We start from the raw sequence: 60,948 nt of genomic DNA, 5'->3' as shown, positions 1-60,948 counted from the left end.
CTACCAATCAGGCAAACCGAATCCAAGCCTTCTCATTGCCATATTGTGGGAAGACTTATTGATGTTAATTCGTGCCTGTCTTCGGTGACCTGCAGCCGCCCACAGGTACTTATCGTCTTACTAATCAGGCAGACCGAATCCAAGCTCTCTCATTGCCGTGTTGTGGGGAGGCCTTATTCTTCTCTATTTCTCTACCTCTGGGCATTCCTATCTCTCCTATTTTACTTTATCTGCCAGCATTCCTATTTCTCTCATTTTACTTCTAAACTTGTTTCTCTTATCCCCGCGGCTTCCTGGCGCCCGCCCCGAGGCTGCTTCTCGGCGCCTCGCCCCGTGGCGGCTTCCTGGCTCTGAGCCGCTTCCCAGCTTCGCGCTGTCTCCGTGCCCTTTGCGCCCACACCACGGCCTTAGTGCCAGCCCCGCGTTCTCTCTATTAGCGCCCCGTGCGCTCTCCCCATTCGTGCCCCGCGTGCTCTCTCTGCGCGCGGCGGCTTCCGCGAGTCACACAGCCTAGCTCATGTTTCCGCCACCGGTGTTCAGTCTAAGTTCCCCGGGCTAACCTGGCGAATTCAACCTAGCTCACGTCTGCTCCTTTCGGTTTGGCTTCCCGTCTTTTGCTCCCCGGGCTAATCTGACGGATTCCAACCTAGCTCACGTGTCCACCTCTAGTTTTAGCTTTTCGCCTTTTGCTCCCCGGGCTGACTTGAAGAATCCCAAGCTGGCTTACGTCTCTGCCTCAGCCTGCCCCCGCAGCTTCATCCTCCCTAACATTTTTCTCTACCCGGTATGTTTCCCTAACTTTTCTTCCAACAACAATATTCCCCTCTCATTTCTCCTGGCTTCTCCCCACAGTCCGTATCCGAGTCTAAGTTTCTTCTAGGTTTCACTTTCGCTTTCAATCTCCTAGCTTCCCCACCATAGTCTGTATCCGAGTCTATGCCTAGGCTTTCAATAGCTTCTTCCGGCACCTTTTCCGTCCGGCTTTTCCCTAGGCTCTTTGCTAGTCTCTCTCTCTGGTATTTTCCCGCTTCTTCCCTCCTAAGTTTCCTATCCGAGTCACGGCACCATTATGTCGCTCCCCCTCTTCATGGAGGAACGACACTAAACCCTGCCTAGGCTTCATATCCGAGTCACGGCACCATTATGTCGCTCCCCGTCTTCATGGAGGAACAACACAGGACCCTGCGCTATTCTTTTGTCTGCTCGGCCCTCCCCGGGTTTGCTGCTGGTTCTTCCCGGGTTGGCTACCGTCCCTTCCACCTCCATGGAAGGGTGGTTCCCCCTGCCACTTTCCCCACTTCCGCGGGGGAGCGGCACACCGCCGGCCGGCTCTCTCGGGGGCTGCTCAGGTGTTCCTCATAGATGTTCCTGGTGCATGTTGTCTCTCTCCTCCTTTATAGTCCTCTTCCACCAATCCCAACTCTGCTACCCACACGCCGAGTACGCTGCTCTCCTCCAATCAGGAGCAGGTCCTACAGTTTATTGGTTGAACTGGAGGCAGCTGTGTAGAAGCTGTTTCCTCCTCTCCCAGCGTCATATTGTGGGAGAGCAGATGCATAGAATAAGTCTTAATTCCAGTAACTTAGTCTAGTCCGAGTTGCTCCCAGTTGCTCCCCACACCCTGCACCCACGTGGGAGACCTGGAAGAAGCTCCTGGCTCCTTTTTTTGGATCAGTGCAGCACTGGCCACTGTGGCCATCTGGGGAGTGAAACTGTGGATGGAAGACATCTCTCTGTGTCTCTACCTCTCTCTGTAACACTGTCTTTCAAATAAACAAAGTAAATCTTAAGAAAGTGTAGTGATTTCATATTTCTGTCATAACACACTGCAGACAGGGAACAGAAAAGAGATTACCTGGCCAAATAAAGGTATCATTTTCCTCAGGCATTGATTCCGTTTCTCTTCCAGAAGCTTCTGCTTCTCAGTCCAGACATGCATCACTCTTTTCTGATAGCCATCAATTTTGCTCAGCATGACATAGAGTTTCTGCATCTCATAACCTTTCCCAGTGTCTCGGGTGGCTTTCACTCGACAGATTATGTAGTTTCTTGGAAAAAAAAGGGGGGGGGATTAGAATGATTAGTTAAAGAGCTTAAGTTTTCTCATTCCTCAAATCATTCCTTGTTTCCCTCATTTCCCTCATTTCTCACATCATCTCTTGCATGTAGAGAGCAATGGGATGGGATGGGAACAAGGGCTTTTGTTTCTACTTTTTAACCAGACATTAATCTACTTCTCTATGCGAATACACTTCCAATAATCTATATGGCCACTGAATTTTCATGAACTATTTACAGTATTTTAGCATTCAAAAGCATTGCTTGTCATTTCAATGTTAAGATGTTTAAATACAAGTATTTTTTAAAAATTGTCTCAATGGGCACAATTCTCCATTTTTAAGAAACTGATATGTAAGACATGTAGCAAGTACTTAATACAATTATTAAAAGACAGTGTCCATTCCTCCAAAACACTTATATTTTTAATAGTAAACTTTTATTTAATAAATATAAATTTTGAAAGTACAACTTTTGGATTATAGCAGTTCTTCCCCCCATAACCACCCTCAGATTCACAAACCATTCCATCTGCTACTCCCTATTCCATCCCATTTTTCACCAAGATTCATTTTTAATAATCTTTATATAGAGAATATCAACTTAATATATACTAAATAAAGATTGCAGCAGTTTGCACCCACACAGACACACAAAGTATAAAGTACTGTGTGAAGACTAGTTTTACCCCTAATTCTCATATTACAACACATTAAGGACAGCGGTTCTACGTGGGGAGCAAGTGCACAGTGACTCCTGTTGTTGATTTAACAATTGACACCCTTATTTATTTATTTATTTATTTTGACAGGCAGAGTGGACAGTGAGAGAGAGAGACAGAGAGAAAGGTCCTCCTTTGTCGTTGGTTCACCTTCCAATGGCCGCCGTGGCTGGCACGCTGCGGCCGGTGCACCGCGCTGATCCGATGGCAGGAGCCAGGTGCTTATCCTGGTCTCCCATGGGGTGCAGGGCCCAAGGACTTGGGCCATCCTCCGCTGCACTCTCTGGCCACAGCAGAGAGCTGGCCTGGAAGAGGGGCAACCAGGACCGAATCCGGCACTGTGACCGGGACTAGAACCTGGTGTGCTGGCGCCTCAAGGCAGAGGATTAGCCTAGTGAGCCACAGCACCGGCCAACACCCTTATTTATGACATCAGTAATCACTCAAGGCTCTTGTCATGAGCTGCCAAGGCTATGGAAACCTCTTGAATTCACAAACTCTGACCTTATTTAGACAAGGCCATAATCAAAGTGGGAGTTCAGTCCTCCCTTCAGGGAAAGGTACCCCCTTCTTTGATGGCCCCTTCATTCCACAGGGATCTCACTCACAGAGATCTTTCATTTAGTTCATTTTTCACTACAGTGTCTTGGCTTTCCATGGCTGAGATACTCTGATGGGCTTTTTAGTTATATCTGAATGCCTTAAGGGCTGATTCTGAGGCCAGAGTGCCAACACACTTATAAATGAGATAGGGATTGACAAAGTAGCTGTGTAAAAGATACAAGGAATAAATGCTAAACAAAATGAAAACAGTGCTCTGTGAGCAAAAAGAAAGCATAATTAATAGAAGAGTAATAAAGAAAGCTTTAAAATCTTTTAAATTTTATTTTAATTGAAAGGCAGAAAGCACTTCCATCCACTGGTTGACTCCTCAAATGCCAGTAGCAACCAGAGCTGTGGCATGCCAAAAACCATTGTCAGGAACTCAAACTAGGACTCCTATGTGTGTAGAAGGGATCCAAGCACATGAGCATCTTAACCAGTGTGCCAAATGCTCATGTGATGAAGATTTTTAGGAATGTACCAAGTAAATCTTGAAGAAATGGCATACACCACCCTCTCCCAAGTTTTGCCATTCTCATTTCTACAGGAGGTAGAATGGGTATTTCCCAAAGTGTGGTCCCTGAGCACCTGGACTTCATCATTGAGGGTGCTTGTTGGAAGTGCAGATTCCAGGGTGCTTCCTCAGACATTTTGAGTCACTGTCTTGCTGATAGTCTTTTGGAATCTGCAGTTTCAACAAAACCTTAGGTAAATTTTCTTTTACTAGAATTTGAAAACCATTATGCTAACCACCAGCATGGGAAGAAGAGGATGAAGAGTTTCAGGTTGCCTGGGCAAGCAGTAGAAGATGGCCCAAGTGCTTGGGCCCCTGCACCCGCATGGGAGACCAGGAAGAAGCACCTGGCTCCTGGCTTCAGATCAGGGCAGCTTTGGGGCCATTTGGGGAGTGAACCAATGGAAGGAAGACCTTTCTCTCATCTTTTCCTCTCACTATCTGTAACTCTACCTCTCAAATAAATAAAATATGTTTTTAAAAAAGAATACTACCAACAAGCAGAAAATGACAGTTACATTGGGGGTGGTGAGTAGTCTGGGAGAACACAGAAGTATGAGAAGATGTGTCAAGATGTAGTGAGAGAATGAGACAAGGATGGCTGGGTAATGGAGGATCTTCATAGATATTTTAAAGAGTTTGGAATGTTTTTGTGGGTAATAGAGACCCTTCAAATATTTTCCTCAGTATATATAAATTTAGAAATCCATGATTACTTTTTTCATAATATGCATTGTTTTCCATGAATTTTTTAGGAGTCATATGCATGAGCTTCAAAAAACTTTTGGTGCCAGAATAATGTTATAACTATTTCCCATGAATTTAATGAAGTACCTGCCTGTGTGTATGTGTGTGTGTGTGTGTGTTGATATATTCACTCAGGTGAATCCATACAATTTACCTGAAATTCTGTTTGAAAAATCACCTTTCTATGGAATGCTACTCAGCCATTATTTTGCAACAACAAAATGGGTGGAACTGGAAACCATTATACTTAGTAAAATAAGCCAGTCCCAAAAGGACAAATACCATATGTTTTCCCTGAACTGTGGTACCTACTAGAGTACCAAAATTATAATGTATATGAGTGAAATTGACATTTTGAGATTAAGTGATTATTTATGGCCCTTGTCTCTACTGTTGAGGTACAGTGTTTGTTTCTTCTATTTGTTGAGTGTTTTACTTAGTGTAGGGTTAATCTTATGAGTATGAAGTAGAGTGAGAGTAGATCATTATGAAAATTAAAGGAAGGAATGATACAGAAAGGAGGAGGCTGGGTAGAGTGGGAAGTATTACTATGCTCCATAATCTGTGTATGTGAAATATTTTAAAAAGATTTTTAAATACAAATTTTTTAATTAAAAATAAATTTTTTCTTCTTTCTTCCTCCCTCACTTCCTTTCTTTCTTCCTTTTCTTTCTAGAGAGAATAACTTTGCTTATAGGTCTCTTTTTAAGTGGATATAATTAATACTTTGAAACCTGCTGTATATATTGATGTTTTAATACTAATGTGTATTAACTTTTATTTTTTCCCATAAGCCTTTTTTTCACAACACATGTTTTCTATCATTTTCTATTTACTAAATGTGGTCTTTTGAGATCTCTCCCCCCATAATTTTTCCCTTTTGGTATTTCACTACTTGGTAACATTTTGTTCCTTTTCATTTTAGGTATATTATTTTTCATGTATCTTTAGAGATAATTCATTCTGAACTACTCACACTCAGCCTAGGGAGAACCATGGGAATTATCTGCTCATTTAAAAGTCCCTGCGCAGAAGCAAGACTATTCATCCTCGTAACCTTTTGCTTCCACTCTCTTAGCCAGTGCCATTTGTATTGATAACATATTGCCCCCATTGTAAGGAATGGTTTTTATCTGCTTTACGTTTACCATGGTTTGCGTTTACGGAATATCTACTTAGAGTCAGGTCAAGTACTAGAAATTATACATCAATCCTCTCAACTATGCGTTGAAGCAAATATCATTGCATTCACAGTATAAACATCACATTTGCATCTCAGAGAGGTTCAAAATTAGACATTTAAACCCAAGTCTGCCTGATTTCCATAACCAAATCTGAGTAGTATATTTTCATGGGGTTTAACCTTGTTCATGTGATGTTTCTTCAAACAATTCTAGATTAGACAAGTTTGAGTCTCCCACAAAAGTTTCTTTTTGTAATTTTACTTATTTGAGAGACAGAGATAGGCAGAGAGAGCTCCCTTCTATAGCTGGGACTGGGTCAGGCCAAAGCTGGGAGCCAAGAAGTCAAACCAGGTCTCCCACATGGGGAGCAGGAACCAAATTACTTGAGCCATCACCAGGGCCTCCCAGGGTTCACATTAGCAGGGAGTTGGAGTCAAGATCCAGACTCAGAGTCAGCTGTTGAACCCAGGGACACAGCAGGGTGGGATGTGAACATTTAACTGCTAGGCTGAATGCCCACCCACCCCCTACAAAATTCATATTTCCTTTGGCCTATCGGTTTTTACTGTTTCAAAAGGTCAGTGAATCCACTTTCAATTACAAACCCCACAGCTTTCCCTTAGTTAACTGGAGTTACAGTGTGGAAAGTCCACCAAGGCAGAGTGTCCTTTAGGACAACAAGAAACCCTGCAGTAGTAATTTCACTGCCACCTTTATATTCTTCAGGAGTTAGGTGGATGCCCTCTGTTCCTAGCTTACAGCTGTGCATGAAGCTTTACTCCCCCTTAGATCCATCCTCCACATGAATGGCTTTCACTGCCCTAGAAAGGTTCTTCAGTTACCCTCTGTCATGTGCAGACTGAGTTACAAGATCTTTAGTGTACTATTTAAGATTCTCTGTTAGCTGGCCATCCCTTGGGGTTCTTGTGTCCCATAGCAGAGTGCCTGGTTCAAGTACTGGCTCCTCCGCTTCTAATTTAGCTTCCTGATAATGCACATCCCAAGAGGCAGCAGTTAATGGCTCAAGGACTTGGGTCTCTGCCATGCCCATGGGAGACCTGGATTTCCAGACTTCCAAGTTCAGCCTGGCCCAGTTGTGGGCATCTGGGACACTTAGGGAGTTAATCATTGGATGGGTATTTCTCTCTCTCTCTCTCTCTCTCTCTCTCTCTCTCCCCCTCTCCCTTTCATTCTGCTGTTCAAATAAGGAACATCAGCACATTTTTAAAAAACTTCCTGTTTATAAATATTAAATAAATTTCTAATAAGATAAATTTATCTGGATGGGATTAAAGTTATATGAAGTTAAATATTCTGGAATGTTGATTTATATATTTCAATTTTTAAATTATTTTACTGAAGTAAGTGTTCCTGTTGCTGAGGTATTCAACATCATCAATAAATCTTTCAAATAAGCTGTTATGTAAACACTGGAAAGCTGTCAAAGAACTCCAAAAGAGTGCCAAGTCCCTATAATATCATAGGTGAAATCCACCAAATATTCAAAGATCAGCTAACTTTCCTATTAAACTTTTCCAGAGTATAAAGAGATGAACATCCATACTTCTTTTAATGGTACAAAATTAGAATCATAGCAAAATTTGATAAAGGTAAACCATAGAAGTAAACCATCTGCCAAACTTACTCATGAATACCAGTTAAAAAGCCCCTAATAAAATATTACAGATTTCACAACACATTCCAGGAAGTTTATACTGGGAGTGAAACTGACCAAGTTTAAGGATGTTTTGTATTTTCTCTGCCATTGTTGTGAGTGTGCCTGACTCTGCCTTGCCAAGTCTTCTCATAAGACTTTCACAGAAAGAGATTCCGGGGCGGAGCCAAGATGGCGGAATAGTGAGGGCGCGCACCGATAGTCCGGGAAAATTTAGTTTAATAAAAGGGGAGTTACGGTAGCCGCAGAAAATAGAACCAAACAAAAATTGCAGGGGAAACCCTTCTGAATGGAGCAGGCGTGAATCGGAGGACCTACTGGGAGAACAAGGTCGCCCACCGCGCGGAAGCCAAGTCGCGGGACCCAGCCGCAGAAGCCCCAGGGTCTGCGCGACAGTGCTCCAAGGAGAGTGCACGCCACACAGAAAACAGCGGGGAGACTTGAGACGCTCAGGGCTCTGAGTCCACACATCGGCGCTGGAAGGGGAGGTGAGCTCAATAACCCGAGACATTGGTGGGGAAACGGGGGTCAGAATCTAGAGGGGGGCCGGAAAGTGCAGCAAACTCACTACCGGAAAGAAGGAAAAAAAAAAGCTTCGGGTTTCTCTTCCCCCTAACCTTGCAAAGGTTACAAGGCTGCAAGACTTGAAGAATTCCCAAGAGACAAAGAGCAGGCCTCCTCTTTGGATTTACATATCAGTGGGGGAGAGTTAAGGAACTGAGTCACTACAATTCAGTAGCCTAGGCAACCCAGTGGGAGTCCAGAGGAGCCAAAGACTGGAAGCTAAATACCATCAATTCTGCACAGCCCTGCCCTGCAGTGTTACTTACCCCCTGAATAAATAAAATAAATAAATAAATAAAAAGAGAGAGATTTACCACGCATAACCTGAGGGTGTCACCTTTGCACACCCTTAACCAGGAAGAACCAGGCAGAGCTCTCAGGCCGCACCCATCTCAAGCCTCCAAGGCTCCTCCAACAGCAGGCAGTCCACTTAACAAGGACACAGTATAAAAAAAAAAAAAAAAAGAAAAAAAAAAAAGCGCACAGTGACGCAAGAAGAATTAACTATGCCGAGTAACAAACACAGAAATAGAGGGAGCAAGATCAACGATGACACTATGATGCCTCCAAATAAGCAAAACACCCCAAGCCAAGAGTATGAAGATGATGAGATAGAAGAAATGCAAGATACGGATTTCAAAAAATTTATGATAAGAACATTTAGAAGTTTTCAAAAGCAAATCCTTGAACTACAGAAATCCTTAATGGACAAGATTGAAAATCTTTCTCGTGAAAATGAAATTTTAAGGAAGAGTCAAAATGAAACTCAGAAACTAGTAGAACAGGAAAGTGTAATAGTCAAGAGAAATCAAAATGAAATGAAGAGCTCAATAGATCAAATGACAAACACATTAGAAAGCCTTAAAAACAGAATGGGTGAAGCAGAAGAGAGAATATCGGACTTAGAAGATAGAGCACAGGAAAACATACAGTCAAACCAAAGAAAAGAAGAGGAAATTAGAAACCTGAAAAATATTGTTGGGAATCTACAGGATACTATTAAAAAAACCAACATTCGAGTTCTAGGAGTTCCTGAAGGCATGGAGAGAGAGAAAGGATTGGAAGGCCTTTTTAGTGAGATACTAGCAGAGAACTTTCCAGGTTTGGAGAAGGACAGAGATATCCTAGTACAGGAAGCTCATAGAACCCCCAATAAACATGACCAAAAGAGATCCTCACCACGACACGTGGTAATTAAACTTACCACAGTGAAACATAAAGAAAAGATCCTAAAATGTGCAAGAGAGAAACGTCAGATTACTCTCAGAGGATCTCCAATCAGACTCACAGCTGACTTCTCATCAGAAACCCTACAAGCTAGGAGGGAATGGCGAGACATAGCACAGGTGCTAAGAGAGAAAAATTGCCAGCCCAGAATATTATATCCTGCCAAGCTCTCATTTGTGAATGAAGGTGAAATAAAGACCTTTCATAGCAAACAGAAATTGAAAGACTTTGTGGCCACTCGTCCGGCCCTGCAAAAGATACTTAAAGATGTGCTACACTCAGAAACACAGAAACACGGCCATCAATATGAAAGAAGGGAAAGGAAGAACACCTACCAGTAAAAGAGCATGGGAAGCTCAAAGCATATATTAGAAAATATTTCCGGGAAAATGGCAGGGCAAAGTCACTACGTATCAATTGTCACATTGAACATTAATGGTCTGAATTCTTCAGTTAAAAGACACCGTTTAGCTGACTGGCTCACAGAACACAACCCAACTATTTGTTGCCTACAAGAAACACATCTCTCTAACAAAGAGGCATGCAGACTGAAAGTGAAAGGTTGGAAAAAGATATTCCATGCCAACAGAAACCAAAAAAAAGCAGGGGTAGCCATATTAATATCAGACAAAATAAACTTTAATACAAAAACTGTTAAGAGAGACAAAGAGGGACACTATATAATGATTAAGGGTTCAATTCAACAGGAAGATGTAACTATTATAAATGTATATGCACCTAATTACAGGGCACCGGTCTATTTAAAAGATATGTTAAGGGACTTAAAGGGAGATTTAGATTCCAATACAATAGTACTGGGGGACTTCAATACTCCACTCTCAGAAATAGACAGATCATCCGGACAGAAGATCAACAAGGAAACAGCAGATTTAATTGACACTATTGCCCAAATGGATCTAACAGATATCTACAGAACTTTCAACCCTACATCTACAGACTTCACATTCTTCTCAGCAGCGCATGGAACCTTCTCTAGGATTGATCACATACTAGGCCATAAAGCAAGTCTCAGCAAATTTAAAAGAATTAGAATCATACCATGCAGCTTCTCAGACCACAGCGGGATGAAGCTGGAAATTAGCAACTCAGGAAACCCCAGAAAGTATGCAAACACATGGAGACTGAACAACATGCTCCTGAATGAACACTGGGTCATTCAAGAAATCAAAAGAGAAATCAAAAACTTTCTGGAAGTAAATGAAGACAACAACACAACATATCAAAACTTATGGGATACAGCAAAAGCAGTATTGAGAGGCAAATTTATAGCAATAGGTGCCTATATCAAGAAATTGGAAAGGTACCAAATAAATGAGCTTTCAGCGCACCTCAAGGACCTAGAAAAACTGCAGCAAACCAAACCCAAATCTAGTAGGAGAAGAGAAATAATTAAAACCAGAGAAGAAATTAACAGGATTGAATCCAAAAAAACATTACAAAAAATCAGCCAAGCAAGAAGCTGGTTTTTTGAAAAAATAAACAAAATTGACACCCCATTGGCCCAACTAACTAAAAAAAGAAGAGAAAAGACCCAAATCAATAAAATCAGAGATGAAAAAGGAAACGTAACAACAGACACCACAGAAATAAAAAGAATCATCAGAAATTACTACAAGGACCTGTATGCCAGCAAACAGGAAAACCTATCAGAAATGGATAGATTCCTGGACACATGCAATCTACCAAAATTGAACCATGAAGACATCGAAAACCTAAATAGACCCATAACTGAAACAGAAATTGAAACAGTAATAAAGGCCCTCCCAACAAAGAAAAGCCCAGGACCAGATGGATTCACTGCTGAATTCTACCAGACATTTAAAGAAGAACTAATCCCATTTCTTCTCAAACTATTCAGAACAATCGAAGAAGAGGGAATCCTCCCAAATTCTTTCTATGAAGCCAGCATCACCTTAATCCCTAAGCCAGAGAAAGATGCAGCACTGAAAGAAAATTACAGACCAATATCCCTGATGAACATAGATGCAAAAATCTTCAATAAAATTCTGGCCAATAGAATACAACAACACATCAGGAAAATCATCCACCCAGACCAAGTGGGATTCATCCCTGGTATGCAGGGATGGTTCAACATTCGCAAATCAATCAATGTGATTCACCACATTAACAGACTGCAGAAGAAAAACCATATGATTATCTCAATTGATGCAGAGAAAGCATTTGATAAAATTCAACACCCTTTCATGATGAAAACTCTAAGCAAATTGGGTATAGAAGGAACATTCCTCAATATAATCAAAGCAATTTATAAAAAACCCACAGCCAGCATCCTATTGAATGGGGAAAAGTTGGAAGCATTTCCACTGAAATCTGGCACCAGGCAGGGATGCCCACTCTCACCACTGCTATTTAACATAGTTCTGGAAGTTTTAGCCAGAGCCATCAGACAAGAAAAAGAAATCAAAGGAATACAAATCAAGAAGGAAGAAGTCAAACTATCCCTCTTTGCAGACGATATGATTCTGTACTTAGAGGATCCAAAGAACTCTACTAAGAGACTATTGGAACTCATAGAGGAGTTTGGCAAAGTGGCAGGATATAAAATCAATGCACAAAAATCAACAGCCTTTGTATACACAAGTAATGCCATGACTGAGAAAGAACTGCTAAGATCAATCCCATTCACAATAGCTACAAAAACAATCAAATACCTTGGAATAAACTTAACCAAGGATGTTAAAGATCTCTACGATGAAAATTACAAAACCTTAAAGAAAGAAATAGAAGAGGATACCAAAAAATGGAAAAATCTTCCATGCTCATGGATCGGAAGAATCAACATCATCAAAATGTCCATTCTCCCAAAAGCAATTTATAGATTCAATGCAATCCCAATCAAGATACCAAAGACATTCTTCGCAGATCTAGAAAAAATGATGCTGAAATTTATATGGAGGCACAAGAGACCTCGAATAGCTAAAGCAATCTTGTACAACAAAAACAAAGCCGGAGGCATCACAATACCAGATTTCAGGACATACTACAGGGTAGTTGTAATCAAAACAGCATGGTACTGGTACAGAAACAGATGGATAGACCAATGGAACAGAATTGAAACACCAGAAATCAATCCAAACATCTACAGCCAACTTATATTTGATCAAGGATCTAAAACTAATTCCTGGAGCAAGGACAGTCTATTCAATAAATGGTGCTGGGAAAACTGGATTTCCACGTGCAGAAGCATGAAGCAAGACCCCTACCTTACACCTTACACAAAAATCCACTCAACGTGGATTAAAGACCTAAATCTACGTCCTGACACCATTAAGTTATTAGAGAACATTGGAGAAACCCTTCAAGATATTGGCACAGGCAAAGAATTTCTGGAAAAGACCCGGGAGGCACAGACAGTCAAAGCCAAAATCAACTATTGGGATTGCATCAAATTGAGAAGTTTCTGTACTGCAAAAGAAACAGTCAGGAGAGTGAAGAGACAACCAACAGAATGGGAAAAAATATTTGCAAACTATGCAACAGATAAAGGGTTAATAACCAGAATCTACAAAGAGATCAAGAAACTCCACAAAAACAAAACCAACAACCCACTTAAGAGATGGGCCAAGGACTTCAATAGACATTTTTCAAAAGAGGAAATCCAAATGGCCAACAGGCACATGAAAAAATGTTCAAGGTCACTAGCAATCAGGGAAATGCAAATCAAAAGCACAATGAGGTTTCACCTCACCCCGGTTAGAATGGCTCACATACAGAAATCTACCAACAACAGATGCTGGCGAGGATGTGGGGAAAAAGGGACACTAACCCACTGTTGGTGGGAATGCAAACTGGTCAAGCCACTATGGAAATCAGTCTGGAGATTCCTCAGAAACCTGAATATAACCCTACCGTTCGACCCAGCCATCCCACTCCTTGGAATTTACCCAAAGGAGTTTAAATTGATAAAGAAAAAAGCGGTCTGCACCCTAATGTTTATTGCAGCACAATTCACAATAGCCAAGACCTGGAACCAACCTAAATGCCCATCAATGGTAGACTGGATAAAGAAATTATGGGATATGTATTCTTTAGAATACTATACCGCAGTAAGAAACAACGAAATCCAGTCATTTGCAACAAAATGGAGGAATCTGGAACACATCATGCTGAGTGAAGTAAGCCAGTCCCAAAGGGACAAATACCATATGTTCTCCCTGATCGGTGACAACTGACTGAACACCAAAAAGGAAACCTCCTGAAGTGAAATGGACACTATGAGAAATGGTGACTTGATCAGCATAGCCCTGACTGCTAATGGACAACTTAATACATTATCCCTCATAGTATTTTTTTTTTGTCTGTTCTACTTAATATGACTGGTTTAATTCTGTAATTATCACACAGTTATTCTTAAGTGTTGAAAATTAACTGAAATGTGATCCCTGTTAAACATAAAAGTGGGAATAAGAGAGGGAAGAGATGTATAATTTGGGGCATGCTCGGGCTGACTTGCCCCAATTGGTAGAGTTGGAAACATACTAGGGGATTCCAATTCAATCCCATCAAGGTGGCATGTGCCAATGCCATCTCACTATTCCAAGTGATCAATTTCAGTTCACAATTGATCATAATGAAAGGACTAAGAGTCAAAGGGAGCACATAAACAAGTCTAGTATCTGCTAACACTAACCGATAGAATAAATAAAGGGGAGAGTGATCCAACATGGGAAGTGAGATACTCAGCAGACTCATAGAATGGCGGATGTCCTAAATAGCACTCTGGCCTCAGAATCAGCCCTAAAGGCACTCGGATCTGGCTGAAAAGCCCATGAGAGTATTTCAGGCATGGAAAGCCAAGACACTCTGGCAAAAAGATCTCTGTGAGTGAGATCCCAGTGGAAAGAACAGGTCTTCAAAGAGGGAGGTGCCTTTCTCTGAAGGGAGGAGAGAACCTCCACTTTGACTATGACCTTGTCTAAACAAGATAAGAGTCGGAGAACTCAAGGGGCTTCCATAGCCTTGGAAACTCATGACTGGTGCATAGGGAGATTACTGATGCCATAAACAGGAGTGTCAATTTGTAAAGTCAACAACAGGAGTCACTGTGCACTTACTCCTCATGTAGGATCTCTGTCCTTAATGTGCTGTACACTGAGGCTTAATGCTATAATGAGTACTCAAACAGTATATTTCACTTTGTGTTTCTATGGGGGTGCAAACGATTGAAATCTTTACTTAATGTACACTAAACTGATCTTCTGTTAAAAAAAAAAAAAAAAGAAACTATCAATTCCCAACTTGACTCTCACTGGGATTAAACATGACAATAGGTCTGATCTGATTTCATCATCATTTAAAAAAAAATCATCTATTATTTTTCACTTTATGTTTCTGTGTGGGAACAAACTGTTGAAATCCTTACTTAAGGTATACTAAGCTGATCTTCTGTATACTAAGATAATCGAAAATGAATCTTGATGTGAATGGAAGGGGAGAGGGAGTGGGAAAGGGGAGGGTGGTGGGTGGGAGGGACGGTATGGGGGGGAAAGCCATTGTAACCCATGAGACGTACTTTGGAAATTTATATTCATTAAATAAAAGATAAAAAAAAAAAAAAAAAAAAAAAAAAAAGAAAGAAAGAGATTCCTGGGCAAAAGGCAAAAATTCACCCCATTCTTCAGTGGATTCAGTTGAAAACTAGTAATGAAATCAGGTGGCACTCCCAGAGGAGACAATGGAAAAGAATCAGGCTGCAGCTATAAGGAGCTGCAACAGGAAAGGTGCACCTACTGATCCTGCATCAGGGGCACTGCCATCTTAATCCTATCAAGATGAAGAGGTCACCGTTGTCTGGAAAGCAGGACATGCTTAGTTAGGGGTTGACTTTCTCTTTTTCCCCAAGTCCTGTGTTACTGGTTGGTTCAGTTATACATCTGTGCTACTTAAGAAAACAAAAAGTACTTCACAACTTCTCAAAAAGGAGAATGTAAATGTAAAGGTAAAGGGTATTTTTAAACCCCTTGAATGTGGAATTTTCCTAGAAAAAAAACATGGGCAGCAAGTTTTGTGGCAGAGTGGGTTGAGTGACCACGTGATGCTCACGTCCCATATCAGAGTGCAGGTTTGAGTTTCAGCTACTGGCCTTCTGACTCAGGTCCCTGCTAATAAACCAGGTATAGCAGTAGAAAATGACTCGAGTACTTTGGCCCTTTATCACCCTTGTGAGAGACCTGGGTGAAAGTCCTGGCTCCTGGCTAGAGCCTGGCCCAGACCTGTCAGATATGGCCATATGGTAAGTGAATCATCAGAAAGAAGATCTCTTTCTCCATCGCTGTGGCATTCAAATGAATAAATAATTTAAAAACGCTAGGGGGCAACTGAGTAGCCATGTGAAAAACACCCCAGCAAAGTCCATCTACTACTGTAGAAAATTAAGGATCTGACTTAACTGTAAGACAAGCAATCAAGCTAATAACCAACCTTAAAGACACCCAAAGAAATCCAGGAAAAATTTAGTAATCTCAGAATGCAGAAGGCCTATCTTAATAAATCAAACCAGCAAATAAAAATAAGAATTTTCTACAAACCCAAAATTACCAAGAGTGGAGTAAAAACACAAGTGGGTGGAATTAGGCCAGGGGCTACTTTTCCAAGTATTTGAATAGGGCACATGAATCCATTTCATGAAAACTTGGTAACTATTGAAAAATGGGCAAAGTATTTGAATAGGATCTTCACAGGAAATGAAATGCAGATGGATCTGATGTCTATGAAAGATACTTAGCCTCACCCACAACAAAGCAATGCAAACTAAAACAATGAGATTCCACATTTGATCTGTTGTATTGGCAATGAACAAAAAGCGTAATACCCCATGCTAGTCTTTTTAAACATCTGTTCATTGAGGTGGACATTCGACACAGTGGTTTGGATGACACTGGGGAAGCTCGCCATCATGTGTTGGAGTTCTTGGGTTCCATACCTGCTTCCTGCTCCCAGTGCAGCTTCCTGCTGATGCACACCCTAGGAGGCAGAGGTGATGGCTCAAGGAGTTGGGTTCCTACCACCCACAGGGTAAATGTGCATTGAGTTCCTGGCTCCTGGCTGCAGCTTGGCCCAGCCCAACTGTTGAAGGTATTTGGGGGAGTAAATCACTGGGTGGGTGGGAGATTCTCTCTCTCAGTCTCTCTGCCTTTCAAGTAGGTAAAATGAACAACTTGTTAAAAAATTAACTTCTCTTTTTAAAAATGCTTATTTCAAAGCAGAAAAAGGGAGACAGAGCAGGAACTCCCATTTGCTGGTTACTCCCTCAAATACCTGCCACACTGAGGGGGTGGTTGGTGTGCTAAACTGTGAGCCGGGAACTCAACCAGGGCTCCCATGTGGTTGACAGGAACCCAGTCACTTGGCCATCACCTCTGCCTCCTAGGATCTGCATTAGTAGGAATCTGGAATCAGGATGGGGAGCCGGATCCAGGGATTCAACACAATTACTCTGATATAGGACATAAGAATGCTAACAGGTTGTCTTAGCTGATAGGCCATCCATCAGTGTCCATCTCCATTTTTAAAGATCGTACATCAACTGGGGTAGTTGATTTGGTCTAGCCGGTAAGTCACCCATTAAGCTAGTGGCTAAGATGCCCATTTCCATACCAAAGTGTCAGGGTTTGATACCTACTCTGCTTCCTGATTTCAGGTTCCTGTTAATGCAGACCCTGGGAGGCAGCAGTGATGATGCAAGTTGGGTCTCTGCCAATTTGAGGAGACTAGGATTTTATTCTTAGCTCTGAGCTTTGGTCCTGATCCACTTCTGCCCCACGTGGGCATTTGGGGAGTGAACCAGGAGTTGGAAGTATTCTCTCTCTCTCTCTCTGTCTCACAAGTGAATTTTAAAAATGAATGTAATTAAACATTATTTTTTAAAAAGAAATAAAAACCCTACATCTTCTGGTGAACTGAAGATGAAAGAAACTCAGAGTGACCAGCCGGCATCTCTGACCTTTTAGAAGTTGATCTTTTGGAGATCAACCATGAATCACAAAACATGCCTTAGCATCTCTGCTTGAGATATGAAAGAATGAAATGGATCTTGTTATTCCCCATTTCTTATTCACTTAAAAATGTCTCCTTTTGCTGTCTTAAACAGGCTTCCATCCTACATATCTTCAATAAAAGGTTCTCTCACAATATGCAATCTGACAAACATGAATATACTTCTAGGGCAAGGAGGGAGGATATTTGATATCAGACTGTTCAGGAAAAAGCTGGGCATAGATCAGCTAGATCATTGGAGAATTATCTACCTGAAGCGCTGGATCAGCCTGTGGGCAGTGTACTTGTGGAACAGGTATCCTAGCCGAACCTGGTCTGTGTGAAGGGTCTCGATGATGAGATTCCTAGCTGTTGTGTGGAGCGGGGAAGGGAGTCCATTAGTTGTTAAGGCCTGATTCAATAGCATCAGGTTCTTCCTCTGAGCCTTCACGTCAACAAAATACATCCTCCCTTCAAGCTCTTTGGGAGAGGAATGGGGCACCATCATTTTGTCTTTGTTGATGTCTGAAGCTGGCTTCATGAACCGTGGTGTATCTAGAGAGGGGTGTTGGGATTTCGAGGCCCACTGAGAAAGAGGTTTCTGTGATGTCTTGGATATCTGAGGTGTGGCAGAAGGCAGTGATGTTCTAGGCTTCTGCCGAGTGTGCAGGATTTCCTCATTAGTGAAAGGGACCCGTGCCGGCGGGGACAGTTGAGCAGTGATGGAAGGCAGGGCCATTCTCGACCTCTGTCGAGTGTGCAGGACCCCCTCATTAGTGAAAGGGACCTGTGATGCTGGTGTTAGTTGAGGAGCGAGAGAAGGCAGTGATGTTTTAGGCTTCTGCAGAGACTGCAGGGTCCCCCCATCGGTGTAAGTGATGCATGATGTTGGTGTGCTGTCGCTGGAGAGATGGGACTGAAGCTCCATGGGTGAAGACTCCTGAGGTGTTTGGGTTTCTGCAGAAGGCTTGCTGGCAATGAGTGGAGTGAGATCTCTCTTCCAACCCGGAGGACTGGGTTGGACCAATTTCTGGGAAGCAATCCTTACCAGTCCTTTCTTCCTCCCAGAAGAGGCCACACCTTTCTGGGGCATTCCAGCAGCTGAGGGGGTCCATGATGTGGAGGGATGCGCAGAGCCGGGAGCGATCCATGATGAAGTTTCTCCAGGAAGGGTCGGTGGTGCCAGATGTTGTGCAAGGGCAGAAGGGGCCTGGAGAGAGGGGGGCTGCCCAATGGAGACAGGAGGCTGGTGTGCCGGAGGCTGTGCAGAGGAGGGTCCAGACTCCAAGAGCGCTCCAGGGAAGGAAGGCGGCCCGGGAGCCAAGGACTGGCCAGGAGAGAGAGGACCATGGAGACCTGGGCTCTTTGTAGAGGTGGATGTTGTTCCAGATCTAATAGGCCACCTGGGAGTGAGTGGGGCCTTCATTGGTGGAGGTGGCCGGGCAGTTTGAGGAAAGTCCTGCTTAGGCCTCACTGCCTCCAGCTCAAGGGGCTGCCCTGGAGTAGGAGGGGCCGTGTCAGGGGTAAGGTGGGCCCCCTGAGTCTGAGTGTGGTGAGGGGCCAGAGTGGTCCTCAGGGCCAGGGCCTGAGTGATCCCTAGGTCCTGGGCTTGCAGGGTGGTCAGAGAGGTCCCCAGGGCCTGGGCCTGCTGATCGGTAAGAGTGGTTCCCACGGCCTGGGCCTGCTGCAGGGTCAGAGAGGTCCCCAGGGCCTGGGCCTGCTGCAGGGTCAGAGAGGTCCCCACTGCCTGTGCCTGCTTTGGGGTGAGAGTGGTCCCCAGGGTGTGGGCCTCCTGGGGGCTCAGAGTGGTCTCCAAGGCCTGGGCCTGCTGATGGGTAAGAGTGGTCCCCACAGCCTGGGCCTTTAGATGGGTAAGAGTGGTCCCCATGCCCTGGCCCTGCTGATTAGTAAGAGAGGTCCCCAGGGCCTGGGCCTGCTGCAGGGTCAGAGTGGTCCCCACGGCCTGGGCCTGCTGCAGGGTCAGAGAGGTCCCCAGTGCCTGGGCCTGCTGATCGGTAAGAGTGGTCCCCACTGCCTGGGCCTGCTGCAGGGTCAGAGTGGTCCCCACGGCCTGGGCCTGCTGCAGGGTCAGAGAGGTCCCCAGTGCCTGGGCCTGCTGCAGGGTCAGAGAGGTCCCCACTGCCTGTGCCTGCTGTGGGGTGACAGTGGTCCCCACGGCCTGGGCCTGCTGCAGGGTCAGAGTGGTCCCCACAGCCTGGGCCTGCTGATTAGTAAGAGTGGTCCCCACAGCCTGGGCCTTCAGATGAGTAAGAGTGGTCCCCATGCCCTGGCCCTGCTGATTAGTAAGAGTGGTTCCCCGGGCCTGGGCCTGCTGCAGGGTCAGAGTGGTCCCCATGGCCTGGGCCTGCTGATTAGTAAGAGTGGTCCCCACAGCCTGGGCCTGCAGATGGGTGAGAGTGGTCCCCACCACCTGTGCCTGCTGGGGGGTGAGAGTGGTCCCCATGCCCTCGTCCTGCTGCAGGGTCAGAGTGGTCCCCATGGCCTGGGCCTGCTCCAGGGTCAGAGTGGTCCCCACGGCCTGGGCCTGCTGCAGGGTCAGAGAGGTCCCCAGTGCCTGGGCCTGCTGCAGGGTCAGAGAGGTCCCCAGGGCCTGGGCTTTCTGATGGGTAACAGTGGTCCCCAGGGCCTGGGCCTGCTGATGAGTAAGAGTGGTCCCCAGCGCCTGGGCCTGCTGAGGGGTTAGTGTTTTCCCCAGGGCCTGGGCCAGCTGAGGAGTCATAGTCTCCACATCTTGGGCCAACTGAGGGGTTAGAGGCCTGATAGCCTTGGCTTTTGGGGGGATCAGAGTGGTCCCCAGAGTCTGGGCCTGCTGAGGGGTAAGAGTGGTCCTCAGGGCCTCTGCCTGCTGGGTGGTCAGAGTGGTACCCAGGGCCTGGGCCTGCTGGGTGGTCAGAGTGGTCATTAGGGCCTGGGCCTGCTGGGGTGTCAGAGTGGTCCCCAGGGCCTCTGCCTGCTGGGGTGTCAGAGTGGTCATCAGGGCCTGGGTTTTCAGAGGAGTGAGGGGTTTGTATTTTGGGTGGGGCTGTGGGTAAACAGGAGGGGCTCCAGGTTGTGAGGACTCGGTGAAGGGGGGAGCGGCATTTGTGTTCAGCTCCAGCTGTCTCTCTCTCTTCAGGCCCTGGCTCAGCTTCGCCTCATTTTCCTCTGAGACCACCTTTTGCTGTTTCGTTGGCTCCAGTGTTTTCAAGTCAGCAGTACCCTTCAAAGGCCCAGGACCCATTTGCTGATGGTCTTCAGGTGGATGGTATTGTTGTCCCGGCAAGTCTGGGGTCAGTACAGCTGGGGCTTTAAGTAAAAGTGAAGAGCCCCACTTTACCTCGGAGGATTTGATATTTTTTGTTGGAGATTTATATAAAGTATTTTCCAATTCCTTGGCTAAAATATTGTCCATACTGTCTGCTATGTCCCCAGCCTTGATATGGGTCCTGGATGTGGGCACTGATGTATATTCTTGCTGGCCTGCACGAACTGTGGATTGAATTAGCTGTTCATAGGTTTCTTCTCTCTCTTGGAGTTTTCGTTGCAGCAGCTCGTTTTGCTCGCTAAGGTCACAGATCATCCTTCTGGAGAGTTCTTTTTCTGTTTCGTACTTTTCGAAAAACATGCTGTCACTTACGATGTTAGAAACATTGACTTGATCACACACGGCACTCAAAGCTTTGTAAAGATTTAATATAGTTGCTGAGATATATTTGATTGCAGTGTTTTCCATTTTGTTAAACATTGAAGAACCTATGAGTTCTTGTAACATACGTTGAATTTCCAAAACCTTGGTGTTAGTTGTAAATTGATCAGAGATCATTTGATCTGGTCTTAGTGCAAGGGCTGTTGCAGGTCGCTTTATAAATCTGTCTTTCCATGTTTTCCATAGAGCACCTCTAGATACTGGAAGGAAAAAAATATAAAACAAAAAAATGAGATCGTATTGCTTCTTTTGTGCTGTGCTCTATGTTTAAGCCTAATGAATTTAGACCAAATGGACAGGTAACTGTCCATTGAAGATTAGTCAGAAAACTTTAGCTATGACCCTGGCCTTGTGCCACACCAGATTAATCCACAAGTTATGACCCTGTCATCCCATGTTGGAGCACTCACTGGAGTCCCAGATGCCCTGCTAATGTGCCTAGGAGGATGGTGGGGGATGGCCTGAGTTCCAAGCCTCTGTCACCCACACAGGGATAAACTAGATGGAGTTCCAAGCTTCTGACTTCACCCTGGCCCAGTCAACTGGGAATTGAACCAGTAGATGGACGATCTCATTCTCTCTGTGTCTCCTTCTGTCTCTGTCACTTTACCTTTCAAATGAGTAAATCTTTGAAAAAAGAAAAACACAGAGAAAACTGTAGCTCTAAAAGTTTTGGTTTTAGAATCATGTTTTCTTGCAATCACCCAGAGTTGCTTCCAGAGGTAAGGAGATGATCTCAGTTGTGACATCATTAACTCACTGTTACTTGAACTTTGGGATTCGATAGAATGTAAATCCAACTTTCCCCTGAGTTTGGCTATGCTTGATGTGTTCAGTTTTCTCTTTTGGGTTCCTGCCCCCTTTTCTACCTTTTCTTACTGTGAGAAACTTTGATTCTTTCAAAAGGGCCATAAATCAATAGACAAAAGATATACTGAATGGCTGAAGGAGAAACTCAGCAACTTTCCCTGCACAACCAATGACTGAAGTGTCTGGGTCCCTACTGCCCATGTGGAACACCTGGATTGTCAGACATGTATGAAAAGAAAAAGTCCCACAAGATCCAACTACAGGTGACACGCCTTGGATTCAAAGACACAGAGAGCAGAAGTAAAGTGATAGAAAAAAGGTACACTGTGAATATGTGGGAGCTGAAGATTATATACTATCTGACAAAACAGGTATCAGCACAACAACAATGGTTCTAGAGACAGTGAGGGTCAATATATCAGCAAGCTGTAATGATTATAAACATACAGCACACAGCCAAGCCCCCAAACACACAGAGACTGACAGAATTAAAGGGAGAAGTAGATAACGTCATAGTGTGGGGGAATACAATTTCTCACTGTCAATAGTGGGTGGAACATGGGCCTGTGTTGGGGAACTCTGATTGGATTTCAGAGGTCTTGAAAGGTATTGAGAATCATTTAACATGTTGAGTTTTATGGTCTATGAATGATACTTCCACCAACCTGCATTTTGAGAAAAAAAGAAAACTCCATTTGCAAAGTCACAAAACACAATTACCTGTTTTTTTCTTCTGTGTCTTCTTATCGTTAAGGAAAGTGGTGCTGATGCTACATAGTATATTGACATTGTTCTCGATGGCTCTCAGTGTTTCTGGAAACATCTCCATTTGTACTATCCAATGGTAGTGTTCCTCAACATCAAATGCAGTTATTTCAGACAAAATAACATCTTGGAGAGAAGAAAAGCATTATTTTGTGCATACAAATAGATAAGCATAACCATATAGCTTTATAACATCAGGTAACTACTAAATAAATTGTATTCGGGAGTACAGTCATGGTTATCATGCATTTACTGCTATTCTGAGGCTTTTCTCGATGAAACAGGTAAAGACTTGGAGGAAGAAGCTGAGTAGTAAGTTTATGAATCAAGTTTTTGAAAGGTATCTGTTTGGTTTTGTTCTTCAACTCCAAGGAAATCAGTGTCTAAAACAGGAATAGATGCTTTCATATTGGGTGTCTAAATGTAAATCAACCTGTTTGGGCAGTTTTCTAGTGTTTCCTAACCCCCATTACATGGAATTTCTTGTAAGGAGATGAAATATTTTAAACAAATGGTGAAGGGCCCAGCATTGTGGCGTGGATTGCAGGATTCTCCTTATTCTACATATCAGAGTGCCGGTTTGGGCCTCAGCTGATCTGCTTCCAATCTCCCTTCTTGTGAATGTGCCTCAAAATTCAGCAGAATATGGACAAAGTTCTTGGGCCCATGCCACCAGTATGTGAGACAGGATGGGGTTCCAGGCTCTTAGCTATGGCCTGGAACATCCTGGGCCATTGTGGCCATTTGGAGAATGAATCAACGAATGAAACGTCTGTCTTTCTATCCATCTATCTATCTATCTATCCCTGTTTATCTCTCTCCTTCTTTCTCTGATGCTGTGCTTATTATTGTATGCTTGTTCATTCTTTAATTCAACCAGTGTCTATTCAGATGTGTACTGTTGCGAATCTTGCTGATACAGCCTTGAATACAACAAGTTCCCTAACTTCCTACTGCTTACATTCTAGTGAAAGGAGACAGACAGGAAATAAAAATTAAATTGTGTGGTATGGCAGATACGAATGGTGTAGACAGAGGTAAAGATGCTTGGTAATGCAGAGTGTGAGGTAACAGGGAATGGGGATGTCAGAAAACACATTGTTGTTTTTTTTTTTTTTTTTTTTTTTTTTTTTTTTTTTTTTTTTGACAAGCAGAGTGGACAGTGAGAGAGAGAGACAGAGAGAGAAAGGTCTTCCTTTTGCCGTTGGTTCACCCTCCAATGGCCGCCGCTGCAGCCGGCGCACCGCGCTGATCCGATGGCAGGAGCCAGGATCCAGGTGCTTTTCCTGGTCTCCCATGGGGTGCAGGGCCCAAGCACCTGGGCCATCCTCCACTGCACTCCCTGGCCATAGCAGAGAGCTGGCCTGGAAGAGGGGCAACCGGGACAGAATCCGGCGCCCCAACCGGGACTAGAACCCGGTGTGCCGGCGCCGCAAGGTGGAGGATTAGCCTATTGAGCCACGGCGCCGGCTCAACACATTGTTTTTAAAGTGAAATTTAGGCAAGGAATGAGTGAAAAATGTTCCAGGCAAGCAGATAGGAAGCATAAAGACATTGGGCTGGGGCATTACTGGCATGCTTGAAGAAAAACAAGGAAGTCAGCATGTTCACTAAGTGAGCAAATCCATATTTCCTTCTTACTGGGAAATGAGACAGACATTTTCTGAAAAACCTCCTTAGTGTTTTCTTCTTTAATCTGACTAATGCTCCACAGTAGAGTTGTTGACTTTGTGATTTTTCTCTGAAACACTTCTAGACACTTACTCCATTCCTCTAACCAGGCCAGAATGTAGGCAAGTATCTTCTCTCTGTTTTCAGCGTTCTTAGAGTAAGTACCCATTCTCTCCAGAAACAGGGATCTCTGTTTCCTCATGTGTTCTGTAAGAGAGATGCGGTGTCCAGAGGGCAAGTCAAAGTCAAGACTGTAGCGAGCCATTATTCGGTGCACGTTGCTCATTATTTCAGTCATCTGTGTTTTAATGTTCTGAAGAAAACAAAGAGATAATATGTAAACAAAAGCTTTGAAGGAGGGGCTTGTAGAAGTGCATTGAAGGAAATTTAAGTCTCAGAAATGGAGAGCTGCACCATCTCACAGATTGAAAGACAGCATTGTAGAGATCTCATGGCTCCCCAGATTAATCAAGACGCTCAGTAGAGATCCAGGCAAAATTCAAACATGTGTTTCACAATGGATTTTAAACTTCTCAGTCCAGTTCCAGAAATTGTACAGATAGAAGAGTAAATGGCTAAAAATTTCCAAGACTTTCCCAGGTAGAAACATTTGATAGTGATGTTGGAGGTAGAGTAAGATTTGATTGGTCAACATTCTGATACTATGAGGGCATCAGAGTTTTATTAGGCCCTTTTCTACACTTGCGGTAATCAGGCTGTGTAGTACTGCAAATCGACCAGTGAGTCAGAATGGAGACCACCAACAGGCCCACACACATACACAGAAAGCCGCTTTATGAAAGAACCAGTTTTACACATCAGTGGGGAAAGAATGAACTTATCTCCAAGTGGTGTTGACACAAGCACTTATCCATCCAGAAAAAGCATAGTAAATTGAACTTCTGCCCCATACTTTCACAAAAAGCAGTTTAGGGTAGCCTAAAGACAAATGTGGGAATGAAAATTATAAAATTTTTATAAGATTCCAAAAAATGTGTTCACTACTAGTTTAGGTAGGAAATGATCGCCCCACAGCCAACTTGTATCTAGCTCTTAAAAAAGATGAAAATAAATGGTTTAATGTGATATAAAGTGATTGCCAAGCCATAAAGTTAAGTTTAAAAAAAGTAAATGCAAAAGACCATATCCTTCATGTATGAACAAAGAAGATATGATTCATTATGCCTGAGTACTGTCTATTGAGCTCCTTTGCCTATTTTGTAACTGGACCTGTTGGTTTTTTGTTGTTGTATTTTTGAATTGCTGATGTATTCTGGATTCTAATCCTTTTTCAGATAAGTAGCTTATAAATATTTTTCCCACTCTGTTGGCTGTCTCTTCACTCTAATGTTTGATTCCTTTGCTGGGAAACATCTCCTGAGTTTGATAGGATCCTCTTTGTCTAGATTTGCTTTTGTTGCCTGTGCTTTGGATAAAGTCTTACCCAGGAAGTCATCACCTACACCAGTGTCTTGAAGTGTTTTCCCTATGTTTTCTTCCAAGTCTCAGGCCTTCAATTTAGGTCTTTGAACTATCATGAGTTGTTTGGGGTTTTTTGATATTTGATGAGAGGTAGGGATCTAATTTCATTCATCTCTATCTCTATATCTATAAATATATAGCTATATCAGTTTTTCCAGCACCATTTATTTATAGATGAGACACCCTACCTTTCAAATAAATCTTTTTTAAACAGTAAGGAAACTGGTAAAATTCAGTTCAAATGACACCTGATACCCTTAGAAATCTGCGCTTATTCATGGGCGATACATGCCAAGACCCCCAGTTGATGCCTAAAATGGTGGCTCTACCTAATTCTATGCTTAGCTGGTAACCAAGGTTACTGCTAAGTGACTAATAGGTAGGTAGCATATCCAGCATGAATACACTGGATAAATGGATGATTCACATTTGGGAGAGATGTAACAGTAGTGTATGAGATTTCATCACACTTAACCAGAACAGCATGCGATTTAAAACATGCCAGCTACTTACTTCTGAAGTTTTCTGTTTAATATTTTCAGACTGCCATTGGCCATGAATAACCAAAAACCATGGAGTTTGAAACTGGACAAGGCATGTGGGGAGGAAGTTGTAATGATGCAGTGATTCCAGTCATAAAGTTCATGCACACATGCATCAAAAGATATGAACAAAACATTTGTAGCAATAATATTTATAGCAACCACAAATAGCAGAGTGGATGAAATTATAAAATGGAATGATAGTAATGAAACTTAAGGCACTGACAGTGATGTCATCAAGATGATGAAGTAGAATATAACCAGCCTTGATCCTCTACAAAAAACAACTATAGACAACTATGTACATACCAGAATGGGCAAGGACGTATCAGAGGTCCATTTAAAAATCCGTAGCAGGGGCTGGCATTGTGGTGTAGCAGGTAAAACAGCCACCTGCAAGGCCAGCAGCCCTAATGGGCAACAGTTTGAGTTCCAGTTGCTTCACTTCCAATCTAGCGCCCTGCTAATGTGCCTGGGAAATGACCCAAGTTCTTGGGGCCCTGCCCCCCACATGGGAGACCTAGTAGAAGCTCCTGGCTCCTGGCTTCAGACCAGCCCAGTCTGGCCATTGGAGCCACTGCAGGAATGAATCACAGATGGAAGATAGTGTCTGTCTCTCTCTGTCTCTGTCTCTCTCTTTGTAAACATTGGAAGGAGTCAGCTAGAAAAAGTAAAGGTAGATTTTACTATTTTTTAAGACTTAATTATTTATTTGACTGTCAGAGTTACATGCACAAAGACACAGACACAGACACACACACACACACACACACACACCCTGAGAGAGAGAGAGAGAGAGAGAGAGAGAGGTCTTCCATCCTCTTGTTCACTCCCCAATTGACCGCAACAGCCAGAGCTGCACTAATCCAAAGCCAGGAGCCAGGAGCTTCATCCTGGTCTCCCACACAGGTGCAGGGGCCCAAACACTTGGACCTTCTTCTGCTGCTTTCCCAGGCCATAGCAGAGAGCTGGATTGGAAGTGGAGCAGCTGGTACTCAAACTGGCGCCCATATGGGATGCTGGCACTGCAAGTGGTGGCTTTACCCACTATGCCACAGTGCCAGCCCTAGGTAGACATAACTGTCACATTGTAGGAACCTTTATATCCCACTGGCCTGCTCCACAAAGAACATTGGCATCTTTGGGCACTGAGGTAACCAATAACCATTCTCACTAGAGAACCACAGAGAGCAGGAGATGCCTCTTCCTCAAGAAACAGGTCTGTTTGATGCTCTGGGACCAGAGTTATCACCCCTCACCAACCCACTGGTGCCCTGTCCCTGAGCCATGGCTGCTCCATGAGTGCCTACACACTTTGTGTCTCTGTGGCTTCACTGCACTTGCTTGCACTTCAGACACTGGAGCCATCACCATAGTGAGCTAGGTCACAAGCCAGGTCCTAGAAGGAAGGTCTCTCTGTGCAAGCACACAGTCTGTTCACAGGGACAACCACCATCGAGAGCCAGGCCCCACCCAGACCCCCAGAGACACTGAGGCTCTGTTCATGCCCATGCTCCCATCCCTGGTTCCTGAACTACTTCACAAGCACCTGTGCTTTCCACAGAGTTGCCAGCATTGCAGAGGAAGTGCCTGTACCCTGGGATCTGGTACCATTATCACCCCAGGCTCCAGAACCATAGTCCCTCCCCATGTGTATGTGCTTTGGGCCTCTGTTACATAGCTGTGCACGTGTACCACACAGCAAACACCAGTGCACTGACACAAGTCATTCCACAGCCAGGCCAATGCCAAGAAGGATTCTTTCAGTCATGACTGTGCAGTAGGTGAAGAAGACATTGGGAGAACTGTAGCCTTCCAACAGCTCTTGCCTAGACTGGAAATCCACCATGTTGGAGCTGAGTGTCCCTGAAATCTCTAACACCTTCTTAGCAAATATGCACAGAGACTACACATCTGCACCCTCACTGGCTCCAGACCACTGTAACCGATGCAGACAGTGTCCTTTTACTCTTCTGTCCATAGAAGATATGTATCCAACAGAATTACAACAGATGTGAAGTCTCAAAGAAGTGACTGCTCCACCAATTGTGTAGACATAATTGCTTTACAGAAACATAACCAAGGCCTGGCATTATGCTACAGTAGCTTAAGCTACTACTTAAAGTGCAGACGTCACATATTGGGGTGGCAGGTTGGTTTGAGTCCCAGCTGGTCTGCTTCTGATCCAGTTTTCTCCTAATGTGCCTGGGGAGGCCATGGAGGATCTCCTGCAACCCCTGTTGGCAATCCAGATGGAATTCCAGGCCCTTGGCCTGCCCCATCCCTGGTTGTTGTGGCCTTGTGGCCATTTGGAGAGCGAAGCAGCAGATGGGAGAACTCTCTCTCTCTCTCTCTCTCTCTCTCTTATCCCCTTCTCTCTATCTATAAATCTATCTTTCAAATAAATAAATAAATCTTTTTTAAAAAGAATATGAAAAATAAGATGATAAAGACAATTCAGAAAACAGCAAATGACAAGGAGCATCTAACATGCAAGGACATTTGATAAGACTATCAATGGATTTCTCAACAGAAATAATACAGATTAAGGTGCAATGGAATGATATGTTCTAATTATTGAAGAAAAATCACTGCCAACAAAATATTTACTTGCAAAGGTGTCCTTGAAAATTAGTTAAAGACTCTTCTAGGAAAACAAAAGCTGTGACATGAACCATAACCATAACCCTTAGCCCCTAACCTCAACCACTTTCTTTACAAATTGTCAAAAATCCACAGTGTCTGGTTTAGCCTAGCAGTTAGTTCATGCTACAGCATGGACTTGCCTTACAATAAATGCTAAAGGTAGTTCTTCAGCAGAGAGAAAAGGATACTGATTAGTAACATGAAAGTATAAAACTCACTTATTAAACTGCATACACAGTAAGATCAGAATGCTTTAATGCTGTAATGATGGAGTGAAAATCATTTGTCTTTAATGATGAAAAGTAAAGCTGTTCAAAGTAATAATGTCTGTGACAATTTGTTAAGGGAAATAAAATATCAAAGATGTAAATTGACCTCAAAAACAATGTAGAAGTGAAAGTAAAAATGTAGAGTTTTTTTTTCTCTAATGTGGTTAAAGTTCAGTTGTTATTACCTTAGTATAGCCAGTTTTACTATAAGGTGTTCTATGTAAGTCTCACAATACAAAAACTATAGTAGATAAGGTGTTTAAATTTGCCCAAGTAGCAGTTATAATCAAAACAGCAAGGTATCGGTACAAAAACAGATGGATAGACCAATGGACCAGAATAGAAACACCAGAAATCAATCCAAACATCTACAGCCAACTTACATTTGATCAAGGATCTAAAACCAATTCCTGGAGCAAGGACAATCTATTCAACATATGGTGCTGGGAAAACTGGATTTCCACATGCAGAAGCATGAAGCAAGACCCCTACCTTACACCTTACACAAAAATCCACTCAACATGGATTAAAGATCTAAATCTATGACCTGACACCATCAAATTATTAGAGAACATTGGAGAAACCCTGCAAGATATAGGCACAGGAAAAGACTTCCTGGAAAAGACCCTGGAGGTGCAGGCAGTCAAAGCCAAAATTAACAAATGAGATTGCATCAAATTGAGAAGTTTCTGTACTGCAAAAGAAACAGGAAAGTGAAGAGGTAACCAACAGAATGGGAAAAAATATTTGCAAACTATGCAACTGATAAAGGATTAATAACCAGAATCTACAATGAGATCAAGAAACTCCACAACAACAAAACAAACAACCCACTTAAGAGATGGGCCAAGGACCTCAATAGGCATTTTTCAAAAGAGGAAATCCAAATGGCCAACAGGCACATGAAAAAATGTTCAGGATCACTAGGCATCAGGGAAATGCAAATCAAAACCACAATGAGGTTTCACCTCACCCTGGTTAGAATGGCTTACATACAGAAATCTACCAATAACAGATGCTGGTGAAGATGTGGGGAAAAAGGGACACTAACCCACTGTTGGTGGGAATGCAAACTGGTAAAGCCACTATGGAAGACAGTTTGGAGATTCCTCAGAAAACTGAATATAACCCTGCCATACAACCCAGCCATCCCAATTCTTGGAATTTACCCAAAGGAATTTAAATTGGCAAATGAAAGAGCTGTCTGCAACTCAATGTTTATTGCAGCTCAATTCACAATAGCTAAGACGTGGAATCAAACTAAATGCCCATCAACAGAACACTGGATAAAGAAATTATGGAATATGTACTCTATAGAATACTATACAGCAGCCAAAAACAATGAAATCCGGTCATTTGCAACAAAATGGAGGAATCTGGAAAACATCATGCTGAGTGAAATAAGCCAGTCCCCAAGGGACAAATATATGTTCTCTGTGATTGGTGACAACTAACTGAGCACCTAAAAGGCAACCTGTTGAAGTGAAATGAACACTATGAGAAACAATGACTTATTCAGCCCTTGTCCTGACTGTTGAGGAACAACTTTATACTTTATTCTTTTTAGTATTTTTTGTTCTACTTAATAACATTGGTTGAACTCTTTAATTAACACACAATTATTCTTAGGTGTTTAAATTTAACTGAAAATTGATCCCTGTTAAAAATAAGAGTGGGAATAAGAAAGGGAGGAGATGTACAGTTTGGCACATGCTCAGTTGGACTTACCCCTAATGGTAGAACTAGAAACATGCCATGGGATTCCAATTCAATTCCATTAAGTTGGCATGTACCAATGCCATCTTACTAGTTAAAGTGATCAGTTTCTGTTTATAATTGATCATAAAGATAGGATTAAGTGTCAAAGGGATCACATACACAAGACCAGTGTCTGCTAATAATAGCTGATAGAATTAAAAAGGAGAGAATGATCTAACATGGGAAGCGGGATACACAGCAGACTCATAGAATGGCAGATGCCCTAAACAGCACTCTAGCCTTAGAATCAGCCCTTAAGGCATTCGGATCTGGCTAAAAAGCCCATGAGAGTATTTCAGGCATGGAAAGCCAAGATACTGTGGCAAAAGAAAAAAAATGACCTAAATGAAAGATCTCTGTGAGTGAGATCCCAGCGGAAAGAACAGGCCAGCAAAGAAGGAGGTACCTTTCTCTGAAGGGAGGAGAGAACTCCCACTTTGATTATGGCCTTGTCTAAATAAGGTCAGAGTTTGTGAACTCAAGAGGCTTCCATACCCTTGGCAGCTCATGACAAGTGCCTTGGGTGATTACTGACATCATAAATAAGAGTGTCAATTGCTAAATCAACAACAGGAGTCACTGTGCACTTACTCCCCATGTAGGATCTCTTTCCTTAATGTGTTCTACTATGCGAATTAATGGTAAAACTAATCCAGAAAAGTAAATGGGTCTGTGGGGAGGAAAGGTGTGTCCTAAATCATGCTAGAAGAGTGCAATCTGTAAGTCCAAAAGGCCTTTAAAAACTCTACAGCGAGCCGGTGCCGTGGCTCAATAGGCTAATCCTCCGCCTTGTGGCACCAGCACACCAGGTTCTAGTCCCAGTCGGGGTGCCAGATTGTGTCCCAGTTGCCCCTCTTCCAGGCCAGCTCTCTGCTATGGCCCGGGAGTGCAGTGGAGGATGGCCCAAGTGCTTGGGCCCTGCACCCACATGGGAGACCAGGAGAAGCACCTGGCTCCTGGCTTTGGATCGGTGTGATGCGCCAGCTGCAGCGCGCCAGCCGCAGCAGCCATTGGAGGGTGAACCAATGGCAAAAAGGAAGAACTTTCTCTCTGTCTCTCTCTCTCACTGTCCACTCTGCCTGTCAAAAATTTAAAAAAAAAAAAAAAAAAGAACTTACCTGGTCCTGGAAAGATTTTTTTTTAAATTTATTTAATAAGCATAAATTTCCAAAGTACAGCTTATGGACCACAATAGCCCCCCCCCCCCCCCCCGTGTCTTCCCTCCCATCCACAACGCTCCCCTCTCCCACTCCCTCTCCCCTTCCCCTTCACATCACGATTAATTTTCAATTATCTTTATATACAGAAGATCAATTTAGCTTATGTTAAGATTACCACATTTTGCTCCCACACAGAAACATAAAGTGTAAAATACTATTTGAGTACTAGTTATAGCATTGATTAAACACCTAAGAGTAATTGTGTATTAATTACAGAGCTCAACCAATAGTTTTAAGTAGAATATAAAATGCATCTTTTGCATTGTTGTGGCTTCCCCCCGACCTCCCTCTCTCCCGTGGCCCTCCCCTCACCCACTTCCTCTCCCATCCCGCCCTTCATCACGTTTCATTTTCGGTTACCTTCATATACCGAAGATCAATTTAGTATGTACTAAGCAGGGATTTCAACAGGTTGCACTCACACAACCGAACCCGGTATAGGGTATTGTTCGACTAGTAGTGTTGTTTTTGAGTTTCATAGATAAACATATTAAGGACAGAGATCCTGCATGGGGAGCATGAACCCAGTGACTCCCGTTGTTGATTTAACAATTGGCACTCTTATTTATGACGTCAGCAATCACCCGAGACTCTTGCTATGAGCTGTCTAGGCTATGGAAGCCCCTTGAGTTCACCAACTCTGAATTTGTTTAGTCAAGGCCATATCACCGTGGAGGTTCCTTCCTCCCTTCAGAGAAAGGCGCCTCTCTCCTTGATGGCCTGATCCTTCTGCTGGGGTGTTGTTCACTAGGATCCTTAATTTAGATTGTTTTTTGCCACCGTGTCATGGCTTTCCATGCCTGCGAGACTCTCATGGACCTTTTAGTCAGATCCGAATGTCCCAAGGGTTGATTCTGAGGCAGGAGTGCTGTTTTGGGCATTTGCCATTTTATGAGTCTGCTGTGTGACCTGCTTCCCCGCAGGATCATTCTCAACCCTTTTGATTCTATCTTTCATTATTTGCTTACACTGGTCTTATTTGTGTAATCTCTTCGACACTTACCCTATCTTTTGGATCAGTTGTGTATTTATATTTGTCTCTTTACCAAGTGTGCTGGCATTGGTACCTGCCTCCTTGGTAAGATTGAGTTGAAATCCCCTGGCACATTTCCTGGAAAGATTTTTAAAAGTGCAAGGGTGGGCATCTGTCCTAAGCACTTAAGACAGGTGTTGGGATGCCTGCACCCTGTGGATTGCCTGAGTTTGAGTCCTGGTTCCACTCCGCATTACAGCTTCCTGCACAAGTGCACCCTGGGAGGCAGCAAGGGATGGCTCACATAGTTGGGTCCCTGTCACCTACCTGGAATACCTGGACTGGGTTCCTGGCTCCTGGCTTCAGCCTGGCCAAGCTCCAGCTCTTACAGGAACCTGAAGAATGAACCACTGATCTCTCTCTCTCTCTTTCTCTCCCCCCACCCCGTCTCTGAAATAGAAATAATTTTTTTAGCGATGCAGTCTGTGTATTTCTGGTTCATTTCCTACCTCTCTGGCTCGAACAGCCTGTGCTCGCTCAATCCGAGAGAGGATGTCCTGTACGGAGGCTGGGATTTCAGGCATTGGGACCGCTGGAACATCCTCAGCGTTCCTGGGGTTTCTTCTCGTGGTGGGGGATTGCTTGGCATTTTTTTCTAATTCAGATTCACCGTCTTTCTCACTTGACATTTTGATAAAAATGTGGAGAAATTCAGTGATTTTATTCTTTTTCACAGAATCTAGGCAAGTACTATCAATGGTATCCACTAGGAAGCTAAGAAAATGGGTTTCCTGCTCCCACAGGCAGTGGCTAACCGTTCTAGGAACTGATTGTTAACCATCACCTCCCAGTCCTGGTGATGTCATAGGAGACCCACTGTGACATTCCCCACTGACTCACAGATTCTCTAAAGGGGCCTTCCCATATAGGCCAGCTGTTGTATATGCTGTGAGGGTAGCAAAGAATCAACAACAGGAACACAAAAAGAAGTAGGAGATGAGCCCTGCAGAAATGAGCTTAAAATGCATGGTTAGAGTTCAGGATAGGGTGTATTAAATGTAATTATGTTCTCTCTTCCTGGGATTTTGCTTAAATATCTTTTTAAAGATTTATTTCATTCCAAAGGAAAAATTACATGGTGTGGGGGGGAGGACTCAGATAGATCTCTCCCAACCACTCGTTCACTCCCCAAATGGCTGCAACAGCCAGAGCTAGGCCAATGAGAAGTCAGGAGCCAGGAGCTTCTTCCAAGACTCCCACATGGGTGTAGGACCCAAGCACTTGGGCCATCTTCCGCTGATCCCAGGCACACTAGAAGGGAGCTGGATTGGAAGTGGAGCATCCAGGACTTGAACTGGTGCCCATAAGGATGCTGACATTGCAGGCAGTGGCTTTACTCGCTATGCCACAGCATTGGCCCCTTGCTTAAATAAGTATTTTAACTTATTTAAGTTAAATAAGTATTTTAACTTCCTCAGGTGTCCCTTAATTTTTCTTAGGTAGAAACTTGGAAGATATCATTTGGATGCTGACAAAGACCACACTCCCTGCCCTTCCATCTGCTGGTTCACTTTCCAGATGTTCCCAAGATCTGGGGCTGGACTAGGCTCAAGCCAGTAGCTGAGAATTCAATGTCCATCTCCCATATTGAATTAGGAAATGAAGTACTTGAGCCAAACTGTCCCCTGCCTCCTAGGATGCACATTAGTAGGAAGCTAGAATTCAGAAGCAGAGCGAGTACTGGAACCCAGATTTTCCAATATGGAATGGCATCTTAACCACTGCATCAAGTGCCCACCCCAAGGGCTATCATTTTTTAAGTGATGATAACCAAAAAGTGGAGTTTGTGCTCTTGGCTATAATCTTCATGACTGATGTATTCCTTGTGAGGTGCTATTGGGAGAATGACGTTGTTCTTGTAGGGTCAGCTGTGCAGCCTGGCCAAGCACAGATACTGATCACCCTGTATCTTTGTCTCTGATGTATTTTAAATAATTGTCTATGATAGCCCAAAGTCTGAGGTCAGCGTGAGGTCAGGTGGTCACACTCTGTGAGTGGATCTGTCCAGGGATCAGCATTTTTCATTACATTAAAAAGTCACTCTTGAAGCAGGTGGAGGGTGGAGGGGAGGAGCTTAGCCTGCATCGCTGGTCTCCTTCATCCCTGGCCTGACTCAGTTCTCACTGCCCTGGAAGGGTGCACAGAGAGGGCCGCACCACTGCGCATGGTGTGTGAGTGTGAGCACTTTGTAGACAAACCCTAGGGAGAGAAGACAGAAATGCAAAGCTACATTGTCTGGGACAGCTGAGAAGATACCGGCAGCTGCCCAGCTCCAGTTCTACTGGGAGGTTGCCTGAGAGAGGCTGGGGTCAGGGTGCTGTCTGCACAGGTGGGGCAGCCTCAGACCTGCCCCTGAAGTGGATACGAAAGGAGAAAGGCCCAGCCCTAGCACAGCACACCCTCTGTGCAAGAGAAGACACTGTGACTTTTCCAGGTGGTCACACTGGGGCTGCCCCAGTGGCCCCTTAGGAAAGACAGTCATTGGCTGCTGAAGCACACGTGTGCTCATTAATAGGCAGTCGGTGTGACTGCAGCCCAGGGAATAGGCAGGGTCAGCAAAGCCGAGTGAGCCGCGCTTGGGCCATCAGCTGCTAGGGTGGAGAAGGCTGACCACAGCCAGCAGAGGAGAAGTCACAGCTGCATGCTGGACACCATACCGCTGGCATCCAAATGAAGATGACACGGCATTGAAATATTCTACTAAGGCCTTTTAAACATGAGTTTGTATGGAAACAGGGGCTTGGCAGGATTGAAATCAGCTCTGTAGGGGCTGGCATCTTGGCACAGTGGGTTAAGCTGCCACTGCTTGCAATGCCGGTGTCCCACATGAGGGCTAGTTTGAGACCTGCTACTCTGCTTCTGATCCAGCTCCCTGATAATGGGCCTGGGAAAGGACTTGGGCCCCTGCAACCGGTGTGGGAGATGGGATGGAGCTCTGGGCTCCCGGCTTCAGCCTGGCCCAGCCCCAACCACTTTGACCATTTGGACAGTGAACCAGCAGATAGAGGATCTCTCTGTCCCACTCTCCGTCACTTTGTTAAATAAGTAAAATAAATCTTTCTAAAACATCAATTGAAGTTCTGGCGGAAAATAGGCTGCCTCCTGTGCGCTGTTGCAGTGGCACTGGGCAGCACATCAGAGCTGGCCATTGTCACCATCGCCAGTTTCCCGGCACCAGCACATCTGAGCAGATTCGTCCATGAGCCTTCTTGGCTGTGACATCACTCCTCATCCTCGCTCCTCCTTCCTCCCTGTCAGGGTGGCCCAGTGAAGCACAGGGTTGCCTGTTAGAGATGCGTTTCAGATAAGTGATCCAGTTTTTTAGTGTGTCTCCAGGATTGCCCAGTACACACACTAAAAAATTGTGCCAAGCTCTGAAGTGCCTGGTGCATTTATTTGCTGATTCCAGTGCCCTCCTCCGTCCGGGTGCCTGAATTCCTTACTGCACGTCCTCAGGGGCTTCTGGGGATACGGCCTAAGCTCTACTGCTCTGTTTGTTGCTAAGCCAACAATGAAAACACTCAGATTTTCTCTTTTCACCAGATCAGTCTCTCCCAAGAGCCCATGAGAGGTGGACTCACCTGAGATGGCCAACCTGAGTGTGGGCATAAGGGCTTTGGTTTATTGTTAAACCAAATATCACTTTAGCCAGAAAATTGTTTCAGGGCCATGGGGATTCAATGCTCTTCTCAAAACCAGTTTTTTAGTTCTTAGAGGTCACCAGCAGAGGGAGCACATTCCACAAGGCCACTGTGGACATGCGGTGCAGGACACAGGGCTGAGCTCATGGCTGGTCTGGGCCACCTGGGATTGGTCAGGCCCCGGGAATTGATAGAGCACCCCCAGCGGTGAAGTCTCTGTCAAGTACTTCATTTCTGACAGCCCAGGAGAGCTTGGGCAAACAAACCAAACACCCAGATGACAGCAGATAATGAAAGAAACACTCCATGTAGCTGATATGTTGAAGGAACTGCTGAGCTATAGCCAGCCCATAAACAAGAGTGTCAGTTGTTAAATCAACAACAGGAGTCACTGTGCACTTACTCCCCATGTAGGATCTCTGTCCTTAATGTGTTGTACTGTGTGAATTAACGGCATAACTAGTACTCAAACAGTACTTTATACTTTGTGTGTCTGTGTGGGTGCAAACTGTTGAAATCTTTACTTAGTATATACTAAATTGATCTTCTGTATATAAAGATAATTGAAAATGAATCTTGATGTGACTGGGGAGGGAGAGGGACTGGGAGATGGGATGGTTGCAGGTGGGAAGTAGATTATGGGGGGAAAAGCCACTATAATCCAAAACTTGTACTTTGGAAATTTTTATTTATTAATAAAAGTTAAAAAAAAAAAAAAGAAACACTCCAGCATTTATCAGCATGAAGTTAGAAGATCTAAAAGGAGGGGCCAGCGCTGTTGTGCAGTGGGTTAACGCCCTGGCCTGAAGCACTAGCATCCCATATAGGCGCTGGGTCGAGACCCGGCTGCTCTACTTCCCATCCAGCTCTCTGCTATGGCCTGGGAAAGCAGTAGAGGATGGCCCCTGCACCCACGTGGGAGACCCGGAAGAAGCTCCTGGCTCCCAGCTTCAGATCAGCTCAGCTCCGGCCATTGTGGCCACTTTGGAAGTGAACCATCAGATGGAAGACCTGTCTCTCCCTCTCTCTGCCTCTCCTCTTTCTGTGTGACTGACTTTCAAATAAATAAATAAATAAACAAACAAACAAATATTTAAAAAAAATCTGAAAGGAAAAGCTTCTCTAGGGCTGTGGAATTGGGAAACCATGTTCACCCCCCGAGACTTGCGTCCTCCAGTGTTCTCCGAGCAGCGGCGCCTTCTCCGCTTTCTCCCGGGAGCTGGACCTGCCTCCGACCACTGCCTTTCATTCACTTCCCCGAGGGGCTGTACATACACTCTTTGAGGCCACCTTGGACTTTGTTTCGGTCCCTCAGGGGCACCGCTGTGGTGTCCGGCATGTAGTGGGCCTCTTCACATACCGATACTCTTGGGAGAATTGAAAGAATGTTTTAAACGATCATTTAAAAGCAGAGCCCACAACTCTCCACCATGAACTTTTGTACTCAAGAAAGTTTTGTCTGGGGCTGGCGTTGGGCACGGTGGGTTCAGCTACCGCCTGTAACACCAGTGTCCCATATGGGCACCAGTTCAAGTCTCAGCTTCTCCACTTCCAATCCAGCTCCCTGCTAATGCACCTGGGAAAACAGCAGAAGATGGCCCAAATGTGGGCCACTGCCACCCACATGCCAGACCCGGATGGAGTTCCAGGCTCCTGGCTTCAGCCAGGTCCAGCCGCAGCTGTTGCAGACATTTGAGGATGTAGAACTCAAACTGGGTCTCCCACATGGGTGGCAGGGATCCAACTATTTGAGCCATCAGGGTGCACATCAGCAGGACACTGGACTCAGCAGGGACAGGACTCAAAACCAGGCACTCTTACTTGGATTGCAGGCATCCCAAGTGGCATTTTAATCCCTGCACCAAATGCCCACCTCTAAATGATTTTTAAAGATTTATTTATTTTACTTGAAAGAGTTACACAGAGAGGAGAGGCAGAGAGAAAGAGAGAAAGAGAGAGAGAGAGAGAGAGAGGTCTTCCATCCAGTGATTGACTCCCCAATTGGCTGCAATGGTCGGAGCTGTGCCAACCCAAAGCCAGGAGCCAGGAGCTTCTTCTGGGTCTGCCACGTGGGTGCAGGTGACCAAGGACTTGGGCCATCTTGTACTGCTTTCCCAGGCCACAGCAGAGAGCTGGACAGGAAGTGGAACAGCCGGGTCTCAAATCAGTGCCCGTATGGGATGCGGGTGCTTCCGGCCAGGGCATTAACCTGCTGCGCCTAAATTAATTTTTAGATAATGCAAATTACTGCATGGCTACATATCCTAGAAATCAGGAAAAGCGCAGGCTGTGTGCTTGGTATCCAGGAGTTCTGCTGAGTTACTAACTACAGTCCACACTCAAGGCTGTTTTACAAACTGGTTTGGAAGCCGAGAGGATTTCAGACAAGAAAGATGGTTGGCAACTGTCTAACTAACTGCCCACAGAGTGGGGTACACACTGAGCTGCAGAGGCATTCTGAGAAGGGGCGGGGCAGGGTGACTGTGATGGGTGTGATCCAAGCTCAGACAGAAGCTGGGTCTGCAAGAGCAGTGGTGGTTTGGATAAGCAGGAAATACAATAGGGAGGGCTTGCATGGTTGAGTTCTAGGCTCCTGACTTCAGACTGGCCCATTCCTGGCTGTCACAGGCATTTGGGGAGTGAACTAGTGGGTGGGGGATCTCTTTGCGTGTCTGTCCCTGTCTTTCAAATAAAATGAAAATATATTCACAATTCCAATTAGGAGAGTATTATCTGTTAAGGACCCTCAGAAGACCTCAGGCTTCCTATGCACCGTGTTTCACTGAGTCAGAAAGAAGGTGTTTCACCCCCTCCCGCCTCCGCTGATTGGACATGAAGGCACAGGGGTTAACTGATTTGTCATGAGTCGTGGTCCTGCTGCTCTTTCCACGGTTTCCCTCACTTGCTGGATTCTTATAACATCAGGGGACAAGGAGGTGGCTCTGCTACTCTTCAACCTCTCCCGCCACTCCCTGGGGGCCTGCGTCCTTGTCCTACTCCTGCCTTTGTAGCCACACACATCCATCCTCCACCCCCCTCAAAAAAAAAAAAAAAATAGAAGGCACAAAGTGCTCTCCAGAAAGCATCCCAAACAGTGCATCTTAGGCTGTTCCGAATGCCACCCATAGCCGTCAGTGCATCTTATAAGGAGGCACGGTAGACAGGCATCCGTGTTGGCAATTCAGCCACGGCAGACACTGATATTTTCTGTGCTCTGCTGGGCAACAGACTGCCACAACCTCAGGTGCATCCAGATCTGCGGGCCAGAGCTCGCCTCCAGCAATCTAACAAGAATCCAGACCTCAGTTCCAGATTGCCAGCAGTGCCCTCTTCTGGCCAGCTTTTCTGTTTAAAAAAGTTGTTGCTATTATTTGAAACAGAAAGAGAGAGCACGTGCTGATTCGCTCCCCAAATGCTTGCAACATCTGGGGCTGGGCCAGGCCAGAGCTGGGAGCCAGAACTCAATCTGGATCTCCCACAGGGCAGCCGGGCCCCAAGTGCTGAGCCGTCACCTGCCGTGTCCCACAGTGCGCCCTAGCAGGGCTCCCTAGGCATTCCCCGTTGGGATGCAGGCATCCCAGGCAGCATCTTAACCACTGTATCTCAAATGCCCCCACTGGGCAGCCTTATTATTAGAACAGTAGCTCCATGAAACACTTAACTGTAGATGTATGTATGTATGTGCTGTGGCTGCTGCTTGCAGCCAAAGAGGAAAGACGGTCAGCCGTTTTCCCAGGAGCGAATCATAGCGAGGAAGGACCCAGCTAAAGGGGATTGTGTGTGTGTTGGGGGTGGCCTCTCCCTCCCCTAAAGTGACTGCAGATGCAGGGTGGGCAAGCCTGCTCTCTGATCTCTGCTTCCCTATAGCTGGGGCCCGCCTGGGCCAGGAGGCAGCAGGGCTCACATCTCTGTGGAGAGCAGGCTGGGCTCACTGCAGCACTCTGCATCTTCACCGATCCTCACGTCATAGGTGTCGTCCTGGGACGCGCCCTCCTGACACACCATGGCTATCTGGCTCTCCTGGGAGTGGCATCTAAAACATCCAAGGCGGAGGAAAGCTTAGGGACCGCCAGCCCTCCTTCCTTTCCCCCAGCCAAGAAGGGGCCACATAGGCATGCACACATGTGCACACACACACACACACACACTCGGTGGCTGTGGCCTCTTCCCCCAGCAGCTGCCGATGAAGCCGGGGAGCCGTGGAAGCATCAAGATTGATGCTGAGGCTCTTGGTGGGAGAAGGACCCACTCAGTCTCTGGCCCAGTCACTCAGCCTACCCTGTGCCTCAGTTTCCCCTCCTGTAAAGTTGGAATGACCTGTGCTGCTGCTCGCAGAATGGCTGGGCCCCTGGGCTGTCCTCTCCAGGACAGAGTGGCACAGAGAGGGCTCTCCCCACCCCCTGCCATTTGGCCAGCTGAGAAGTCCCCGGCATCGTGGTCTGCCAGATTTGGTTCTGACGCTGGCTCCCTGGAGTGAAGGCCCAGAGAGGACACCTCATGCGGAGGGCTGTGTCCTGCTGAGCAGAGGGGGTGGGCCTCAGTCCCTGCCGAGCCCAGCGGGGGCTTGCACTGTGACGCGCTCTCTCTGGAACAGCGTCTTCCTCACTCCGGGCTCAGGGCTCTGCCCGTCTCGTCTGGGCTTGGCTGTCTTCCTCCCTACTCTGTGTGCCGGAGCCCACTCTGCCCTCAGGCCCCCTGAGGCATCTGGGAAAGAGCCCAGTGTACCCCTCCCCCTCGCACTTTGGCCGTGGGCTCACAGAGCACCTGGGCAGACTGGGGCAGAGCTCTCCGGGGCGGACGTGGACCGTCCCCCGCCACGGTCAGAGGGAAGATGAGATGTCAGGGGCTCCAGATGGAGTGGGAGGAAAGGCGCGTGGAGTGGGCGTGGCGAGGAGCACACGGGATGGCAGCAGGCAGGCAGCACCACTTCTTGGGACCACTGTCTGTTTTCAGCAACAGTGAAGCTGCCGCCAGAGCCCCCACCGTCTGCCTCGAGCTATGGCGGGAGGGACAAGGCCCAGGACTCCAGAGTGCTGGCTGCATTCTCCTCTTAGCACCCTGAAGGTTGTTTTTACCAAAAGCGGTGAAGGGAGAGGGCACTGGGGTTTAGTGAGCACTTAGGATGCGCTCGGTGCTCTGCATGTGTTATGTTTCATGGACAGGTGTCTCCATGGGGGAGGAAAACCTCTGCTCCTCCCCCTTCCAGCTCCTCTCTGGCAGTCACTCTCGCCCAAGGAACAGGAAGCATCCTGCACAGGACACTAGAGGCAGTGGTTGCTGCAGTTAAAGAGGACAGGCAGTGCAGAACAAGACTGTCTGAGGTCAAACCTGCCTCTGTGCCTGGAAGGCAGCAGAGAGGGGTGATGGGCTCCCAGACTCCTCATCTGAGCACCTCATACAAACAGTCTCTGGAAGAATGCTCCTTGACATTCCAGTTAGAGAGGCATTCAGTTCCCTTTGGGGTTAAGGTACTTAGTGATTATGACACACGCAACCAGAGAGCTGCATAAATAATGCAGAAATATTATGGTTGCATAATATTCCCTCCCCTCCAAATTCATGTCTACCTGGACCTCAGCATGTGGCCCCCATAGGAAATGGGGTCTTCCCACATCAGTTATAATGGGGTCACACTGGCCTTAGGTGGCCCCCTGTAAGAAGATGCACAGACACAAGGGCAAGGGGGCCCTGTGGTGGTGGAAGCACAGGCTGGAGTGGTGCTGCCATGCGCCCAGGAACACCAAGCACGGCTGGTAACTATCAGATACCAGGAGGGAAGCAAGGATAGATTCTCTCTCAAGAACCAACCCCACCAACACCTAAATGTTGGAATTCTGGTCTCCTGAATGGTCAAAGAATAACCTTTTCTTAGTTTTAAGCTCCCCAGATTGGGATCGCCTGTATAGTAGATCTAGGAAACTGATGTATCGGAGCCGGTGCTGTGGTGTAGTGGGTAAAGCCACCACCTGCAGTGCCGGCATCCCAGATGGGCACTGGTTTGAGTCCTGGCTGCTCCACTTCCCATCCAGCTCTCTGCTATGGCCTGGGAAAGCAGTGGAAGATGGCCCAAGTCCTTGGGCCCCTGCACCCATGTGGGAGACCCAGAAGAAGCTCCTGGCTCCCGGCTCTGGGTTGGCCCAGCTCTGGCCGTTGAGGCCATTTGGGAAGTAAACTAGCAGATGGAAGGCCTTCCTCTCTGTCTCTCCCTCTCTCTGTCTGGAACTCTACCTCTCAAATAATTAAGTAAAATCTTTAAAAACAAAATAAAAACACCAGGTGAAGAACTTTTGAACCAACTGGGAACCAGGGGCTTGTGAGACACCTCTGTAAGCCGAGTGATGACTTCCTTTTGAGCAAAATGTGGAGCAGCAGGTTCAGGAGGAGAGAGAGCTCCTGAAAATACAGTATTCTCCTAAGCATGACCTGGGGACCTCTGGGAGCTGATGGGGGCTTCCTCCTTCCCCCTCCTCTGCAGAGTGCAAGGCGGGTGGGTGACCCCACAGACCACAGGCCACATGTGTGCAGTTAGATCAGCTGGACTCTGCCCCTCTGCAGGGATGGAGGCCTCAGGTCATGTTGGTGGCATCATTCAGTCTCCAGACAGCAGTGCCACTGCATTAATCCACAGGGTAGCTCCACATGATTGGATGACTGGAGCACGGAGGGCCTCAGGTCATGGCTCGATGAGGTTAGATTAGTCTTGTCTGCAGGGCACAGAGGAAGGAGGTCAGTGGGGCATGGGATGCTCCTGGGGCCACCATCTGCACTGGCTAAGATGCAGGTTTGTAGTGTGTGACTAAGACCCAGAGCAATGGTGACTTATATAAGGGAGAAGTGTGTTACCCAACCCCAGGACTGCTTGAGCAAAAAGCAAGTCTTGGTGGCTGTTGCGATTTGAACATTTCTCCAAAGTTGCTGTGTTGGAAAGTTAATCCTCAATGCAACAGTTGCCAGGTGTGGCCCAGTAAGAGCTGATCAAGTCTTGAGGGCTCATCAGTGTCACTGTTGCAGGAGTGGATTGGTTATTCTAGGGTTACAATGGTGTGTGGAGGGAGTGGTCACATGGGGGTAGCAGGAAGGAGCCTTGTGGTGCTTTTGTAGTGCTGTGCATTGATTGGGGTTGTGGTTTCTTTAAGCTACACTTGTGATAAAATTGCTGATGGTTACACATACACACACAGACACAAGTGCGTACATAATTGGAGAAGTCTGAATGACCTCAGTGGGCTTCCTGGTGTTGATTTGTACTTGCTAGAATTAAGTACAGTATTAATTTAGGGGGGAGTCAGAAAGAAGGTACTGGGCCTTCCCTGTGTGTTCCTTTGCAATTTCCTGGGACTCTATGAGTATATCAAAATAAAAAATCCAGGGCCAGCACTGTGGTACTGTGGGTTAAAGCCCTGGCCTGAAGCCCTGGCATCCCATGTGGGCACTGGTTCTAGTCCCAGCTGCTCCACTTCCCATCCAGCTCTCTGCTATGGCCTGAGAAAGCAGTAGAAGATGGCCCAAGTCTTTGGGCCCCTGCACCCACGTGGGAGACCCAGAAGAAGTTCTTGGCTCCTGGCTTCAGATCGGCGGAGCTCCGACCATTGCAGCCATCTGGAGAGTGAACCAGCAGATGGAAGACCTCTCTTTCTGTTTCTACCTCTCTCTGTAACTCTGTCTTTCAAATAAAATAAAAATAAAAATAAATTAAAAAAATAAAAAATCCAAAGACATCTTGTAATGTTTGAAAATAAAGGAGTGTTAAAAAAACCCCAAATTTATGTTGGTAGAAATGTGTCAGAGGTACACAGGAATCCACTGAAAGATCTGCAGTGGCCAAACCTGGAATAATTTGAGCAAGAAAACAAATAAAGCGGTATTGAATTTTGGCTCGAAGTATAAGATAAATATTACGAGTCTGTATGAATGTATGCATGATTGCATAAATAAATCACTGGGGAAGAAGAGGCAAATCTCCATTTCAGAAGGATTTTGAATCGTCTCTGTAGATTCTGCTGAGCCCCCCTGTAATTGTGGATGTCTTTGCAAAGAGCATAGGAGAGGAAGGAGAGGAAAAAAAGAGGAACGACAGTGGGAGTGTCTGATGTCACCTGCTATGGATCCCTGCAAGGGTCACAGGAGGATTTTTTTTTTTTGACAGGTAGAGTGGACAGTGAGAGAGAGAAAGAGACAGAGTGAAAGGTCTTCCTTTTGCTGTTGGTTCACCCTCCAGTGGCTGTCATGGCTGGCGCATCATGCTGATCCGAAGCCAGGAGCCAGGTGCTTCTCCTGGTCTCCCATGGGGTGCAAGGCCCAAGCACTTGGGCCATCCTCCACTGCACTCCCAGGCCATAGCAGAGAGCTGGCCTGGAAGAGGGGCAACTGGGTCAGAATCCGGCGCCCCGACCGGGACTAGAACCTAGTGTGCCAGCACCATAGGTGGAGGATTAGCCTATTGAGCCGCGGCGCCGGCCCACAGGAGGATTTTAAGAAGGAATTTAAACAAGGTGATGATTTCAAGGGGTGGAGTCTTTTGGGACATGATGAAGTCACGAGGGCTTTGAGCTCATGAATGGATTGGTGCTTTCATAAAAGAGGTTGAAAGAAGCACTGTAAAAGCCAACGGCGGCCGGCGCCGCGGCTCACTAGGCTAATCCTCCGCCTTGCAGCGCCGGCAGTCCTGGTTGGGGCGCCGGATTCTGTCCCGGTTGCCCCTCTTCCAGGCCAGCTCTCTGCTGTGGCCAGGGAGTGCAGTGGAGGATGGCCCAAGTGCTTGGGCCCTGCACCCCATGGGAGACCAGGATAAGTACCTGGCTCCTGCCTTCGGATCAGCGCGGTACGCCGCCCGCAGCGCGCTGGCCACGGTGGCCATTGGAGGGTGAGCCAACAGCAAAGGAAGACCTTTCTCTCTGTCTCTCTCTCTCTCTCACTGTCCACTCTGCCTGTCAAAAAAAAAAAAAAAAAAAGAGCCAAAGGCCCTTCCACCTTCTGTCACATGGAGACACATGTCTGTATCCACTGCCATTTGAGGACACAACAACAGGTGTATCTGGAAGCAGAGGGCAGTGCTCTGCAGTCACTGAATCAGCTGGTTCCTTGTCATGGACTTCTCAACCTCTAGAAAAGTGAGGAATACATTTCTCCTATAAATCACCCAGTGTAAGGTGTGTGGCCCCGCAGTCAAGGTCAACATGAAGAGGGATAAATTGTGCACCTGCCTTTGCTATGATGTGCTGAGAAGGGCACCTTCCCTCCATGATCTTCCTCTAGAAAACTCATAACTGCAGCCCAATCGCAAGAAGACTCAGACAGCAGTGATAGAGGGCATCTTACACAGCACAGTCCAGTGCTCCTCAGACCCCAAGGTCATCCAAATAGGAGAGTTTGAGAAATTGTCCCAGACTATAGGTACCCAAGGGGATACGAAGACCAAGTGTAAGGTGGGCCCTGTCTGGAACAGAAGGGCATGAGGGAAATACTAAGGAAATCTGAGTAAACTACAGACTTCAGTTAATCGTGATAAGCCAATATTGGCTCATCAGTTGTAGATGTACCACACCAGCCTAAGACATTAATAACTAGGAAAGTTGTGGGCCGGGGACATGGGAACTCTTTGTACTAGAGCCTCAGTTTTTTTTTCTTTAAGTCTGAAATTGCTGCAAAAATAAAATCTATTACCAAATACAAGTTTGAAGAACTTAGGTGTGGGCGTTTGGAGCAGCTGTTAAGAAACTCACATCCCACATCAGAGAGCCCGGGTTTGACACTAGCTCTGCTTCCCACTAATGCTCACCCCAGGAGGCAGTATTGATGGCTCAAGTGATTGGGTCCATAGCACCCATTTTGGAAACCTGGATTGAAATCCCAGCACCCAGCTTCAGGGCAATTGTGGGAATTTGGGGGGCAGCAGATGGGAGCTATCTCCTCTCTCACAACTAAAATGAATAACAGAAAAAGGGAAAAGTAAGAAAATAAGGGTTTTAGAGATTTATCTATTTATTTGAAAGTCAAGAGTGAGAGAGAGAGAGAGAGACAGACAGACAGAGAGAGCGCTGTCATCTATTAGTTCAACTCCCCAGATAGCCACAACAGCCAAGATTGAGCCAGGCTGAAGCCACAAGCTTTTGTCTGGTCTGCCACATGGAATGGAGGTGCCCAAACACTAGGGCCATCTTCCACTGCTTTTCCCAGGCCATTAGCAGGGAGCTGGATTAGAAGTGGAGCGGCCAAGACACAACCAGTGCTCTGATGCTGCCAGCATCAGAGGCAGCACAATGCCAGCCCCAGAAATTAAGGGTTTCATGTATCATTGTTTTTGAGTACCTACTGTGAGCCAGGCACTGTCGTGGGATTTTCTTATGGTTGGGAGTGTCACTATTCACTGCATGTCACAGAATGCGGACCTTGTAGACATGAAGTCAGAGAGGCAGGCTTTGTAGGATCCCCAGGCAGGATGTGTCTAAGCTGGATTAGGTGCTTAGGTCTTCTGACTGCATTCGGTTATGGCGGTGAGACCCAAAATGCTTTGTTAGCCAGAGCTCTGCATTCCTCAGCCACTCAGAGCTCTGTGGACTCGACGTAGTTCCCTGAAACCTTATGCATGCGAGTCTTTATTTTCACAACCATCCAGGAAGGTAGAAATGGCTTGTTCCACGTTAGGGATGGAGAAATGGAGCCTCAGAGCCACCTGCTGGTGCTGGATGGGACTCAGACACAAAGCTTCTGCTTCTGGATCACCAGTCCCATTGGGAAACTTCACGATTTCCAGGTATGGCCACTGTATTCGTCCATGTTCTGATGCCGGCAGCACATACCACAGACTGGCTGAGTTTCCGGTAGAAAAGGTTGATTTTGGTTCATGGTTCTGGAGATGCAAGGTGGAGGAGTCACATCTGGTGGCAGCCTTCCTTCTGGTGGAGTCCCAAGGCCATGCAGGTCATCAAATGGCAAGAGACAGAGAGCTTGTGTCTGTGGTCTCTCTCCCTCTTCTGATAAAGCCACCAGGCTTGAAGCATGGGGCTCTACCCAGAGGACCAATCCCTTTCCAAAGGCCCAAAGGCAGGTTCAGTTTCCACCCTCTTAATACTCAGCAGTGTATTCAACCTGTCAAATTCAACCCCATGAATCTTGGAGAAGACATTCACTCCCCAGCATCCACAATGCCTTGGCCTCTTTTTTGCCCACCCTTAATTGATAAGGATTCAGTCTATCTAGTGACAAAATTCTTTGGTCATTGCTAACTCAGAGCACACATTAGAATCTGCACCATCACCCAAAGTAGTGCAACACATTATGCACCAATCCTTCTGTCCCACCCCGCTCCCATGGCAGGAGTGACTAATCAATCATGAGCTCTTGCCTGTAGGAGCTGGGACTCAGCCTGTCAATCGTGAGAGCTCCAGGCAACCATAATCAATCTCAGAACTGATATGGAGATGAAATCATTCTGCCTTCCCAGCCCCGGGCATCATCACACTTTCACACTTATATTTTTAACATTTGAAAAGCAGGATGACAGCATACATAGCCTGGGAGTTGCATTTGCAGATACTGCTACAGTCACAAGAGAAAATCATTTCTCTAGATTTTAATTAGGATGCATATTCATGACCACGTTCTCAATGTGATGTGTGCAAGCGAGGGGAGGGGGCAAACCCCATATCACCCATGCCAGTGTCACTTCTGGGCAAAACTGCAGGACAGAAAGCCAGTGGGCTACGTAGACCGGCCACCTAAGGGAAATGCCATGCAGCTTCCGTAGAAGACAATGGCAGTTGCAAGGAATGATACCGGCTGAATAAAGGTTGTGGTCCAGTCCTTGCAGCAATGACAACAGCAGAAGGCAATACCCGGCAGGCTCAGAATAAGCCAGATCATTATGAGTGATCCTTGGCACACTTGCTGACCCATAAGCTCCAGTAGGCACAGTTTCAGCTTTCACACTGTGAGGAAGGTCCCACATCTTAGCCATCATTGTCAGCTGAAAGGGTGGAAATGTGCATCGTGAGTCACTTGTCGTGTTTGCCACTTCCTGCTACCTGCCCGTCGTGTGCTTGTCATCCTGCAGGTGGTTCTGTGCTGGAACTCCCCACCTTCAACCTGGTCCAGGGCTCTGCAGGTGTTCTTGGGGCAGCCTCCTGATTGCCCTCCCCACTCTATCCTGGACTGAGCTGGCAGCACCATGCTCCCTGATGGAGCTGCTCTGTCCACAGCACTGAACACAGGCCATGGCACTCAGAGAACTAAGGCAGCCACATGGTCTGTGTCAGGAACCTCTGCGGAGAAGGGAAAAGCCAGAATGGGAGCTGAGACTAAACACAGACTCCAGGAGGACTGAGTCTCTTTCTGCCAGCTCGTTCCTGCTGCCCTGTTTTTGAAGCTGGTAAACACAAAAGCACAGTGTGTGAAGTTCAAAGCTGTGTCTGTGTTGTTCCATCAAACCTGGAAAGCCGACAGACAATGTGGTATTTTGAGACACAAGATCAGGCAGAAGATAAGAGGCAGAGGTGGCGCAGTCCTAATTTGGGTCCTGGGAGCCAGTGTCCTCTTGGCCACAGCCTCCTGCACACCTGGACTTGTCCCCAGGCAGGAGAGCTGCTGCAGCTTTGGGGGGCCACTGCCTGATGCACCTGTGGTGCCGCAATGCCCAGGAACAAGCTTGCAAGTGCAGGCTCCTCTCCAAAACACCAGGCATGTGGCTTTGGGCTCTGGGATGGATGAAAGCTGACAAGAACTGCTCACATGTGAGAGTGAGTTCCAGGCAGCAGAGATGAAAGCTGGGGCAGTCAGGACACCTGGTCGATGCCCTGCTGTTGGAAGGGGGTGTTCCAATGTTAAAATCAGCGCCCCTGGGTGACTGCAGCCCCGGGTGCCCACATTGCCCAGAAAACCTCGCTGGCTCCCTGGTGGGAGCATCTTCCCTCTCACACACTGGGTCACAGCTGTGTTAGCAACGGGCAAGGGGAAGCTGCTCCAGTGCTTAGAGACCACGCAGAATATGAATCTCTTCTGGGCAAGGCAGTTACTGAACGTCATGCCCTGAGCTGGCTTTATTTTCCTGTGAAGTCGCGGCTCATGGGTAGTGAGAGTGTTCAAGAGCTGAGGACGTGACAGCCCCAGACAGCTTGCAAAGCTGCTTCTTCTGCACTGACTCAGGGCCCCAGATCTGGTTTCCAAAGGCCCCCAGCTGAGCCCCTGCCATCCCCCTAACACGGATGCCTGTCCTTTCTGTACCCTCGGGTGTCCACATGTATACAGCAGGCCCGGAAAAGTGGCCCCGGCAGGGTTTCAGATGGAGCACCCAGGTGATAAGCAGGTCTGCCATCTCACAGCGAACGGACAGCTGGAAGGACAGCAATTCTTCACCTGTCAGCTGCAAAGGGCACAGAAAAGAGAAGTTCAAAAACAGCAGCAGTTCATCAGATGCAGCAGGTGCCTGAAGCCCAGCCACTGTCTGGTAAGGAGGGGGCAGGGTGGAGCCGCTCCTTGGGAGAAGCTTCCGGAATTCCTGGGGGCAGGAGTGTGCACCATCTGGAGGGCAGGACTGAGTATGGTTCTGGCAGGCTTGCATCCCCAAACTCCTGCTTGTGTTTAAGTCCCAAAGTCTGAGGTTAACGGTTCATGGATTAGTATTAATGGTGGATGGATGAAAGGGGTGACCTGATCTAATTATGGCATCTGGGCCTGGTGGGAGGTCATTAGGTCACTAGGGGCAGGCCTGTGGGTGGAAGGCAGCTCCCAGGAGAGGCTTGATGACAAGAGCAGAGACAGTGACCTGTGTCTCTCTGCTTCCTGGCTCACCATTGCTCAGACTGTGCCTTAGGCCATTCTCACAGGTGCCTGACCTGGCTGACCTTGGACTGTGAACCTCTGAGCTGCAACTTCCTTCTTCAGAAACTCCTGAAAGTATTTTAGGTAAAGTAGCAAAGCAAACAAACAAAAAGCCAAACCCTCACTCGTAGAGACCAGGCAGGGATTGCCCCAATGGTCCTGACCTTGGGACAAGGTCTGGCTCTCCTACTCCTCTTTGGAACCTCAGTTGGAGCCTGCCTTCACTTCCTCCTGCATACTCAGAGAGCACTGCCCTACACACAGCCCTGTGGAAGCCTCTGGATGTTCCCTGCCTGTGGGCTCACTGAGAGATGAGGTGCAGCAGGTAGGGGCCAGGGGGAAGAGTGTTGGAGGCAGAGTGAGGGGGACACAGGCTTCAGACTTCGATGACCCGGAACTGAGCCAGGCTGTGCCCTGGGCAGCTAACCCAGCCTCTGGCAGTCTCAGTGCCACTCCATTTTGAGAATATGAATACGTGCCCTTGGGGATTGTACCAGATATTCCGCACAAATCACATGCTTTGGGGATCTCCCTGAATATAAGCTCTTCCTTTTCGGAGAGCATTTCGTACCCTGCCTTGGCCTCTGTTCTCACCGCCCTTATGTCGTTCTGTGCTCGTTTTTGTCTGTAGAGCCCTGGCTGCCTTAGAGGAGCACCATGTCTGTTGCTCTGCTCACTTCTGGGGACCCAGTGGGTTTTGGCACCTAGAACTTGCTCACTGTTGGTTGAATAATCTGGTTCCTCCTATATAACTACAAGTTTTATGAAAGCCAAGGTGGAAAATTCAAAAGAGGTTGATTTGGAAAATGCTTAGGCTGTGGATTGGTGTCTGAAAAAGTATTAATTATCCATACAAGTTCTATTCCGGTAGGATGTCATAGCTATTTTCTTTTACTTATAATTCTGCTCTCTGCTGCTCTTCAGACAGCAGCCCACTCAACTCTGCCAACGTCAGAGGGTCTGCAGCTCCTCTTACAAGCCTGCATTCCCTAATCTGACGTGGAGGTGGAGCTCCAGCAGGAGACTGGGGAGGCTTGGAGAGGAGAAGGCAAAGGACAAGCCGGACCCCTAACTTCTGACCTCAAACCTCCAATGCCCAGTCTCACCTTTCCCCCAGATCCTACTTTCAGAGGATAAAAGAAAGTCATCATTGGGCCGGCGCCGCGGCTCACTAGGCTAATCCTCCGCCTAGCGGCGCCGGCACACCGGGTTCTAGTCCCGGTCAGGGCGCCGGATTCTGTCCCGGTTGCCCCTCTTCCAGGCCAGCTCTCTGCTGTGGCCAGGGAGTGCAGTGGAGGATGGCCCATGTGCTTGGGCCCTGCACCCCATGGAAGACCAGGACCTGGCTCCTGCCATCGGATCAGCGCAATGCGCCGGCCGCAGCGCGCCGGCCGCGGCGGCCATTGGAGGGTGAACGAATGGCAAAGGAAGACCTTTCTCTCTGTCTCTCTCTCTCTCTCACTGTCCACTCTGCCTGTCAAAAAAAAAAAAAAGTCATCATTGTTGTCACAGAAATAACCAGGGGCCACGCATATCTGGTCATTGTGATGGACTTGAACTTTAAGAAATTCTCAGGAGTGCTTGTGGCCGGATCCCAAATATTCAGCTCCAATTGAGAGCTTGGAGCAGAATCAAGAGTCAAAAGGACCCAGGCCCTGCTCCAAGAGGCTCTGCTCTTGCTCGTCTAAACCCTGCTGACCTGGACTCACAACACCTCATTAGTTTGCCCCCTTGAAGGGAGCCTCCTTGCCAAGCTCTCCTCGTGGGTCCCAATAGGTTGCAGGGGAGAGGCCTCCTTCCACACCATCCCAGGGGCACCTGGATAAGGGGATAAAGGCTCAAAGCCTGGGTAAGAAGACCCCATGCCAAGAATCCCAAGTGGTTTGCTTTTGGGAGGGAGGGGCTCCAGGGGAGAGAGGTCTGCAGTTGTACAAGCCGCCATGGTTGAGTGCAAGACACGAGTCAGCACTTCCTGATGGGGTTAGTAACTGGTTTCTACAAATTAAACCAACTTTACACCTTCTGTGTCTCAGAGTCTTGTTTCATTAAAATACAGGCAAGAATACAGGCAAGAACAGCTACTCCTGGCTCAGGAAGTGGCTTGCCCTTAATCTCTATCTGACTTTTTTTTTTTTTTTTTTGACAGGCAGAGTGGACAGTGAGAAAGATACAGAGAGAAAGGTCTTCCTTTTGCCGTTGGTTCACCCTCCAATGGCCGCCGCAGCCGGTGCCACACTGATCCGAAGGCAGGAGCCAGGTGCTTCTCCTGGTCTCCCATGGGGTGCAGGGCCCAAGCACTTGAGCCATCCTCCACTGCACTCCCTGGCCACAGCAGAGAGCTGGCCTGGAAGAGGGGCAACCGGGACAGAATCTAGTGCCCCAACCGGGACTAGAACCCGGTGTGCTGGTGCTGCAAGGTGGAGGAGTAGCCTAGTGAGCCACAGCGCCGGCCTCTCTATCTGACTTTTTGTCCTCATTCCAGCAAACTTCCTGTTGATGTTCAGGGCCAATGTTTTTCCAGGGAAAGAAATTTTCTCCTTGGGCTGAGAAAGATGGATCTGGAATAGATTGGTGACAAGGACCACAATGTCTGGGGTGAAGAATAAAGCAGCTATACTTTAATATGATTTTGCAGCTTGTCCACCATAAACTGGCTTTCTACACCACAGCGCCAGGCACAGGTGAAATCCAAAACATCAAAAGCCTGAAGGTTTTCAAAGATTTTGAAAGAGTTGTAGAGAGGGGGAGATGCACACATGCACACACACACACATATACACACAGAAGAGAGAGAGAGAGAGATCTTCTATCCACTGGTTTACTCCCCAGATGGCACAATGACCAGCGCTGGGCCAAAACAAAGCCAGGAGCCAGGAGCTTCATCAGGGTCTCCCACGTAGGTGGTAGGGGCCCAAACACTTGGACCATCTTCTGCTGCTTTTCTCAGGCCATTGGCAGGATCAGTAGTGGAGCATCCAGGACACAGTAGGGAATGCTGACATCACAGGTGACAGCTTTACTCACTATGCCACAATGTCCACCCTTCCAAAATTTCTTAAGAAAACTGAGGTGAATCAGCTGTTCACATTGTTCAAGGCTGCTTTTACTGTTTTCTGGAGCTGCAGCCTAAAATAAGACAAAAGGAAAATTGTGGATTTGAACTCTACATCCTTCTTGAGGTAGTCAGTGATGGGTGATAAATAGATGTATGAAATGACTCTGTCGGGACTGGGATGGTGAGACTTAACACCATCAGAATGATAACATTGCCTGGTGGATCTGCACGTTTAACTTCTCAGATGGCTTTTCCTGCAGAAATTAACAAGCCAATCCTAAAATTCCTAAGGGACCTCAAATAGCTGAAGCAATCTTGAAGGGAGAAACAAAGTTGGAGGCCTTATATTTCCAGATTTCAAAACTTATTATTCAGTAATTAAGATAGTGTAGTATTGGCATAGGATAGACAATCAATGGACTAGAATCAAGAGTCCAGAAGTAAGTCCTTATACCGATGGTCAATTTCTTTTTTTACAAAGATTTTGAGGCAATTCAATGAAGAAAGAAGAGTCTTTTCCATAAATGCTGCTGAAACAATGACACCCATATGCAAAAGAATAAAGGTGGCTTTCTACTTTACATGATACATAAAAATCAACTCATAATAGAGCATAGATGCAGAGGTAAGAGCTAAAACCATAAAACTCTTAGAAGAAAATGCGTGAGTAAATATTCATGATCCTTGGTCAGACAGTGGCTTAAGAATGACACTAAAAGCACAAGCAACAAAAGAAGAATTAGACAAATTTGACTTCATAAAAATTAAAATGTTTACCACTGCAAATTATGCTATCAAGGAAGTGAAAATATAACACACAGATTTGGAGAAAATGCTTGAAAATCTCCTGTCTGTTAAGGCACTTGTAGCTAGAACATGTAAAGAACACCTACAACTCAGTAACAGGAAGAGGAAGTTGTGCCATTAAAGTCAGTTTAAAATTACGTGCTACTGGGGCCGGCACTGTGGCGTAGTGGGTTAGGCTGTTGCCCACAGTGCTGGCATCCCATATAGGTGCCGGTTCAAGACCTGGCTGTTCCACTTCCAATCCAGCTCTCTGCTATGACCTGGGAAAGCAGTGGAAGATGGCCCAAATCCTTGGGCCCCTGCATCAGTGTGGGAGACCAGGATGAAGCTCCTGGCTCCTGGTTTTGGCCTGGCCCAGCCCTGACAGGTGCAGCCATTTGTGGAGTGAACCAGCAGATGGAAGACCTTTCTCTCTTTCCATCTCTCCTTCCCCCTATCTTCCTATAACTCTGCCTTTCAAGTAGATAAGCAAATCTATTTTTTTAAAAAGAAACCAGAGCTCTCTTAGACTGCTGGTGAGAACAGAACAGTGCAACCATTTGGAACACAATTGGAATACCCCATGTATCACATATAGCATTACTCTTCAGCTTAAAGCTTGGGCACTAGATCAGCTTAGCACTAACGATGCAGAGGCAGATAGCAGAAGGTAGCTTGAGCCTTTTCAATGAGAGAGAAGTGGGATGCCAAGAAGAACCATTTTTGGTGGGATCACTGGGACTGGCTCGCCTCGCCCACTGCCTTGACTCCCATTGTCAATCTCATTCCGCTCTCTTTAGTCCAACATACTTATGCTCAGGACCATTGTCAAAAGGCAAAATTGCAACAAATATGGCTTTGAAGAGCTTAATTGGCTTTATCTGGGTGTCTGGAATAAGGCAACCACAGAAAACGAAGTGAGGTAGAGCCAGCCTGATTGGTTGCTGCCCTCTGCTGCCTTATTTGAACATGATTTGAACAGCTGGATGCTTGTGATTGGCTGAGACTCAGCAAGAAGCTATGAGAGTAGGTTACAGTCTGCTTACTCGCAGGTTAGGTTGCAGTTCACAGTGCAGGGAGAAACCTCTAGGCTACACTGAAAATATGTATGGAGGCAGCTTTAGGTTAAACTTAATTCAGCTTGACACCATGCAAGATATGCACTCTTTTCCAATATTTACAGTTAAATGATGCTCAGTGGAAATCGTGTTTGTAGAAAGCTAATGCCTGATTTTTTCTGTGAAGCAGATTTGCTGGTGCTCTTGTGGTAGTGTAGGCTGTCTGTGTAGCACAGGACAGAGTACGATCGCATCCCTCTCTGAATGGTGATGGAGAGTGGGGTATCTCCACTTCTGCAGGGCCCTGTGCAGACCTTGAGGGTCCCGGGTGAAGGTGCGGTGGGATGCCCTGGGCCCCACACTCCAGTGTGTTCAGCATTTCTGACAGTGCTGCAGGCAGTGGGCAGCCTTGAACCATTCAGGCCCAAGCCATGCACCCAGGCACCAGCGCCAGTTGTGTAATGTGTGAAGTCTTCCCTAAGGGGGCGCCCTCTGCACTTGCTCCAGACGCACACTTAGATTGCAGCCCTAGGAATTGATTTTCCTCACTCCAGTTTCCATTAAATTATAACTACCCTTTACACCGGATGCTGATAGGGTCAGTTAAGAGTGCTCTTAAGAAATCCAAACACATTAAGCATTCATCCCCAGTCCTTAAATCAGCGTTTCTCAAGGCAGAGCCACTGACAATGGCTTTGTCTCCTAAGGACCTGGGAAGTTTGTGAGATGTGCCAGGGCCAGACTTCCAAGCTGCCCTCCAAATCTTTAGGCATGGAGGTGTGTGGGGAATTTGCATTTCAAACACACTTTGCACAGGGGTTTAAGAACTGTGTGTGCTTAGCCAGAGTCTTCTTCCATAACCCCAGACCCTGGAGGATTGAGCTGTCCATCAGTTTCTGACTGATGTCCAGAGGAAGGAGTGACTGATCAGTGCAAATCGCAGCTGCTAAATAAGACAAATGAAAACCTGTTCCATTTTTTCTCTCCACCCCAGGGTTGCTTTCAGCTATCTGTGGGTATTTGACTAAGCGTTTATTTAGAAAATCTGATTCATGTTTTAAAACCCACAGGATGCATCATTCAAGGCATACATCGCTGAAGGCATGCCTCCTCAGCACAGCTAAGATACTTTTTTCACTTTCTTCCTCCAATGCGGGCCGCCATCAGTGACATGCTTAATTGCCTTCTTCCTCCAAGCTCTCGCTTCTCAACCTGGGCTGCAGCCTTAAAATCCCCAAGGGAGCTTTTAAAAATACCAGCACTGGGGCAGGCTTCAGCCTAGTGGTCGGACGCAGGTTAAGACATCCTCACCCACGTTGCGGTGCTCAGCTCCACTCCTGATTTTAGTTTCTTGCTAAAGTGCCTTGTGGGAGGCAGCAGGGGATGCCTCAAGTAATTGGGCTCCTGCCACCCTGGAGAAGACCAGGACTGAGTTCATGGCTCATGGCATTGGCCTTGCCCAGCCTTGATTGTCGTGGGCATTTGGGGAGCAAACTAGCAAATGGGAGTACCCTCTCTGTCACCTTCTGCTTCTCTCCATCTCAAATAAATTGAAAGTGCCCAGGTCACAAGCCAGGCTGACTGCCTTTGGATTTCCGTATAGGTGACCCTTCATTTCTGTGAGTTCCATGCTTGTGGATTTAACCGACTGCAGGTCAGAAATATTTAAAAAAGAATTGAACTGGGCATTGTGGCATAGAAGGTTAAACCTCTCCTTGCGATGCTGGCAACCCATATCAGAGCCCCAGTGTGGTTAAAGTCCTGGCTGCTTCACTTCAGATCTAGCTCCCTGCTAATGCACTTGGGAAAGCAGAGAAAGATACTACGAACCAAGAAGTGGACACCCACAGGCCACTGAATCTACCTGCACCTTAATCTTGCACTTCCCAACCTGTTACAAATAGGTTTTGGAACATGCCATCCAGTCTGCAGTACTTTGCTATAGCAGCCTGCCACAGTTTGATTACATACCTTCAAGTTCAAGCGTTATAAACTTAATACCTGGGGCAACAGTGTTGAGGTGAGACTTTTTTTTTAAAAGATTTATTTTGTTGGCTGGCACCGCGGCTCAATAGGCTAATCCTCTGCCTGTGGCGCCGGCACACCGGGTTCTAGTCCTGGTCAGGGTGCCGGATTCTGTCCCGGTTGCCCCTCTTCCAGGCCAGCTCTCTGCTGTGGCCCGGGAGTGCAGTGGAGGATGGCCCAAGTGCTTGGGCCCTGCACCCGCATGGGAGACCAGGAGAAGCACCTGGCTCTTGCCTTTGGATCAGCACGGTGCACCGGCCGCGGCGGCCATTGGGGGATGAACCAACGGAAAAAGGAAGACCTTTCTCTCTCTGTCTCTCTCTCTCACTGTCCACTCTGCCTGTCAAAGAAAAAAAATCTATTTTGTTTATTTGAAAACCAGAGTGACACAGAGATATGAAGAGTTAGAGAAAGGGATTTTCCATCAGCTGGTTCATTCCCCCGATGACCACATCAGCCAGGCCTGGGCCAGGCTGAAGCCAGGAGCATCTAACTCCATCTGGGTTTCCCACATGAGTGGCAGTGGTCCAAGCCCTTGGAACATCCTCTGTGGCTTTCCCAGGAAGCTGAATTGGAAGCAAAGCAGTTGGGACTTGAATCTGTACTCTGCTATGAGGTGCCAGTGTCGCAGGTGGCAGGTTAAGCTGGCTCCAAGGTGAGGCTTTCAAAAGATGATTGGGGCTTTAAAGATGTCATTCTCACCTGCACCTGCTTGCTATTGGCCGTGTTCAACCCCATTATGTTCTTCGATATCGATATCCATGGTGAGCCTTTGAGCTGCCTCCTTTGAGTTATTTCCAGAATTTCAAGGACAACAGAAAACTTCTGTGCTCTGAGCATCGGAGAGGAAGGGTCTGGTTGTAAGGTTTCCTGCTTTTCTAGGATCATTCCAGGGTTTACGCGGAGGGCAGTGGCTCCACATGCCATAACAGCTCTAGGAATAAGTCCATCTATGGAGAGAAATTCAATAATGAGAACTTCATCCTGAAGTTTGCCATGGCAAACGCTGGACCCAACACAAACGGTTCCCGGCTTTTCACGTGCACTGCCCAGACTGAAGGGTGGAATGGCCAGCATGTGGTCTTTGGCAGAGTGAAAGAGGGCACAAGTAGCATGGAAGCCATGGGGTGGGCTGGGTCCAAGAATGGCAAGACCAGCATGAAGATGACCACTGACAACTGTGGACAGCTCTCACACATCTGATTTCTGCTTTATCTTAACGCCAGCCCATTCCTTCTGTGGCTCTGGGAGAGTGCACCTGCCATCCCACCTGCTTGTGATACCCTGTGATGTGTGCTCACTGCAGCTCTTTAGGTCTGGCAGGGTTGCAGAATTGAAGTGAGGAGTATGAAATCAAAAACTAAATAGCAAGCTGTCTGTCAAAGGGAGAGAGAGAGAGGATATGATTGGGGGACACAGTAGGTTAAGCTGCTGCCTGCAATGTCAGCATCCCACATGAGCAGCGGTTCTGATCTCAGCTGTTCTACTTCTGACTCAGCAGCTCTCTGACAGTACACCTTGAAAAGCAGCAGAGTGCGTGGGCCTCTGCAACCTGTGGGGGAGACCCTGGCTTGGGAGGTCCAGGCCTTTGTGGCTATTTGAGGAGTGAAGCAGCTGATAGAAGGTATTCTCTCGCCCTCTCTCTCTCTGCCTTTTAAATAAAAAAAATTCTTTTTTTAACTTTTATTTAATGAATATAAATTTCCAAAGTACAGAATATGGATTACAATGGCTTCCCCCCAATAACGTCCCTCCAACCTGCAACCCTCCCCTTATCCACTCCCTCTCCCCTTCCATTCACATCAAGATTCATTTTCGATTCTCTTTATATACAGAAGATCAGTTTAGCATACATTAAGTAAAGATTTCAACAGTTTGCTCCCACACAGAAACATAAAATGAAAAATACTGTTTGAGTACTAGTTATAGCATTAAGTCTCAATGTACAGCACGCTAAGGACAGAGATCCTACATGAGGAGTAAGTGCACAGTGACTCCTGTTGTGTGTTAATTACAGAGTTCAACCAATGGTACTAGAACAAAAAAAATACTAAAATGGATAAAGTATTACATTGTACATCAACTGTCAGGACAAGAGCTGATCAAGTCACTGTTTCTCATAGTGTCCATTTCACTTCAACAAGTTTCCCCTTTGGTGCTCAGTTAGTTGTCGCCAATCAGGGAGAACATATGATATTTGTCCCTTTGGGACTGGCTTAATTCACTCAGCATGATGTTTTCCAAATTCCTCCATCTTGTTGCAAATGAATGGGTTTCGTTGTTTTTGACTGCTCTATAGTATTCTATAGAGTACCTGTCCCATAATTTCTTTATCCAGTCTACTGTTGATGGGCATTTGGGTTGCTTCCAGGTCTTAGCTATTGTGAATTGAGCTGCAATAAACATTAATGTGCAGACTGCTTTTTTTGTTTGCCAATTTAATTTCCTTTGGGTAAATTCCAAGGAGTGGTATGGCTGGGTTGAATGGTAGGGTTATATTCAGGTTTCTGAGGAATCTCCAGACTGACTTCCATAGTGGCTTTACCAGTTTGCATTCCCACCAACAGTGGGTTAGTGTCCCTTTTTCCCCACATCCTCTCCAGCATCTATTGTTGGTAGATTTCTGAATGTGAGCCATTCTAACTGGGGTGAGGTGGAACCTCATTGTGGTTTTGATTTGCATTTCCCTGATTGCTAGTGATCTTGAACATTTTTTCATGTGTCTGTTGGCCATTTGGATTTCCTCTTTTGAAAAATGTCTATTGAGGTCCTTTGCCCATCTCTTAAGTGGGTTATTTGTTTTGATGTTGTGGAGTTTCTTGATTTCTTTGTAGATTCTGGTTATCAACCCTTTATCAGTTGCATAGTTTGCAAATATATTTTCCCATTCTGTCGGTTGTCTCTTCACTTTCCTGACTGTTTCTTTTGCAGTACAGAAACTTCTCAATTTGATGCAATCCCAAATGTTAATTTTGGCTTTGACTGCCTGTGCTTCTGGGGTGTTTTCCAAGAAGTCATTGCTGGTACCTATATCTTGCAGGGTTTTTCCAATGCTCTCTAATAGTTTGATGGTGTCAGGTCATAGATTTAAGTCTTTAATCCATGTTGAGTGGATTTTTGTGTAAGGTGAAAGGTAGGGGTCTTGCTTCATGATTCTGCACGTGGAAATCCAATTTTCCCAGCACCATTTATTGAATAGACTGTCCTTACTCCAGGGATTGGTTTTGGATCCTTGATCAAATATGAGTTGGCTGTAGATGTTTGGATTGATTTCTGGTGTTTCTATTCTGTTCCATTGGTCTATCCATCTGTTTCTGTACCAGTACCATGCTGTTTTGATTACAACTGCCCTGTAGT

General features: G+C 46.2%; 1 protein-coding gene and 1 pseudogene across 1 annotated transcript; one reads left to right on the top strand and one right to left on the bottom strand.

Annotated features, from left to right (window-relative positions):
- Positions 1-954: 954 nt before the first annotated feature.
- Positions 955-33,840, bottom strand: LOC103349051 (uncharacterized). The gene is made up of 5 exons (XM_070049199.2): positions 33,661-33,840; positions 24,355-24,574; positions 22,546-22,716; positions 17,582-21,215; positions 955-2,048 (listed from the first exon to the last, which is right to left on the bottom strand). The coding sequence occupies exons 1-5, from the start codon at positions 33,838-33,840 to the stop codon at positions 1,817-1,819; spliced, it is 4,437 nt and encodes a 1,478-aa protein (XP_069905300.2). The 3' UTR covers positions 955-1,816.
- Positions 33,841-58,303: 24,463 nt separating this feature from the next.
- Positions 58,304-58,794, top strand: LOC100357386 (peptidyl-prolyl cis-trans isomerase A pseudogene; annotated as a pseudogene).
- Positions 58,795-60,948: the final 2,154 nt, after the last annotated feature.

Source organism: Oryctolagus cuniculus, chromosome 9 (assembly GCF_051225735.1).
Source record: "Oryctolagus cuniculus isolate XC-2025 breed Fujian yellow rabbit chromosome 9, ASM5122573v1, whole genome shotgun sequence".
Classification (NCBI taxonomy): Eukaryota; Metazoa; Chordata; class Mammalia; order Lagomorpha; family Leporidae; genus Oryctolagus; species Oryctolagus cuniculus.
The sequence above is the reverse complement of the archived record's forward strand: the minus strand, read 5'-3'. Positions and strand labels throughout refer to the sequence as shown.

Excerpts from the sequence above, each read along its gene's own strand:
- LOC103349051 (XM_070049199.2), bottom strand. The coding sequence starts at position 33,840 with ATGTCAAGTGAGAAAGACGGTGAATCTGAATTAGAAAAAAATGCCAAG. Across the intron at positions 22,717-24,354 it reads GGCCTGGTTAGAGGAATGGA|ATGTTATTTTGTCTGAAATA; the intron begins GTAAGTGTCTAG and ends CTTCTCTCCAAG. Across the intron at positions 2,049-17,581 it reads AGGCTGATCCAGCGCTTCAG|AAACTACATAATCTGTCGAG; the intron begins GTAGATAATTCT and ends TTTTTTTCCAAG.